We start from the raw sequence: 69,015 nt of genomic DNA, 5'->3' as shown, positions 1-69,015 counted from the left end.
GCATGTTTCTTCCTGCCACAGGTAGTTCATCGGATGCCAGCTGCGAGGCTAAGGAGAAGGATGCAAACAAGACACGTTAAGTAAAATATTCCAGCATCCAACCTGGATGAGCAAGCTGTAAAGGAAAAGGAAATTATTCCTGTGGAGCAGGATAAAGGCTCACCAAACAGACTGCATGTGGGCAGTGCTCAGAATAGGGAATGGCTCTTTGAAGGGCATGAAAATCTGCATCAGAGGTGAAACCTGGAGCTGGCTTCCAGGTGCTGGGGGAGTCATCTGATGGTAGATAAGGTCAGGATTTCATTAGGAACACCGTGAGCAAGAGGAAACAACAGGAATCCTGCAGGATACATCCTGCTGCTCAAGCTCAAGCAGACGGGGCATGATTGCAGAAACAATTAATGCAGAAGAGCAGCAGGACTGCATCAGACCAAAGGTTTGCCTGGGCTCATCTCCGCACCCAACAGCAGATGCTTCAGGAAGAGGGAGCACAGCAAAAATGTGGTGATATCTGCCCCAGATACTAACCCAGCTTCCAGTCAGTGTCCAGCTCAGGTGCTCCTTGTGGAGACATGAGTGTTGGGGAGAAAGAGCTTTTGGTTTCCAGGAGACCCCTCATTTCATGGGAGGGAAACGCACCACATGGCTGGTCAGCACTGGATGCTCATTCTAGGAGTCCTGTGTTGGTTTTACACTTCTCCTGGCTGTGAAATGTCCTGCGAGGGGCCAGTCCAGCCGAAGCCAGGGGGGATTGTCCCACTGGGCACGACTGTGGTGCCATGGCTGCCCTTGGCAGGCTGCAGACAGCCCCCTGGATCGTGCTGCAGTCAGGCTTGGCTTTGCACACAGGCAATTTCGACCCTGTACCTGATGGCAACAAAGTCTCCAAAACCCAGGCAGTAAAGGTGATCAGTGAGGTGTTTGGACAAGAAATAACAAGAGATTTGTATAGTTTCTTGGGTCCAACTGAAGCAGTGATCAAAAGGAATACGAAATTAAGAAAAATGTAGGGAATGCACATAAAAATGTGTCCTGGGGCGAGTCATTTCCCAAGAATCGCGGAATCAGAGTTTCTGTGATCCTTAGGAGCGCAATACCGAGGATGACAAAAAGTGGGCTTAATTGGGAAATGGCCATTGTTTATGTGGTAGGCCATGAAAGAGAAAATAATGCAACTTCTCCATGGCCAATGCAAAAACTGGATAGTCCCCAACACAAATAATTACCTACTGTGCGATTACCTTGGCACAGGGCATCTGCGTGGCGGACCCAGCCCAGCTCCTGTTAGACTTCAGCATTGCTGTGCAGCGAAGAGCCTGGCTGGATGTGTGTGTCCTCACTCTGTCTTAGTGCTGCTTGGAGGAATGCGATGTCTTTGCGGTTTCATGCCCCAACGAATCAAGTTAAAACCAGCCAGGAGGTTAAAAAATTAGAGGGAATGGTACTGAGAGAGGCAGAATGATCTGCAAAACAGAAAGCCCGGACCACTTTAGATTAAAAAGTGGTCCGTACTCTAGAAAGGTGAGGAGGGCTTGGGCACGATGGGGTGGGATGGCCAAGCCTGGCGGGGGCGTCCCTCTGAAAGGGACCAGGGCTGCATTTTGCGGGGCCACATCTCGCTGCTGCCGAGATGCTCCGCTGCCAAGGGCAGAGCCCAGGAGGGTCCCCCCTCCCACTCAGTTCTCGGGCAGCCCCTTGCCCTAGCAGGGCCGTTACAAACCCGCCCTCCCAGCCCGGGATGCCCGGCCCGCCCTCCTCCTGCCCGCGGTACCGGGCTCCGTCCCTTGCCCTGCCGCTCCCCCCGCCGGCCGCGCCGCGCCGCTGCCGCCGCTCCGGGGATGGAGGCGGAGGGGATGGAGATGGGCCGCGGGGTGCAGGAGGAGGCACCTCTCATAATCTGGGGAGGGAGCAGAGGGGTGCCTGCCTCCCTCCTGCTCTCCCTCCAGGCCGGCCGCAGGGAGATGCATCCCCTGCAATGTTTTCTCTTGGCGTTGTCTCTTCACTGAAGGTAGGTTTTGTTTTCACTGAGTCAGCCAGCCCCACCACGAAAGGACACCTGAATATGGGTCAAAGCCCTTGGTTATAGGGCTCAGTCTTCCTTTGCAGAACTGATTTTAGCTAAGGAGGCAGAAGCATGTGTGAAATAGCAGCCCTCACACCGCCTCAGGGTGAGTTTCACCCAGTGGGTTTCCAGGAACACCTTTAGCTAGAGCAGAAGCATCTCTGGGTGCGGGTACACCTTGCAGATGTTGAGCCTTGGAGTCCAGGCTGCCGTAGGTGTGTGACTGGCATGGCCACAGCGATGCTGCCTGGTCACCTTTTTGCATCACCTGCATTTTGAATATTTGAGGCACAAACTTTGACGCAGCATTTATGCAAGTGTTAGCTTCCATCATAAAAGTAAGGGTCAGGAAAACAGACAGAGAGGCACTAATCTTTGTGTGGATTTTTGTCTTTTCTTGGCTGAATGCAGGCAGGACAATGCTCAGTGAGCTGCTCTGTGGTGCTGCCCTGAATAACTGCGGCCAAATTTACCACCTCTGCGCGCGGATGCACAGCAGCACTCAGGTCAGATCGTACTTGTGTCAGGCTGGTTTGGGATCCAGAGCTCTCTCTTATTTCTCTATTTTCTTTTCCTCAAGTTTGTAAACTGTGTCCTCAGTCAGCACTAACCACAGGGAGAATTTCCACTTGGAAAGTACAGGCGCGTCTCTTTACTGTTCTGCAGGCACTGGAAGGCTGGATTTGGGCTGTAACAGGGAGAGGGCTGTTCTCTTCCACGCTTCCTGACAGTCTAGGTCTGAATGCTTAAAAAGGCCAGCTTATTCCTCAAGTCCTGACGTAACCCCATGTATGGCATTTACCCCAAGGCAGTGAAATTCCAGCAGCTTCAGGCTGTGACCTCTGAAGGGTTAAGGGAGGCCCAGCTGCGACCTCCTGAGCTCACTTTGATGCTCAGCTAAATCCAGGACAGCTGCACTTAATGCAGGGAAGGGGTGGGTCCTTTGGGCTCTGCCCAAATATTGTTCCCTGGAATGGGACATGGCCTTGGAGTTGGATCCCTTCATCTTCCAGAGCCCTGATAACCGTCTCTCCTGGTGGAGGCTGCTGCCTTTCCCGAGCCTGCTGCAATTTAGGGCTGATTCCTGCACAAGAGGGGAAGGCAGAGCAGAGGAGGGCTGGGAACCCTTCCCCTGCACAGGAGCGAAGCCGCCCGTGTCTGTCCGGCGGTGCTGGCAGGGAAGGCTGGAGCTGGAAGGAATGCGGCTGCGTCTTGGCGACAGAGCGCAAGCCAGAGTTTCTGGCTGAGAGGGAGCAACTGGAAAGCAGGTTTGCACAGGGTGGCCGATCTCCTCGGGTCCCTGCCTGCCTTCCTGTCCTGCCCCCTGCCCAAATCCTCTCTTGCCAGCAATCCTGGGCTGGCGGTGGTTCGGCAGCTGATGGCTGCTGCAGCCAGCTGGATCTCAGAGGTGGGAGGTCATGGGCAGCAGTGCCGTTTGCTGTGCCAGGCCTGCCAAATCCCAATGCCAGCCTCCGAGGGATGGAGGCATTTGCTGTTTCTCCACTGAGAAACCCCCCTCTGGCTAACGGCTCCGGGAAGCAGCGTGGCCAGGTGGAACAAGTGAGTCCTGAGGTTCAAGGCAGGGGTGAAAAGCCTTCTCCTGGTCCTTCAGGGCACCAGCTCTCCCACTGGGTTCAAACAGCTTGGCAAAGCACCTGCAAAGTGACCATCCCTGATGGGACCTGCCCAGAAAAGCTGCCCCTAGAGCACAGCACACCTGGCAAGGGGGGACCTTGCAGCTTAACCAGAGCCCTTGCAACATGGATATTTTAAGCCCGTGCAAATGGCAGTGTTTATTTTCTGCTGCTGTGCCTTTTTGCTTTTCTCAGGGATTTTATTGCTCATGCAAACAAGCGCCGTGCAAGTGTCTGTGCTGGCCGCCGTGACCCTGTCTGCCTCCGTCGCTCCAGCTCCATCTGCCCATGTGTTACCCAGCCGATGTCCCCCAGCGAGCCCTTTTACAGCGGGGTGACTGGCAGAAGCACCTCAGCTTACCTTGTCCCAGACCCTTCCCTGGGGCTGGGGTGTCTGTGTGACGCCCTGAAACTGTGCATGGGGCTGGCGATGCGTGTGCGATCCCCTCCCATCAGGATGGGATGAAAGAGAGGAACATTGCAAGCTCATTTATTATCAGTGTTTCAAATCAATATTTTTTTTTTTATTACAGAGACTCATCAGGTTGCTCACACTGTGGCAGGAATTTAATAATATAAGGCACAGGGAACATTCAGAGGTAAAAAAAAAAAAGAGTTCTCAGCCTGTGAGACTTAACCATCCCTTCGACCTGTCAGGACCCTCTCTATAAAGCAAAATCCAAATACCTTCTCCCTTCCCTCCCGCCCATCCCTTAAACCCCACATTCCACAACAGGAAAAAAAAAAAAAAAATTACAGCCTTTCCCTCAAGCGTGTGGCAAGCACGCCTCTTTCTGAGCAGAAATTTCCCTTCCAAGCCTGACACAGCTTCCCTGGGAGAGCAGGGCTGGAATTTAAGCACGACCAAGGCAGAGGTGGGAAATGCTCAAGGGCACCGTGATTTGGGGAGAGCCCAGAGCTTCAGCTTGGCTACAGCAGAATCACAATGGCAAGGTCAGCCACACGCACCCCGGGGAACAGGCGGCCGCACCCCATCTCCCTTCGCAGCACAGAAGACACAACAGCGGTATGATCCTTGAGTATGGTAAAGCACGTAGCACTTTCAAACCTTTATTTTTCAAGGGGATTTTACAGGATGGGATGCGTTTCATTTTATTTGTTTTAAATTTTGTGTGTTTGCCTATTTGTTTGTTCGATTAGCCCTTTTTTTTTTTCGTGCCAAATGATTGTTAAATTCAAGCCCTGGGAATGAAAGGAAAAAAAAAAAAAAAGTAAACCAAAATCCTGCCACTCTGTCTTTCTCACCCCTCTCCTTCCCCCCTACCACGAGCTGGGTGACCACAATGTCACCCATAGCTGCTCTGCTGGAAAAGCCCAGTCCTCCTACATCCTCAGGCTCTGCCTGCCCTCGCTGGCAGTCTGTAACTGGGGGCGGTGGATCGGCTGAGAGGTCTTTGCGTCTACGCCGACGTGTCCAAGAACATGCTGTTAGTAAGAAGTTAAGAGAAGCCGATCCGAGAGCGGATCCGGAGACGGAGCGGATATTTAGGACAGGAACAGGGTCGGTCAAAGGTGAAGACGCGTCAGAGGAAGAAAGGGCTGGTAAGAGCACGTGGAAGCAGCCAAGTGAGTATCTAGTGGTAATAGCTGAGGCTATGAACGAGGACTGTTATTTCTCTTAGCACCGTTACTACATACGTTTAGATCTATATTAGCACCTTGTTCCCAGGGAAAAACAAAACAAAACAAAAGCGGCTTAAAAACCGAAGGAAGTGGGAAGGTTAAAACAAGACAAAGTTGGCAGCAGAGAAGGAAGCTGGGGCTTTAGATCACAAGATCCTTGTCTATGTCCTCTGTGGAAGGAAAAGAGAGAGACGAGGTCAGGAGGCGGATGCTCCCAGGGTCTCACTGCCCTGCGATCCCCCCTCCCCACTCTCCCCTGCTTTTCCCTCCTCAGGACCAGCAGGAATGCGTTGCTCCATCCCAAATGGGGGCTTTGGGGGTGCTTTTCAGTGTCCCCCCCAGCCCCATTCTCTCCCTACTTACGCTCTTTAATGCCGAAGCAGCTGGCCCACTCCTCCAGGGCGATGTACTTGTCATTGTCCAGGTCGCAGGCCTCGAAGAAGCGGGTGGTGCAGTGCTCCATGGGGATGAGGGGGGCACGGAGAGGGGCCAGCTCGGTGTGGGACAGGTACCTGCCAAGGTGACCGCATGGTCAATGTGCTGCCCGCCACCGCCAGCCACCCTCCCGTGGGAGCTGAGGTGCTGTGCCGGGTGTGGGAGCCAGCGTGGGGCAAGATGCTGGTCCCAGCTCTCTGTCTGGTTTGACTGCTGTCCCAGTGACCTCCCAGTATCTGCCACTGAGCATCGTGAAGGTCAAGGACTGGTGTGTGCTTTTGCAACTGGCTCTGCTAGTCACAAACCAGCCAGCAGCTGGGGGTCCTGGCCCCCTGTCCCCACCCCATGTGTCTGTGTGTGTGATCGCACTTGCACCCATCTCCAGCTCACGGCCGAGCCAGCAGCTGCTATTTCAGCTGCTGAAGTTATCCCAGGCCCTTTGGACTAAGATATTTTTGGGAACTACCATAAGACAGTAAATCTGAGAAGACTGAAACTCCATGCAAGGGAGATGGGAGCAGCTGGGGCTCGGGGAGGTCGCTCTTTCTGCAGAAGGGCTTTTTGCAGAAGGAAAAACTGCCTCTACCCCAGCCCAGTTTGCCCCAGCCCCTGCCAGATGTGTGCAGGGGTTGTCCCTCCACAGGGCTGTGCCTCTGCCACCAGCCACCTACTTGTGTCACATCTCCAGCCTGCTTCGACACTTTCTGCCACCAAAGCACCCCAGTCCTTGAGTGGGAAAGGGTCCTGGTGGCGGCCTCCATCCCGCTCTGCGGACACTCACCCATCGATGGGGTGCTGGTCCAGCTGCCCGAACTGCCAGTGCACGGGGAAGATGTACATGTTGTAGTTCTTCTCAAAGTCACGGGCCAGCAGCTCCACAGTGTGGTCACCAGCTTCCAGGCGCTTCTCATTCTCGTGAATCTTCTTCACCTGTCATAGGAGAGGCCGGGGAGACCTTGTCAGCAGGGCAACAAGGTGCAAGGGGGGAACCCTGGAAGGGGCTTTAGATGGAGTGTCCACAGGCCATTCTGGATGGACCCCCTGTGTGTGCTGGGCTCCACTGGTGGGGCGAGCTCTCAGGCTCCCTCCCCAATCCCTCACCTTGAGTTTCTGCTTCTCGGTCAGCAGGTTGTTGTCCTCATCTCGCTCGTACAGGGTGATCAGCACGTTCTTCAGCCAGTCCCGCATGCGCAGGGGGAACTCGGTCAGCTCTGTGTCCAGGCAGGCGGGGATGACTGGAAGCCATACATGATGGTCAGCACAATGCCTGGACATGCAGCCCCAGACCTCGGACACGCAGCCCCGGTGCCCTCCCACTGCAGCCCTGCATCTACCTTGACCTTTGGTCTCCCTCAGCCCATGGGCAAGGGGGCTGTGCTCAGGTTAGTGGTCCCCTTGTCTAAGGGAATGGCTTCACTTACATTTGCAAGGCCCAATGTAGTCCAGGTGCAGCTTGTGTCCTTTCTTGGTTCCCTCCAAGGTGCACTTGGTGGCAAAGAAATGGCAGGAGGAGTCGTAGGTCTTGTTGTCGGTGCCGCAGACCTGCGTGTGACGGAGAGATGCTGCATGAGGAACACTGAAGCCCAGCCCTGCTGTGAGGTGAGTAGGAAGAACCTCCAAATTAGATGTTTACTTGTTTCCTGGGGTGGATAAGAGCTCCTTGGTCACTGCTGGCTGAGGCCAGATGAGAACCTGCCACCCTGACTCTGCTGTCTCCTCCACCATCTCAGGCAGTGTCCCATGTGAGGTCCCTCCCCGCTCTGGCCCATCAAGCAGCTTCTGCCCTGACCTTTTCGAAGACGCCGGTGGTGGCTGGGCAGCTGGAGGGGTCCTGGCACACACACATGGGCGAGTTGTTGTCATCCACCTCACACACCTTGCCGTGCTTGCAGTGGTGGTTCTGGCAGGGGTCTGGGAGAGGGCAGGGAGCAAAGTCAGAGTCTGTCCCACCCTCACCTCCCACGAGTTGCCTGGGGAGTCTCAGCACAGAGGGAAGGTGGACATTTCACCAGGGATAGCCCCAAGCCTCTCTCCCTGCACTAGGAAGATGTGAGGGTCTCCAGAAGCTCATGTTAGCCCTTGGGCTAATCCTGGACTCCTTTCTGTAGCCACACAATGCAATGGCTTTTCTGTTGCAAAAAAAGGGGTTATGGAGAATCCAGTGCAAGAAAGAGGTCATGTACCTCTCTTGCTTTTAAGTGTGCATCTAGGTTGGCATCATCCTTGTGCTACAGCCCTTCTCAAAGAAACCCCTGACTGTTTGGGGTGGCTAAAGCTCCCCAGTCCAGGAAAGGGAAGGTGTCTCTGCCTGCTGGAGGGCAGGGAAAAAGCGACTTACTCTCTGCGACAATCTCCTCTACATCCTCCGTGGGTTCCTCAAACTCTCCCACCTCCACCTGGACAGGGTTAGCCCCCACGGGCTCCTGCAAAAGAGGTCAGTGTTTCTGGGAAGGGTGCAAAAAGAGCTGGGCCCCATTTCTGGGGGGATGAGGAGGAGCAGAGTCACCTACCTCTGTGGTGGGGTCTTCGATGACCTCTGTCTCATCAGGCAGAGCTTCCTGCTGCAGGGGAAAAGGACCATGAGCTGGGGCCCGTGGGCAGAATGGTCCCAAGGCGGGGTGACCCACTAGGACAGGTGGACAGGACACTTTTGGGCTTCCTTTCCCCCCACTGCACCCCCTCCATCCCTCAAGGATTTATTTGTTACAAAAGAAAATCCCCATCAGATACATCGGATGGACAACCCCGACGGCAGAGAGGCTCTGTTGTCTCCCGTACTTACCGGAGCTGCCAGGGCTTTCCCTGCCAGGCAGAGAAGGAAAAAAATCCAGGCCCTCATTTTTCAGCAAACCCTGAATAAAGGAGAGGAGAAGGAGGGATGAGGAAGGAGGCCACCGAGTGCCGCTCGGCTCCAGGCTGAGCTCACGGCTGGCGGTCAGACACTGAGAAAAGGGTGTTCTCTTCATTTCCTTCCTCGTCTGTTCAATATTATAGCCCGACATGCTGGCTTTTATAGCCGAAACCTCAAACCAAATCATGTGTCCAAGACAAATTCTTTTGATTTTGCAAAATGGGACGTCGGGAGTTCAGATTTCTGTTGGTTTCCTGGATACCTTTAAAAAAATTGCCGTGAAAATGGCAGCTCCCCTTTCCTTCACAGGAGCTTTTTTAGACTGAAAAAAAAGGCATTTTTCATGTTAAAAGCCCCTGATACAAGCCTCAGGTACAGGCAATGAAACTCTCTACCATTTTACTCGTCAATCAGAGGAACAACGAAAGTGGAGGAAGGAAAAAGAGAACAGAGAGACAGTGAGATGGGGCATTTGAGGAAACCGCTGCCCACATGGACACAGACAACTCTAAGGGTATCAGGGACCAGTCCCCTGCCCCAGCACCTCCACTTGTTGAGGTCTTTGCTATAGTTTTTCCCTTTCCTGCACAGACCTGAGGGTCCCCAAACTGGTTTTGAAGAATCCAGGATGCTCTGGGGTTGTGTCCTGCTGGGAGATGAGCTCCAGGAGGATGAGCCCTTTGCACCCTCCTGATTTGGGCTGTTGCAGGGATTCTGTGGGATGAGTGAGCCAGGCAGCCCAGCTTGGCCACGATGCGAGCCAGGAGAGCACAGCTGGTGAAATAGCCCTGTCCTTGTCCCCCCCGGATCCTGTTTGGCAGGATTGAGCCCCTCTGTGTGAGGGCAGAGAGGAGCTCAGCTGGCCGCTTAGTATGCCGGTGGCATCCCACTCCTGACATCCCACAGTGAGGGCTGCCCGCTCCCTTCCGCCCGCTGGGAGAGCGAAACACCCCCCGTTTTTCTCCTGCCAGCGAGGGGACTTGTCCCCTTGCCAAGGCTTCCGCTGCCTCCCTTCCGCTCACCCTCCTCCGCTCCACCTGCGTAGCCAGGACATCGCAGCCCACCCGCTCCCTGGGGCTGGGATGGCTTTCCTGGGACAAAAAGTGCTGGACAAGGTGTCTTCTTCTCTCCCAGCAAGCGTGGATGGATATCTAATTTGCCAACGCATCGCTTCCCTTCCTCCCCATGCACAGCAGCTCTCTGGGTACAAAACTGTGCCAACGCTGTGCTGCCAGGGCCAAGCTGGGCTGTGCTTCCTAATTTAGCAAGTTTTGGCCACGCAGAGGCTGAAATCCTCCTTCCACTCTCAGTGTTTCACCCAGCCCCGGCAGCATGCCCATGCAAAATAGGTGTGAGAGCATGGAGAGCAGCTTTCCAGGGATGTCGGAGGGCTGGGAGCATGGTGGTGGGGACGGCTGTTGTGGTGGGATGGAGGACCTGTGGGGAGAGGGGCTGCAGGTGGGAGTGGAGGAGACCATTTGCTCTGGCGAGGCTGCAGTTGAGCAGCTCCCTGCTCTCCCATTCGGCACACGCCGTCCCTTCCCTTCGCCTTTATTTGTTCTGGAGGCTGCTGAGAGCTCTCCCGGCATTTGCCAGGAGAGATTACTGGTTCTTTGCTTCTGGAGGGGTGGTTTGAGAAGTGAGGTGGAAAAGTACTGGTGAATCTGGCCATTTCCTCCCTTGCTGCCATCCCCTGGCTTGTAAAAGCTCCTCCTGGGCTTCTCCCAAGGGGCTTGTTTGCTTTGGAAGATGCTCTGAGGTGCAGTGATGCTCACTGGGCAGAAACACAGCAGTGCCCAGCCTGGAGGAGAGGGCAGTGCACGGACACGTGGAAGATGGATTAAGAAGAACCCAACCCCAGACCAAGGCCATCTCAGATCATTTCCCCAAGCCCCAAAAAAGACTGAATTTCAAAGTCTGGGCATGTAGTAAGCTGGGGTCAGGGAATTACATGCTTGCTAGGAGCCAGCAGACAGTCAGAGCTGCCAGTGTTGTGTTTGGAGGAAGAAGGAGCACGAAAGAGCCTGAGCAAACAGGCTCTGCAGAGCTGTCTCATGCTGGAGACGGGAAAACAAGTTTATTTGAAAAACAACATCCTCCTGGAGGCAGAGCCTGTGCACAGAGGACATTGCAGTGTCTGTGATCTCCTGGCTGTTTTGCAAAGGCACGCTTTTTCCTGAAAGCCTGATGGCAAAAAGTCCTAAAATAACGGCTCAGGAGCCCTGCGCACAGAGCTGCTCTGGCAGAAGAGCCTGGCCCACGGTGGACTCTCCCTGCTTGTGGACCTGCCATGGTTCTGCTATCCCAGCAGATGCTCTTTGGAGCTGGCAGCTGGGCCATACCGTGAGTTCAGCATCCATCCCCCAGCCGGAGGGGCTTGGGAGGGATCCCTGCGAGGGGCCCTGCTCTGGGAAAGCCTGGCACCTCTCTGCAAGAGCCCCATGGAGGGTGGCATGGGGGGCAGAGCAATGGGGCACAGTAGAAGGTCATTTTGGACAGAGGGAAGCAGGACTAGGAGATTTTAGCAAGCAGAGACTTTTACCCTTCTGTATCTTAAAGGAATCAACAGAAGCCAGCACTTTGCAAGATGCTGGGAACCAGCACATCGTAGGCACAGAGGGCTGCTGAACATAAAATAGGAGAAGCCTCCACGGTCACCACCCCCTCCTCAGGCCTGCCCTCCTGACTGCTGGTGGTGGGGACAGCCTGGCACCCACGGACTGCCGGACCCATGGCCTCCACTGCCTGTCTGACGCTTGACCCCGCTTGCATCCTCAGTGGAGACTTCAGCTCCCAGTTGCTGTCTCAACCCAGTCTTGCGGCTGCCATAAAACCCTCTCAATGGTTCACCTTCCCAGCACAGCCCAGGCCACCCCTCAGCACCAGCTGCTCCTTGCATCTTGCAGCCATTGCTGTAGAGAGGTCTGAGACTGACCCTCAGCACCTCCATAAATTCAAAGCAAGCTACCCTGGCAAATTCTCTACCTCCCTCCCCTCAATCCTGTAGCACCATCAGAAATTTCTGCTACTGGGGAAAATATCCTGCAGTGATGCACAGAGCAGGGCCACTGGGGTCCATGGGTCCCTCTTGTCTCCTCCTGCCCGGCCTGGGGCCTTTGTGGGCTGGGGGAGGATGAGGAGCGGGCAGGTGCAGCCTCACAGGAGGCTCTGTGGATGGTGGAGCATGGTCCATGTGGCGCTGGCCCTGGCCAGGGTTGCATAAGCCCTTTGGGATGCCACGTTAGCGCAGGGAGGAGTCTCTGCCTGGCCACTTTGACAGCTCCTCCCTGAGGCCACTGGGATAATCCCAGCTGCCTCCACCGCTAACTGGGATGAGGGGTCCTGCTGCCACCTCCCGTCACCAGCAGTGGAGAGCAGAGTGGGTAATTGTTGGGCAAAAACCCTCCCGTGTCTTGGCTCCCAGCCCGCACCCCGGCCCGGCCAAGCAGGAGGCAGCCAGCCTGAGCAGCAGGGTCTCCTGCACCCACCCTCCATCTGCTCCTTGCAGGGTCTGACCTGCCCCAGCACCTCAGACTGAACAGAAAGGCAGGACTGACCCAGAGAAAGCTTCTCCCTCCAAACCCCACCATAGGACATAGATTTCAAGGTGCAGATGGGCGACCAAGTGAGGCCACCGCAGAGACTCAACACGAGGGCCGTGACCCCACCATCTGGCCCTGACCTCCCTGTGCAAGCAAGACCCTCTGAGCTTTACCCAGCAAGCCACTCCTGGGCTAAAATTCGGTTTGAAGTCAGAGTTGTTTGTGTGAGTCCCGTAAAGCTCCCTGCCGAGCAGGCCCCTGCGTGTCCGAGCAGTGCTGCTGGGGTGTGGGCTCGCTGGGACGTGCCGAGGCTGCGCTGGGTCCCAGAGGAGCGGGGCAGGAACAGAAGGCCGGGCAAAAGCCACCCTTCCTCCTGCCACCCGCACGCTTCCCTCGCACGCAGTGCGCGGGCTCAGCAAGCCAAGCTAGGTTCCATGGAAGTGAAATTCCCTTTAGCTCGTGCACACACTGACACTCTCTGAGTAAAACACGGAAAGGAAAAAAAAAAAAGATCTACCAACCCCATCTGTCCATGCAGTCACTACAGACACGTCTACACCACCACGCTGTGTTAACCCATTCCCTCTTCAGGGAGCGGAGCAGCTCTGATTCCGCTTTTAAATGCTCCAGATCTTACAGGGCTGATATTGATACAAGGGCAAGAGCCCATGTGCCACCATAGGTACATGGTAGCTTGAAGCTGTCGTCCTTTGGATTGCAAATCGCACCCATGCTGGGAAACGGTTAAATTAACCAAGAAAAGTGCATGGATGAGACCCGGGCTGCAAGCAGCGGTTCTCAGAGGAGCCCTTGGCAGAGCTCAGTCAGAAGGGCAGGCGATACGGCATTTTGCTGTCCCGCCTGAGCTTTTCCTTCTGTTCGGGCTGGATGCAGGGCAGTGCCAAAAGCAGCCGGGATACTTCTGTGCCAGGTGCAAGCGGTCCCCCTGGCTCCCGGGGGATGCAGAAAGCTGATCTCGCACTGCTCCGCGAAGGAGAGAGAGAGGAAACCGTCTGCTAAACGTGCTGCAAAAATGCAAACCATCTTCAAAGCATTCCCTGGGCTCGCCCTGCCACAGCCGCTCCGCGATAACAGCCCCGACATCCCTCCGACCAGAGGACCCAGAAAGGGTTTCCATGGGAGCCGACATTCCTCTGGGGCTGAGTCATGGAAGAGCAGAGAGTTATGGAAGGAGGGGCTTGAAAAAAAGTTTGAAAAGTTTATTTCTCCTCTTCCCCCTCCCAACACCGCCCGCATCCCCACTCCTGCCTATGTGGCAGACAATAGCCTGGCTTTAACTGTGGCGCGGAATGTGACAGCCTTTTATTTCCACTTAAAACTCGCCCGATCGACCCTAACAAATGGCTGCGATTCGCTTTTGTCCTTTCAGAGGGTTGCTGAGTTTTTGGGCTGTTTCTAGTTGGTAGTAACTGAGGGGTCGGAGTACTAGCGACCTTCCCCGCGCCCCCGAGTTCGCTCCCACTCGGAACTGTTGCTTTTCTGTTCGGGTGGGAGTTCAGCCCCCATCCTGTTAGGTTTCTTTTTCTTGGCTGGATGCAAGAGAGCAGGGACACAAAGAGCAGAGCTGGACTGCCAGCACGTCACCGGGACACGAAGGACAGCAGCTGCCTTTAAAGGAAACAAACCCTCGGCTTTTCTCCGTGGACCTAAAATTGTGCCTGACTGAGCCCAAGTTCTTAAAACTTTATAAAAAAAAAAAAAAAAACAAAAAAGAGCTTTGTTCCTCCTCTCCTGCAACCTCTATCTCTCCAACAGTCTATCAGCTGAAGTTAAGGCAGCAGGACTTGACATGGTTTCAAAGGCTGCTTGGAACAAAAAGCTGAGTGTCGCTTTTTTTTTTTTTTTAGGAGAAATAAGAGCGGGCGTACTGAAAGAAAAAAAAAAAAAAGCTGAGATGGAGTCGACAGCTCTTTTGTTCTTCCTCTAGATACTCTGGTGAGTAAAACATCACCTGCCGACACACCTCAGGCTGGGTGTTACGGGAACTGGTTTGTAACTGGATCTGATTTGCTCTGCAGTGGGTTTGATGTGCCCAGACATCAGTCTCACGCATCTCGCTAAGGAAATACCCCCCCAGCTGAAAACCCAGAGGGGAAAAAGGGAGGAGAGGGAAAAACTAGGGAAGGTTAAAGCTTTACAGTCAGATGCCACCAAAGTGTTAAAGCTGGTGAGCTGGCAGTGAAATACAGTAACAGACTTGGTTTAGGAGCAGAGATGCTGCAGAGAGGAGAAAGAGAAGAAATCAGGGAAGGTCTCTAAGTGCAGACGCCATGGGACCCCAAGTGATACATCACCGAGCGCCAGATGCACCCCATGGACCCGCAGAGCGGCTCCTGGGCCAGGGAGCCTCAGGAGTGGGGCTACCAGGACCCCCATGCCAGGAGAAATAGCACGGCGAAGGCAAACACGAAGGCGTCGGGCCATACCTCGCAGTCCCGGCAGCTGGGCTGAGGACACTTCAGGCGCTTGGACGGGCTGGAGGAATCTGCAGGTTTTAGAAGGAGGCAGGAGGAAGCCAAAGGGTGGGCTGGGTTTTCCGCTGCCTCTCCTCCTCCTCGCTATCTTTCCAAATCGGTCTTTTCCTCTCCCTCTCTCACCAGTGGGCAGTCCCACCCGCTCAAAAGACGGGCTGAGGCACAGTCTGGGTCCAAAGGATAGGCCAGAGAAATCAAGCGGGGCTGGATATCAAGGGGGTCCCGCGCAGGGACAGATCAGCCCCCAGCACAACCTTCCCAGCAGAGTCATTGTCACAGCAGCTGCCTGCACTGCTGCAACGAGTTTGTCAGTTCTCTGGCTCTCTCAGACTAACAACATGGGGGGAGCAGGGAGGAATATCATCTCTCGGCTTGGTTTGAGCACCTCCTAGCACCTTGGCCTACTGAAATTAAAATCTTAAATGCTATCATTTCACAACAGGGCAATTCAGTCCCTGAGCTGGTGTTTCCCATCCTCAGGGGAATGCAGAAGAAGGCAGGAGAGTCCTGGCTCCTCCATCCTCTCTCCTAACACTGCTGCCGTCTGGGACTGCCTTTGCAGGGAGGGAGAGGAAAGAATGATCCAGAGAACGTGGGGAGTTATGAGATGTCTGAAATATGCTCCATGTAGGCAGAGAAATGCTGGGCTGCCAGATGTGGCTCTCAGCAGATTGGTCTCTGCTGTGGTCACCGTCCAGCAGACTGACTGAGCAAAACCCACAGAAATTGCCGTTCGGTTCAATCCGATGGTCTCTTCAGATTTCACCAAGCTTTTTGACCTTACAGATCATAACTCAGCTGGAGCAGCTGCCCAGGCAGAGGCAGCCAGCCAGCAAAGCTCTTTGGAGCTGTTTTTCCCCATCTGTTCCTCTCTGTGCTCAGGGTGAAAACCCAGCTCCTCTCTCCTTGCATCTCACCACGACTGAGAGGATTTAGGGATCATCTGCTCCCCTGGCAGAACCAGACAGCACGGCTTTATGCACCAGAACGGTCATGGCAATGCATTACAAAGTACAACCAGCAGCCAAAAAGAGAGGCTGTCCAATTGCTGGAATTTGGGCATCCCTAAAGAGTGCCTCCATGACATACAGGGCTGTCACAGCTTGTGATCCACCTGCACCACCAACCCTCACCCCGACCAGGGCGATGCAAGGTTGCACTCCAGGGGCTGCTGGAAAGACGGTGGCTCGTGTAGCAGCAGGAACGAGGACAAGCCATCCGGGCACCAGCAGTCTGGCTGCGGATGCTGGGTGAAGGACACCTGAGCTCATAACAAAATGTAACATCGTGTTGTGTCTCAGCTGCCTGGGGTTTGGGTTCATTCCTCATGATTACACGCTATCTTTCAGAGGGGCTGAGGCATCGTTCTGGGTGCTTAACTCTTCCCACTGGTGTTGCTGAGGATTTAGATGTCAACATAGGAACTGGCCTGTCCCAACTTGATGGGCTGTGCTGGCTCCTTGCTCTGTAGGACGCCTGTTACTCCATGATTTATGGTTCTTTATCAGCTCACTCCTCATCCAGCCTCACAGCGCTTCTGCTGCATATACAAAAAACCAGATGTAGGCCTAAACAACCGTATGGCCAACAAGAAACAAAATTTAAACCAAACAGAAAGGGAAAGGGGAGGGGAAAGATAGGGGAAGGGGCTGTGAGAAACCATCATCACTTCCGAGTGAGATGGTCGATCTCGGTGATCAGGCAGCCTGGGAGGCTGCTGGCAAAGAACAAGAGAAGAAAGTCTTCTTCACCCATGTCATTACTTGGCTACACACCACTCAAAAGCCATCCCTGGTCACTGATATGTGGATGTTGGTATCATTCACAGAGACATCCATAAATACCCCACACAACCTTTCTGGCTCCATGTGGAGGCCAGCTTTGCGATGGTGTCTAAGACTCCATGGGTCCTTCTAACACAGACAACCACCTGTGGCCTTGGGAGCATCTTCTCCTCCCACCAGAAGTGTCCATAGCTTCCCATGCAGCTCAGGGCCGTTCGTAGGCCCAGTTTGGCTCCAGAGGCCACACATCCCCTAAGCCAAAGTTTCATTTGCTTGACTCGCACTCCGAGGAGTTGAATGCTCCCGTTGAATGGTCTCTGCGCTGGATTAGTCACGGCTCACATTGAAATCATACAGCTGCTGGTATTTCTCCTAAGGAAAAAAAAAAAAAAAAAAAAAAAAGACATCTGGAAAAAATTTTAGGGAGGAAAAAAAAATAGAGAAAGGAAACCACGTCTTTTCTAGCTGACGTGGCAATTGCTTAGTGCTCTTCACTGTAGCCTGAAGCCAAGCCCTCTTCTAAGGGCTTAGAAAAATGACAGTGCCAGAAAGATAATTATAACAGGGATTTCTTTATATACGTGGCGGCTTAAACCCTGGTTTTGAGCGAAAGCAAAAAGCGGCCTGCCACGGTGATGCAGTCACATCTGGAAGTGGCCCCTGAGCTCATGGCGGTGAGCCCTGGGTGGGTGGGAGTGAGGGGTCCTCACGGGGTCCTGCCTGGGGCGAGGGGCACGCTGCCAGGCCCGGGTGTGCATTGTCGGCAGTGGGATGGAGAGGGATCGCACAGAGAGGGAAACAAGAGCCTGGAGCAACTGGCTGACTCTTTAATCTCAGCAGTTTTAAGAAGCTCCAGAAATGACCGAGACCCTGCAAAGGAAGTCCTGAAAAGACCTCTCCACAGTTATAAGGCTTAGTGGGGCCATCACAGAGGTGTCAGGCTGCCAAGAGGAAACCTGGACCTCACACATGCTAGAAGGTCATCTCATGCCATCTCAGGCACTGGGTGGGCAGGAGATCACCCAAGGGGCTGGCCTCGCAGGTCCAGCTCGGGCTCTCTGACCACAGTTCGGGCGCAACAGGACAAGACCCCTCGAGGCTTGAGCTCAGTTTACAGCAAAGCCAAGAGGTTTGCAGGGCTGAGGTTTGAACTCCAGCTAACCCCATTTAAAAATCCAAATTTCTCCATCCCATTTGAAGCCAGGTTGGGTAGATCTGGGCTGGCGCAGTTGAGACAACCCGGGTGCTCTCCAAGAGGGGAACAATGCTGCTGCAAGAGGAGGAGAGAAACGTGAGTGAGCAGCTTGGTAGAAGCGATGCAGGTGAGGATTAATAATCCTGCTGTCTCCTACTCAGAAATCTGTCAGTCTGAGGAGCCTTGCCATCCCTCTGCTCTGGAAGGGATTCTCTAATGAGTTTTTCTGGAGAGGATGTTTCTGCATTAATCACTGGTGGATGCTGCTGCAAAACAATGAACCCAAAGTGTACATAAATAAACAGGATGCTCTGCAACCACTGCAGGAAATTTATTTACTAAGTCTTCATCGCTGGGTGTGTGGCTGGAGGCTGAGCTTCTCACAGGCACAGGGCAGCGTGGGGAAAGGCAGCAGCACCCAGGCAAGGCAAGGGAAGGGAACCCAGCACCCAGCTCAGGAAAAGGCGAGTGAGACGAGCGAGTGCGGAGCAGGCAGGAATCTGTTTATCCCAGGAATGTCCCAGCTCTCCCACCATCTGCGAGTGTGTCAGCAGGAGGGATTCTGGTTTTTCCCATTTCAGAAGCAGGGTGGAGGCAGAAAGGCTGTGCCCTCTAGATTGGTGCTAAGCAGATGCATGGCCACTGGAAACCAACTGCACAGGGCAGGAGGAACCCAAACTGTCCTGGGAACTTGCCTGAGGGTGGCTGTCTTTGTCCTGTGCAGGGCAGGGACTTCTCCACGGTGGGATGGGACTCTCCCCCCAGACTCAGCTGTAGGACTATGGAGCAAGGTCTCTTCCAGTGCCTGGACTGGGAGAGCCTGAGCCTCAGTGCTCTGCAGATGAACTGGGGGTGAGCTGGCTCAGTGGGGCGATGCAGGCAAACAGGGTGCTGGGTCTGCCAGAAGCAGATGGAGATGGAGCAGTGGATGTCATTGCAGATCTTCAGCTGTAAACCAGAGGCCTGCGGGGCAGGGGTTGGAAATGCAGCTGTGCATGGCTCTGCAGTGAGTCACGACCCGGGAGCGGGCTGCGGAGCCAGGATGTGCTTGTGATGGGATGGCTTGCTCTTTCCACAGTGTGCGTGGGCTCTCCCAGCAGTCCGCTGGGGTCTCTGGTGGAAGGCAGTTCCCATGCCCCATGGGAGGGATCGCTCCCCTGCCTCTTTCATTTTACTGCTGCAACAATCATCTCGCTCACTTGGAAACGTGTGGGGATGCAGGCTTAGGAGAAGTGATCTGTCCTCCTTGAAACCAAACTGAGCCCAAAGAAGCATGGGAAAAAAATTCCATCACCTTCCTCAGCCGTGCTGCAAGCAGGGAGCCCTGCGTGCTGCTGCTACCCCTGCGCTGCCCTGGATGCTTCTCGTGGGCGTCAGGTCTGCACATTGCAGCTGAGCCTGCCCCCAGCTACACCCAGAACGGGTGGACATAACCCCACGGCCATAGCCCCCCCACCACGTCCCTGCCGAAGAGTCCCCACAGCACTGCCCCACACCAGGCACCAGCAGGTCTTTGGCCGCTTTGAAGCTCCCATGTGTGGTCTGGGTACATCCAGCCTGGCTGAGCTTGGTCCCAGCCCAATACCTCCAATATCCAAAGGACCTCGTTGTCTTTCCTAAAAGGACTTCTCCCTTGCTGCCAGAGACTGTTCCATATTCATCCTGAACACGGGGATGTTGTGTGCCTGAATTACAGTCTGGTGCTTCAGCCCAGCTTCTCCTTTGCTCGGGACCTTGCATTGGAGATGTGCCTGTGACTTGCAGAAGATGCAATAAAGCACCTAAGGGAGAAGCGCAGCAAACGCCGCTAGCTCCGGGCAGTCCCACCTTGCTCCTGGTGTTTGCCTAAGATGCAGTTTCCAGTCCTCTTGGGCCTGACAGATGCGGCTTGGCAGCTTTTGAAGGCTATGAATAGAGCTGCTGAAGGAAATAAACAGGAATCCACCTTCAAGCCCCTGGGACATGTGGGGAGAGGGAAGCTCCCGGGCTGCAGTGGCAGCTCTTTTGCGTGGATAAACACAGCCTAAACGTCTCTCCTAAAAGGCAGCCTTGATAGGAATACCCAGGTGAAGCTGTGCCAGCTCGGAACATCCAAATGTTATCTGGAAAGCAATGGCAATAACCATGATCAGGGAAAAGACATGAAAGGCAAATGTTAGGGTTCACAAGGCTCTCTGGGGCCAGCTGCCTCTGCTTTTTCGGGTCATGACTGTGAGGTCCCCTTAGATTGATTCTCAGAGGAGTGGGCTACTCCATAACCACTGATAACCACACCCCTTTTAATTTAGTTTAATCAGCTCCACAACCTTACATCTTGGGAGTGAAAGCAGTGTTTTTCCTGGGCCATCTTTGCTGGGAGCCCCTTGGTGATTTGCTGGGAGCCCATTTGGGCAGCTGCCCTACGAGGGACGCGATGCAGTGAGCAGACTGGTGAGTGTCCAGTGGGGCTAAGCGGGGAAGGGGCAGAGCTGCCATGGATGGGGATCACGGCTGAGACAAAGCAGACAGCAGAGTTTGTTATTGTCCTCAGCACAATTTGCTGGCTGCAGGAGCATGGTAGCTGAGAACATGGGCTTGAAATGATGGCTGCCTTCCCTCCAGGCTTGTGCGCTGCTGGAGGTGAAGAGGAGCAGGGAGAGATGATCTTGGGGATGGCAAAGCATGTTGGTGACAGGGAGGCTGGGCTGCTTGTTAAATTAAAGCCTGGAAAGTTTAGCAGTTCCCTGTGGAGGCTGAAGAACAGGATTTTATTGTCCTCCTATTAACCATCATTGCTGGCAAAACCCTATCAAAATATCCCCCTCGCAGCCAGCCCTGCCCCACAGTAAATCGGTCTGTGTACGGCTCGGTGCTCCCAGCACCGTCCCCATCCCGGCCAGTTGTACAGCCCCGGCCCTCCTGCTGTTGCTGTTGCGTAAGCCAGCAGCTTTGCGCCATGCAGAGGGACCCCAAGGGCCATGTCCACTCTAGCATCGCTCACGGATGAGCTATTGCAGCATCCCTGGATGGGGATCGGACCACGCTGGAGCCGTGGCTGCATCCCAGCGCAGCGGGCAGGGCACAGCGCGGGGGTGCCCGGGGTGCCTGATGTTCTGGGGCCACCCCTGGCTGAGCCTGCGTGTATCCACCCTGAGAATCCACATTTTTCAGCCTAATGCTCTGAGACTTTCTTCTTGAGCTGAGCTCATGCCAGAACAAGCCCTGGCTTGAGATTTACCAGACGAACAAGCTGGGCTGCCGGATGCAGGAGGCTCCATAAACAGGGTGTCCCTTAAAGGAGACCAAACGGGATTGATTTTGGCAACATGCATTTGGGAAGATCCTGTAGAGAGGAAAAAGCCAGTCAGAGGAAGGCTTAGAAGCAGGCAAAGAAGATAGAAGGTAGACAGTAGAAAATGCTTTTGGACAGCAAGGCTTTGGAGAGGGATGTCTGGGGAGACTGAGCCATCCCTGCCGTGAAGCAGCTGTGTGAAGGGCTGTTGGGACAGGGCAGGCTGGGCTGGAAGGGGCAGAGGTGACAACCACTCGAGGATTTTAGCATCTGGTGGCTCTGTGATTTACAAACACAGCTGCTCCAGGCCAAAACCACCAGCGAAAGCGCTGACCTCCCTGCCATGTCTGCTTGCTGGCTCACTCCAGCTCATCTCCCAGCGCACTCCCCTGCCCAGCCTGGATTCTACCCTGGGGAGTCCAGGTCCCTTAAAATCTTCCTACCTTGAACAATTCAGATCTTTATGGCTGTGCATAAATGTTCTGCTCCTTGCAGGGGCCAGTTAGTGGACGCATCATTTGCTTTGTCTGTCAGGAGTTTGATGGGATTTCACTGATCAGAGGGTGAAAGAAACCCAAGAGGACACAGCCCCCTTAGCTGGATGAAAACACAGCTGCCATATGAGGGCATATGCAGAAAATGCCTCATCCGTCAGTGCTTCAGTAGGAAGAGTTCTGGGGATCTCAGTTTAGCCCTAAAACTTGTTTACTTCCCTTAAAAAACCACCATCCAGTTTGGCCAGGGTTTGGCAGGAGGAACACCGCGGGCAGGAATAGCTGGGCTGTGGGAAGGCTCTGGGCTGATGCTGCACCGTGCCTGTGGGCTTGGGGCAAGGTGGGACGTGGTCAGCCCCAAAATAGCGAGGTTGTGCGGGGCCCTGAGCGAACGCTGTGACTTTCCATCCCGTGTCTGGCCTGGAGCTGGGTCCCTCCCTCGGGACCTTCTACTAAAATTAGCAGCGTTTCCCCGTGCTGTATGCCCTGCGTCTGTTATCAGCAGCTGTTTAAGGAGATGGAGGGGCCAGAACCACTGTTTAAAAAAACATCAGATTTGGAGAACTCCCTTTTAAGCTTCTCTTTTATGGGAAAAACTGATGGAAACATTTCTGCCCTGAAATAGGAGCCCTGGGGAGAGGCCCCTGGACTCTTTCCTGTGTGATGCTGAGGCTGCTAATGAACATTAATCGTATCAGGTATCCGCAAAGAGTAACCAGAAAATTCCTGAGGTGAAACACGAGCATTGGCAATGTCACTCCCCCCCAGCCCCTACATTCAGATTTGCCCAAAGGTGCTCGCTGCATCGTCTCTCCTGCGGTAACCTGCCTGCCCACGCCACCCCAGGGAGCAAGCTTGCCCAGGATTTGTACCAGCATTGTTAATGGCATGGATCCACAAAAAAAATCTGTCATTCACTTGATGGGAACAGGGAAATTAAGGAAACGCCACCTTTCTTGATGAGTGGGATGGTGCAGGGAATGGTCTGGGCCTCTCTGGAGATACTCAGCTGCAAAACAGGAGGGAGACCGCGTGGTGCTTTGGGATTATGGGTGGTCACTCGGCTGGATCCAGGCTGCTCGCACCATACCTGCGCGGGGACGTTCAGCTATTTCTTTCTCTAACGCACACTGTGGACAGCAAAGGGCATCCCTGCAGCGGGCGAGGGAGCTTGGCTCCTGCTGTGCCCAAGGGCTTCTTTTCTGCTCCTCTCCCCCCTGGCTAACTTCGAAGAATCATAGAATCATAGAATAATTTGGGTTGGAAGGGACTTTTGAAGGTCATCTTGTCCAACACCCAAGAGCAAAGGTCCTCGCTGCCTGAGGTGTGACTGCACTGACACTGAGCCCATCTCGCTGCTTTTCCTCCTAGGAATTAGAAATAGCGAGTGGCACTGAGGGAATCTGTGCTGCTTCTGGGGGGAAAGTGTGGGTGAAAAGGTTGGATGAGATGGGACATCTCTTCTCTTTCCCGTCCCCAAATCCCTCCATGTTCAATCTTTTCCAGTGGAATCAGAAAGTGCATCCCTCCCCCTGACTTCGCTGCAGCTCTGTGTGGAAGAAAGGAAGGGAGGGACTAACAGGGAGAGAGATTTCCCCTCCCAGCCCCTTTTTTTATACCTACAGAAGGATGTATCTGGAGCGCGGTCCTAGGCTGACGTGTCGGGGAGCGGGATCCAGCCTGGGAACAAGCTCTGCTCGACAAACCTGGGAGGGCCCATTTCAGTGTGGGATGGGGGCACTTTCCCTCCCCGCTCCCCTATGCACTGTGGGGCTGAGCCACTGCCCAGCCAGGGGCCAGAGAGACAATTCCAGGCGTGGGAAGCAACGCCTGGCTTTCATTTTTGTGCGCACACACACACACACACACACAAACAAGTTTTCTTCTCTGGCAGCAATTGGCAGCTCCTCTGTTCGGTTTGTAAATCTGGAAATAATAGCTGGAGGTTTTCTGACTTATCTTGCTCTAGGGATGAATTTTGAAACCCTCCTGCACTGGGTTGGGTCTATTGTTTTCCATGACAAGACAGCAAGAGCTGGTTCATGCCCAGCTCCTCTTGCCCCAAAGCGGCTCTTCCAGCATCCATCCCAGTGCAGCCCCTGCTGTTTGTTGGAGCCCTGGGCAGCTCACGGAGAAGGTCTGCTGGCTTCTTGCTAACACAGCCTCTCTACTGAGCTGCCTGGCATGCAGCTGAGTGCCCACCGCTCCACTGGCACGGCGAGACCTTGTTGAGAGGAGGTGTGGATGGGCTGGCTCTACCAGGGAGCAAGTAAACAGCAGGAGGGGCTTGGAGACACTCAGCTGAGATGGTTGGTGGGGCACAGGACCACCACCTTTCTGGTTTTTCCCCTGGACACACCAGGAATTGCAGTTCCAGCTTCCCCAAAAAGGCTCACAGCGGAGGTGACCCTGGGTGCCCAGTGCTAGTGGCAAAGGATGATGATCCTTACCCGGGGATACAGGTCCCTGTCTCCAGCAGACAGACCCTTGGTGAGGAGCCAAGGGTTCAGCGCAGAGCCTTTAGAGAGTCAGCGCTGGCCTCCTGGCTTCCTATGCTCTTGCTTTGACCCTACTTTGAGAAATTTTGACCTTAGGGCAGGGCAAGCTTGGAGGGCCGCTGCTGAAACTGGAAAGCTAAAAATCCCCCAGCAGTTGTAAAGCCAGCGGGGAGGACTCTGGATGTGCCACATCTCTGCTTTTTTGGCTTCTTCCCTGGCAAAGGACAGGCTGAATTAAGAAAGCAAATGGAGAGGAAACCATGAAGAACTAAGAGCGGCACTGTGAGCTGAGGACGCTCTGGATTCAGTCCCATCCCGGTTGCCCTGGAAATTGGATCATTCCCACCGAGCCGCCTGCTTTGCTGGCTGCTCCTGGGAGGGCACAAGCATTTAGCACTGGTCAGAGCCAGGGGAAGGAAAAAATAAAGGGAAATATAGATGCAAATTCTGGTATTAGAGGTTTTTTTTTCCATCAAAGGGAGACCCTAAGCTCTTCACCCCATGCCTTTGCGGGGATGATGTGAAGAACTAACTCCCAGCAGCTCCGCTGAGACACAAGGCAAGGCCAAAGGACCGCAGGCTCTCTTTGTAGGTCAGCAGCACAGCACAAGCCTCTGCTCTGCCTCGTCTGCCAAGCCCGGGTGAGCCAGCCCCAGGGACCCCAGAGCTGCTCCCTACAACACCGTCCTGAGCAGGCAGCACCCCCGGCAGCCCCCCCAGCCCCCGAGACAGCCCCGTAGCAGACTTCTGATGCAATCAGTGGGATCACCCTGACAATAGCGGTGTGGGTTGTTTTCTTTTAAAGCTGTGCACAGCGGATTAAGCCAGCGGCCCCTGTTGTGACTACTGGGCATTGTGCACCCTGCTGATGCCGGGTTCTGCGGGCCAAGCGCTGCCCACGGCCAAGCAGGAGCTTCGGGGAGGGGGGAATTTGGTTCATCTGAAATGGGGCAGGAGGGTACTCGGATTCCTGCTCCATTCAAGCGTCTGCTTTCATTCACAAGGGAATGAGCTGTGCTCGTTTTAACATTTCTCATCCATCGGCTGAAAATGGGTGAACAGGTTTCAGATGCACCAAGAAAGAGATGGTTCTGCCCTGGTAATTTCATACCAACTGGGAACTGTGGAGAATTCCAAAATGCTACAGCATCTGTCTTTTCACTGTGCCCTGCCCCAGTAAGAGCACAGCAACCCACTGGCCTGGACTGGTGAAGAGGAACCCAAACCCAGCTATGCAGCACCCAGCAGTCCTTCGGGAGGTGCTCAGGAACAGGCATGATGAGCAGAGGGACAATAGCAGGAAGGGCCAGGCTGAAAGCTCCTGCCTGTGCAGACCAGTTTCCCTTGTCTCTTCCAGGTGGCCTGGGACGGGTCTGTGTAGCAGAATGGTCACAGAGCAGATCTGCTCTCCCCAGAGCAGCCAGGGACCTTGCATCCTATCCCCTGTATCCACAGCCCCTCCGAGGGAGCTGCTCACTCACGAGAGCTGGCTCCCTACCTGCTCCCTGTCACTGCCCCAAAATGCCACCGCCTGCAGCAGCTGTGGGGCTGTGAACCTCCGCTCTCCACAGCCAAATAAATTAAACCTTAGTCCTAAAGGGGCTTGGGCTGTCTTTTGCAAACAGAGGCAGCACAAAAGCTGCCTTTCTCCCCCTCCTCTCACTTTGTTTTCTCTCCCTCCCCATCTGCTTTTAGCCAAATGGTTGAATAGCTTCAGTATATACTGCGGGAGGGGAAAGGGAAGGACGCAGAACAGCAGTGCCCTGTGGCCGCTGCCTTCCGGAGGGGCCGGGAGCTGTTTGCTACCCTCGCTCTGTAATCCAGCCTCGATCACCTTGCTGAACCCTTGGAGAAAGCAGTTCTGACAGAAAATATTTGTGCTCTGGCTAGCACACATGTGCACATTTCCTGAAGTCCTTAATTAAGCTTGTTTTTTGTTTGGTTTGTTATTTTCTTTTTCTATTTACTTGGAGGGGCAGTCTGTCAGGTCCCCATGTGTTTTGCTGCTTTGGAAGCTGCGATGTGGAAAGCTGCCTGTGATGGTCACACAGGGACCCTGTGTGTGTCGACGGCGGAGCGAGAACCAGTGAGGGCCTTTGGCGTTGCTCTGTACATCCGTGCAGCAAGCATCGCGACAGCTCAGCGCGTCACCCATTGCAGAGCAGAGCAATCTTCGCGGCAAGGAAGATTGGGTCTTTGTAGACCTTTTTGAAAAGATGCAAGCCCAGCATGTTTAGCTCAGAGAGACCACCAAGCTTTTTCCAGCCAGTCTGGGAGCTTGAATCCCTCCAAGGGACCGTTTCAACCCACTTGGCCTCCGTCGGCGATGTACGACCACTTAGGGTGATGCTCGTGACTACAGACACCCAGCCCAGTGCAACGGGAACCTCTGGGTCCAGCTGCACAGCTCTAGCTCAAAGAGCAGCTGGTCAGGGCAATGTTGCAGTCGTTGACCCCAAAAGCATGGGGGTATGATCCTGCCTGCAAGTCAAATTTCAGTCGTGGTGCTTATCCGGCTCCCAGCTCTGCTACTGCCGTGCCCGGGCTGGGAGCAGGCAGGCGAGGGGAGGTGGAAGCCCAAGGCGGGCTGTTTCTTAAAGCAAACGTTTAACACCAGAATAAGACTAGAAAATCCCCATCTTTTGGTCATGAATCCCCCCATGTAACAGTCTTAACACCCAGACACAACACGCCTGTGGAATTCCTGAGATTGTTGCAAATCGATCCCTTCTTTTCCCACCCTGAAATTTCACAGCAATTTGCCTCTCCGAGCCATCAGGGATCACCGTTTGCAGGCACCCAGGGGGATCTCCCATCCCCTGCCTGCTTTCTGCAGCCTGCGGTGCTATTTTGGAAATTCTCTCATTTACTGGGTGGTTCAACTGAGTGCAACCGTTCCTTTGGCTAAAATCATCCCCTGCCTGTCATCCGGTAATTAGAAAGTGCCGAAAAGCCAGTGGTGCTTAAGGCGGCTCTGGGATAACCAAGGCAGCTTTTTCTTTTGTGGATAAAGGATTGGGCTTTGGAGGCTGTAGACTTTTCCACTGAAATCAGATTTTAGTTTTAAAAGCGGGGAAAGGTAACACTGGGTGAAAAATGATAGCCAGAAGCACAGCAGCACTACAAGACGGGCAACGCTACAAACACGAGGTGAGTGAGAAAAGCAAATACCTTCTGTTGGAAACACCCTGGGAGGGGAAGCAAAGATAATTTTGAGGCAGGAGAAACAAAAGAGCTTTTAAAGGCCATCCCTCCGGGTTTGCCCAGTTCTTACTGGTGCCGCAGTTAGAGCCAGGTCATGGACTCTCCTGGGCTGGGAACCTCGTGAAGAAATCAGAAGTGAACTCCTGCTGCTGGGAGGACATCATCATGGATGGCAATGCCTGGAATTGCACCTCACCAGCTGCTCGTCCTGCAGCTGGCAGGGCTGACACGTCCCTCATCCAGCAGGTCACTGGGATGTCCTGCAGAGCCAGGGTGTCTGTGGTACAGGAAAGCTCCTTTTCCAAGTGCCACCCTTTCCTGTTTGCATTGCAAACTGAGCATTTCCTTGTCTGAAAACGGCCTCACAGCCTCAGTGTCTGGCATATTGTTTCCTGTGGAAACTATTGTGATCACATTATCTATGCAGGCTTGTCTGGGTCTCTCTCTCCATGATGTGCAACCTGGAGGCCAACTTCAGGCCAACCTGATGAATGAAGGCTTTGAGGATCTTGAAGATGGGCAGTGGTGGAGCAAAGAGACTGCTGAGGTACTGTCTTATCCTTTTAGACTCCATGAAAGAGTTGGTTTTTCTCCCAAAGCATCTCAGAGAGCCACCCTGCAGGTGTGCTGCTCTGTTCAGACTTGACCACCCTTCCTTAACTTCCCTGGCCCAGCTGTAATCAGCCCAAACACCAAAGCAAGGACTGTCACAGGGTGTCATTACATGGCTCTGGCTGGGTGTTGGTGGGAGAGGTGGCCTTTTGGGAGGCCCCATGTGCAGAGCCACTGCTTCAGGAGCACTGGTGCAGAGCCTCCTGCGCTTGCTGTCCCGTAGTCAGGACCAGCAGGTCGTCTTCTCCAAACAGCTTATCTTATCTGTAGGAAAGGAAAGCAGCCAGAAAGAGAGCATTCTGCTGATTGTCTGGTCTAGTTGAAACACCCTGTTCCCCTGATAAGCCTGCAAGGTTGATGGGGGAGAACACTCAATGCTGGGCTTTTGGTGGAGAAAACAAGCAGCAGCTTGGGCATCATCCTCCAGCCCTGCTCTAATAGGAGTTGTCCCGATTCTTTGGTATTTTCCCTAAATGTGCCTGGAGTGCTAGGGTTAGCGACCATCACAGTGCCTCGCTCCTCTGGGCTGGAGAAGAAACCCCAGCAGCTCCCCTCCCCTCTCCACAGGGCTAGGGAAAGGGAGAGGGACACCATGGGACGGTCTGAGCCCTGGGCCCTGTCCCCTCTGCTCTGGAACAGCAAGTGAGGAGCAGGACATCAAATGCCACGAGCCATCAGGTATGAAAGCCCACAAAGCCTGCACACGCACGGTCTCTGTTAGAAAGCAAGTGGCAGAGACACCTCAGAGAAGCAGCTGTGGGCAGCCCGTGCCATGCTGCGCACACAGGGAAATGATAGGGGCTGTAAATGGCACAGGGTCGTCACTGAGAACTAATGGCAGCACAGAGCACAGCACGCTAGCTGAAGGATTGCTTGCTGCGAGGGACAGTTAGAGGCATTTCTTAAAGCCCAGGGCAGGGACTGGAGAGGAAGAGTCCCCAGCCTGGACATCACTGGTCTGATGGATGGAGACCAAGTTTGGGCAGGCGTTGTAAAGGGTCACTCCTCTCCCCTCTGGGCAGCACATGTTCCCACCACACTCTGCAGCCAGTTTGGGGTGACCACAGCTCATCATTGCAGCCAATTTCCACCCAAAGTTGCAGCATCCTTTTTGCAGCAGGCAAGAGCTTAAAGCGGTGTCCAGCCCCTCCACCCGCGCTGAACGGCAGAGGCAACTGCAGCCCTGCAATGGGTGCTGAAACTTCAGGTATCTGCATGGACCTCCTGGCTGGTTGTGGGTAGAAACCTTTCCTTGTCTGGCTCAGATAAGCAGGCTTTAACCAAAACAGGCGGTTCAGCAGAGCAGGGAGCGGGGAGCAGAGGAGCCACGGGAGCATGGATAGCATAAGCTGCAGCCCAGACACCAAGGACAAGCAGCCTGGTTTACAGCAAGACAGACTGGGAGTTATCCTCTGTGGGCACAACACTGCCAGTCCCGCCTGCCAGGCTGGCAGAGAGTGAGTGCCACAAGGACTGCTGGCTCCGAGGATGGTGGTGCCACCGCGTGCCAGCCAGCTCCACGCCAAACCCACAGAACACATCCTCTCTGAGCCCACTGCCACCAGAGCTCAGCCACTGGGCAACTAGCTGCTGGTGGATGCACTGGCCATCTGTCCTGGTTCTGGCTAGGACACGGTTAATTTTCACCTGAGCCTGGAGAGGAACTGGAGCTGGTGGCACCTATGGCTGGGGGACACAACTGGGACAGTTTACTAATTAGCCAACAGCTGGGATAGTTTACCCAAATTAGCCAAAGGACCATTCCACACCTTGTGATGTCATGCTCAGTATATCAGTGAGGAGGGTGCTGGGAGGGGGTCCCTGTTCCTTGGAGGAAGCTGGGTGTTGGGATCCACAGTGAGCTATGGTACTGTAAGTTGTGTGCTTTGGTATTTTCTGTTATTGGGTTTTTGTTTATTTTCCATCTCTGTTTCCTTTTCTTCTGTTGTTCTCTTACTTTATTTTTATTTCAATCCATGAGTTTTGCTTTCTTCTCCCCATCCCACTGGAGGGTGGGGGGAAGTGAGTGAGATACTGCTTAGTCCAGAGTAGGGCTAAACCATGACACCATGCCTGGAGGAAGCTGAAGGCAATAAATAATAGCCAACACTGGCAATCACCAGCTCAGACCAGCAAGGAGAGTAAGGCTAGGGAAAGGAATTCACTCATTTGGGACCACGGGGGTGTCATGCCATGCACCCGGGTGCACAAGCACAGAGCAGAAATAGGTTGCGGTTCTGGGCCTTGGCTTTGGAAACTTCCTGCCACTGGGAGATTTTAAGGCAAGAAAATAATGCAGTGTTGTTACACTTTTATCTTTTAGCTTCCCTTCAATTAAAATGTAATAAAAAGTGCCTGCAATGCATCCCTTGAAGTGTCTCCACCCCTACAAGTATACTTGCACAATTAATTGTGCTTTAGATCAATGGTAAAGAAGGATTTCAAAGTAACAAACCACCCTAGAAATTGCAACTATGTCAAAAGTAATCTCAATGTGCAAGTTGAGATTAAAGTGTAAAATATCTTGAATACAGAATAACCTTTTCCTTCAAACTTTAGTTGTTTTTCCTTTATGTAGAACAAGTCACATGTGACTGGTAGGCATGGGAGACATCCTCCCAGGTGAAACAAGAGACAGCAGACTGGGATGGACACATGCAATGCTTTCGCTGGGCTGAAAACCTGAATTAAATCAATGGGAGCTGGGCAAAGCAACAGTACAGACTGTAACACTGGTCACTGCACTGGGAAATAAGAGACCTTGGAGAGAGAGATTCCCACACCTCCTACCTCCATCCCTTCTGCATTTCTCATCAGCACAGGTGTTTTCCTACTGTGTCTATGGGTGCATGCAGCACCTGGGGATCCTGCTCAGCATCAAAGCCCCATGGTGCTATTACCTATTTGGTCAAAATTTTGTAGGTGGGCAGGGAAAGGGGCAAGAGGAACACTTGCTAGGGGAAGGGACTGATCCAGGTTTCTTGAGCCGGACCCAGGATCTGGAACGATGCCTCACATTTATACGGTCATGCAGTACCCTAAAAAGCACTGTACTAAACCTAGGCTGAGTCAGTGTCCCCTGCTCCTATTTGTAATTTGGCTGGCCTGTGAGCTCAGTCATGTTCCTGAGGTCCAGTGACTTCTGCCTTGTGGCCCCCTCTAGCTCTAAAGGACACTTGGTTATCCTTGACTTACAGGGGCTGCAAGAGTCCCTTCTTCTCAGCACTTGCATCCCAAATGGAAAATTTGTCTGTTCTGTGATTGAAAGATATCCGCCAAGACACAGATTCCTTGAATCTAAGCGACATTCAAGCTCAGTTCTCCTGAGACATGTCCCTCAGGCAGAGGTTGCAGTAATCTTATAAAGATAGGTGCAATTTCCTGGGAGACCTGTCTTGCATGTAACGGGCAGCTTCCCATCCCTAAGAACCACCTCTCTTACAGAAAACCATTTAAAGCAGTACAAAGACACACAAGACACATAGACATGCACTGAAAGATAGAAGCAGCGCCTCGATTTACTGGGGGACTAGAAACAGCATATAACCTCCTCCTCTAGATTTTTCCACTTTTAAAGCCCAAGACGCAGGTGTCTCTTCCTGCCAGCCCTCTGCTTTCTGACATCCGGCAGGGTAGTAAAGGTCAAATGGCAGAGCAAGTTGGGAGATATGTAAACAGTTAAGCCATCTTTTTGCTGAAGTCATGTTTGAGTTCCTGCAAAATAAATAAATAAATTAATTAAAAGAAAGGAAAAAATATCGAGGCACAGAAGAGATACCGTTGTACAAAGATGCCCTCTGCCGGTCACAAGCCAAATTAAAGCCAACCACCTCAGCTCCATGCCAGTGATTTGCAACTTCCCTCCCTCCTTTTGTAGATGAACCCCTAAAAATACTCCCTATGGAGGGTAATGTGCTGTAAAACTTAAATTTAGTATTTTTTCACATGACAGCTGAAGTGATCTAGGAGCAAATTACTAGGAAGGGCAGTCCAGCTACCCCTCTCCTTTGTTTTGGATCTTACGATCTTTAGGCAAGTGAAATAGCTTCACTTAAAATCCAACAGGAAAGCAAAAGCAGCAAGAAAAATGTTCTGCCAGGTTGGCCAGCTCAACTGACTCCCTACCTGCCTTGATGTAATGTAAGGAATGTGGTGAGAACACAAGGCCAGGGAAAAAAGGACACATCCACATTATTTGAGGCTGGCTTTGCTGTAATGGTTAACTTCTGCAGGCATTGGAGACACAATCCACAAGTCCCTGCAAGTTGGAAACAGCTCTTGCAGTCAATACTACGAGCTGAAAACTATTTGAGGCACTAATCAATTCTGAGCGTGTTTCTCTCTCTGTTTTAAGTAGCAATGGTATTTGATTAAAGCTTTGGTTTTAAACAATTTTTAAGAAATACTGAGAGCTTGATCAAATGATACAAATTGCAGATTTTAAATCCGTTAAGTCAGTCTATTAAAACAGTGCAGAGCTACTGCACACACACAATCAGCATCAACTCAATTCTTTCTTGTATCAGTTTAATTCCTGCTGGTGTAAATCCCTGATTTAATTTACTGACTGGGAATTAAATCAGCATGAACTGGATTCGGTGCATCTGTGCTGGATATTTGTGATGATCAAACTAGAGCGTTTTAAAACAATGTCATTGGATTAGAAAGCTCCACTGACTGAAACAAGCTCTTAAGAGATGCAACATAACAATCTTGAGCACTAAAGAACAGTATACGCAGTGAGTGGGCAGCCCTCTTCTCCCACTTCATTCTTTTCCACTGAAATGAACCCTGTCTGCAAAAACATGTCACAGGAAAGGTTTCGTACTTGTCCTCATAGTGCTGGGACTCTAGGAAAATCGACAGGCTGCAACAATCACGTTGTCTTTGGGAGAGATGTCCAGCTGGCCAGAGGCTGGGTGCATTAGGAGCTATTCTGAAACTCAACATTTCACGTCCATGAGGGTAGCAGGGTCCTGCTCTTTTTCCATCCTTGAGTTTAGTGGAGGATTAACAGTACAGTCAACAGAATCAGATGTTGGAGGTCCTTGCGCTAACAACCAGCCCCCTGGGCTCACGTACCCACAGGGCTCTTTGTGTCCCATCACCCTCCCTGGTATTGGGGGCCACTGCTCTCTCTGGTCAGCTGGTGAATGTCTTTGGGATTTGTTTTCGTGCATGATGCGCTCTGGCGAACTCCAGGTTCACCTGGGAACAGCACAGAGGCTGTGTTCTACAGCTCCACTACAGCCATGGTTGGCATCACATGGGCTTTGCAGAACAGCTAAGGGGTCCCACACAGAAATGGTGCTGGCTGTATGTGGTCCAGCTGCTTCTCCAATACGAGAGGTTTCCTCAAGCTGGACCTTCAGGTCCTTCCTACTTTGTGCTTCCCAGGAAGCAGCCTGTTTTACTGGGCGAGCTGGAAAAAGCTCACGTCTCTCTCTCCAGCAATTTATACACCTAGTATATACCTAGCCTTCTCACAGCAGGCAAGGCTACTGCGCGGACTTCTCCCCAAGGTAGGAAGCATTCTTTCCAGTCTTCTTTAGGGTTTCCAATAGGGTGTCAACATTGTGCTCCGAGTCGATGTACACCTTCTTGTTGGGCAGGTCAATATCAAACTGGACACCTACGAGGAAAGGACAACAATTTTGCACAGCTAGAAGCAGCCAAACGGTGTGAGCAGGGGGAAAGCTCACCTTCACACGTATGTGCTCCCAAGGCCATCAGTCAAATGGACACGTGCCTCCTGCCAGCAAACCCTGATACCACACCAGCCAGCAAAACCAAACTGGTGTCCTGCCAGCAATGGTACGAAGGAAGCCAGATCTCCCATAGACATAGATCTGCATCGGGCACCAGAGTTCCTCAAGTGCTTTAATCTGCTCACCCTGCCTTGGATCAACACAATCACTCATCCAATAACAAGAATGAGCTGAGTTTAAACCAACCACTCTAATCTCCAACCAGCTCAGCCTGTGCTGTGGTTTAGCGTGGAGGTTAGGACAGGGTCAGGACAGGTTTCCTCAGTGGTGGTACCAGCTAACAGCCGTAAGTAGCAGAAGGGAAAAGACATTTTCCTGTGTGGATTTCCCAATGGCTGATAAGGGTGAGCCACTCTTAGCCCAGTGAAAGGAACTGGACATGAAGTCTCTATCCAGCCATACATTTTCACAAAACTTGTAGGTATCACATCACATGAGGCTGATGCTGGTCAGCACGTTGAAGAGTGATGAAGGTGCTGACAACCACACACAGAGGAAGTGGGATTGCCACAGCCTGGTAACGGGGTCTGGAAGAAGTTGCAAGGCCTTCATCTTGGTGACTGAAAGCTGTTCTCACTCCGTGAGGATAGGGGAACGGGATCACAGGTCCTCACAACTGGTGAATGCAGGATAGATCCTTCTCTCTTAGTAATGCCAGCATAAAGGAGGTGTGGGTTATAATTTTCCAGCTGTATTAAAAACTTGCTATGCTTGCAACCTCCGAACGCTCTGCTCAGCAGCTCTCCACTGTGACTGCTGATGATACATCATGAGAAGCACCACAGATATGCCAGGCCTCCCTGGGAACAACGCCTGGCAGGACATCCACCTCCCTTCTAGCAGCCTGAGCAGGGGTCTACCGGTGTTGTTCCCAGAGGGTTCAGGATGAGACCCTGGTGATTCAGAGACAGCTGCAGCCATGGCACCTCCTCCCTCCCTTGACATTTCTCCAAGGGTCACAAGAGCCCTGCTAACAACCAGCAGCTTGTTACTGACTAAGCAGCAGGCTCAGTGCAGAGCAAGGAGCAGAAGTTTCCAACCAACCACTTTCAGATTTAACCCACAGCGTTACCCTTGCAAGACAGAGGACCGCAGGGCAGTGACGTCCTGCCCCAGAGCTGGTGTTGCTCCAGCGAGCTGGCTGTCACACACCCAGCACTGACTCACCTCCCAGCCTGTGCAGGACGCGGGTGACCGCATTGGAACAGCCTTCACAGGTCATGTCCACAAAGAACTCGTGTTTCTGAAAAGAGGCAGACGAGGGGTCAGGCAGCGCGCAAACAGCAACACACCTCCAGCACTCATCCTCCACACTTGCATTTTTCCTTAGGAAGGTGGGTTCAAACCCTCTCCAACCGAAAGGTCCACACATGCCACTAAGGGATCCTCAGCAAAACCTAGAGCTCTCAGTGCTCTTCCCTATGGTGTCCTTGTGCTGTCCCTCACAGCACAACCCTAGGGACTGTTGGAGACTGCCTGGCCCCTGCTCAGAGCAGGGCCACCTTCAGGGTCACCGCAGGTTGTGGGCTTCTGCCAGACTCGCTCCACTTGCCCGGGAAGCCCAGGAGAAGCAAATCTCCTGCCTCCACCCACCCACTGTCCTGACTGAGTCTGCAAGGCTTTCAGTACTTGCCCATCCTATTCTTGTGTCTCCAAGGCGTCTGGTCCCCAGCACAATAAATTCATAAAAATACCAACAAAACCGAAATTTAAAGAACACCAGTGCTGTTTCTTCATCCCATCACTCCACCCGGGGCCTCAGTGTTATCTTTGCTACTTGTGAGAAATACTGGGTCAACATAAACGTGCTTGCCTGTAACACTAATCATCGCGTTTGGCATCAGACGGATCCTAATTTCCTTCTCCTGCACATGTTTTTTTTTACTTTCCTTAAAAAAGAAGGGTAAAGCTGTTTTTCACTTGTTACCTGCAGCCTACATTTCTTTTTATTCAAAACCGCCCCTTGCCCCCCACACCTGAGGCGAGAACCCCGGCTGCCACAATCCACCCTGGAAGGGAGTTCGGGAACAGCGGTTCCCATTAGGATTTTTTCCAGGGCAATTAGCATTTTCTTGATTTTTTAATTTTTTTTTTTTTATTTCACAAATGCCCTGCGTGCTCTGGGGGCCGGTGTGCGGGAAGGAGGGACCGGGACGGGGCGGGTGGGGGGTCCCAGCGCTGGGCCCACCTCCCGGGACCGGCCTGTGCGCCCAAGCCCCGGTGAATGGTGGGGGGGTGGGCCCGCCGGCCCCTCCCGGTACCGGGCAGCGCCCTTCCCGCCCCGCCGCCTCCGCTGGGGCTGGGCCCAGCCCCGCCACGTCCCCGCCACGTCCCCCGGCCCCATACAGGCCCCTCCTGGCCCCCATGCCCGACCCGGGCCCAGGCGCTGGCACCCACCGGCATGGCGGAGCGCGGCGGCGGTGGTGGCGGCGGCAGCTCCCGGCTCTCGGCGCGGAGGAAGGGGCGGGCTGAGGGCCGAGGCCGGGGCCTGAGAGGCGGCCCCGCGCAGCGCCCCCGGGGCCGTGGGGAACCCGGAGGCCCAGCGCTGCCTTGTACCGGCCCGAGCTGCCCCACACCGGCCCGGGGCAGCCCTACACCGGCCCCAGCCCCAACACCAGCCCCGGCCCCACACCGGCCCCGGGCAGCCGTGCACCGGCCCCAGCCCCCCGGGAGCCGGGTTTGCAGCGGCGAGGCAGACCCCAGCCCCTCTTGGTAACTTCACACGGGGAGAACCGGCCACCTTCATCACCTCTCTAACCCCGCAGCTCCAGCGAAGACGGGGTTTCAGAAGGTTATTTTTTTTTGCAAAGCCACCCGTGGGCCACCCCAGGGACCGGGGTCAGCCGCAGAAGAGCCCAGCCAGGTCGGTGACAGCGGCACAGAGCAGGTTTCAGCGCAGCGGGAGTCTGGGAGCTGCTGGCTTTTTGTTTGCACTGACATGAACTGGCTTAGGCCGCGGGATGCGGGCGTTCAGACGCTCTTCGGCTTCTTCTTCACACTGACCGGGTTGCTTTTGGTAGCCTTTTTGGGGACGGTGATTTAATTCTTGGGAGCATTTGTTGCTGAAATACAGCCCCACTTCTCACGGTTATGCTTCGCTTCTCATTTTTCTAATACTAAAATGCTGCCACTCCTCATGAGGAGATGCACCAGGGCTCTGGCTGAACCGATGTCCTGTGTAGGATGGAGCCTGAGGTGGGAGTAAGGCTGAGGCCATCAGAAGGCATGAGATGCCAGAAGGGGTTAAAGAGAAGGCAAAAAGCGGTGGAGAAAGAAAGTTTGTACTCGGTGTGGATCCCTAACAGCTGCACAGAGACAAAGCTGCTATGGGAGGGAAGTGGCAAGAGTCACAAAGATGGAGGAGGCATGAGGGTTGGCTGGGCTGCTTCAGAAAGCCTGTTCCTCTCTGTCTTTTGAGATTTACTGGCTTAGGAGAGCTCTAGTAGACTGGATTATTGAATGAGGGAGGTTGAGGGGGGGTCCCTATTTCAGAATAGGTTAAGAGAAAGGGTGCTGGTCCCTGAGGATGGTGTCTCTGCTTTGGGGTGGTTCGTTGTTTGGTTTGGGTTTTTATTTTTGGTGGGGTTTTTTTTTGTTGTTGTTGTTTTTTGTTTGGTTCTGGTTTTGGTTGTTTTTTTTTTTTTCCCCCTGGCTGTTTGGCCCTTTGGAGGAGAATGGGCTCCTTTCTTAAAAGCTCTAGGCAAGGTGGAGGAGGCTGTGGGGGGAGCCGGGAGCAGCTCGGAGGCTTTGGCAGGCTGTGGGTAACCAGGACTGGAGACCGTGCTCTGTGCGTCAGGCTGAGAAGAGCTGGCAGAGCTGTGTGGAGGGTGACATTTCCTGACCGCATCAGGAAATGTCACCTGGGCTTCAGTATCTTCCTGTTAAGAAGCCTAAGCTGTAGCAGGAAAAATAACCGGGGTGTTTCTGGTTCTTTGCTAGCACACCAAGAGGAGCTGTGTCCTGGGATGCTGGCTGGCCTTGGCTAACCCTTCCCCTCGCACTGAGTTGATACCGAACAGGCTGAGGTCCTGCCAGGAAGAGTGAGCTGAAGATGATGTGAATGCCTTTCCTAGCGAGCTTCCGCTGCACCGGGGGGGGGGGGTGGGGTGGGGTGGAGTGAGGACGTTAATTTTAACGTGCATGGGATCCTGTTGTTACACTGACCTTTTTACAAGAGAGGAATTGCCTGTCCCCTCCTCACTGTGGGGAGGGACGCCTGGGGTCCCCCTGGCAGAGTTTATTTTGGACGGCTGTTGTGCTGGGTCACTGGTCTCACGTTAAACTTTGCAAAAGTCTGCGCTACTGATTTATGAACTGGCAGATTGCAGCGTGGCTTAGGCTATAAATAGCCAGGGGTGTGGGGGGAAGGATATTAATGCTGAGCGTGGCCCCTTGCCAGCCCACTGGCTGTATCTCCAGCAGCAGGGCACAGCAGGGAGGGTTTTAGGCAGCATTTGGGGACACAGCAGTGGGGAGGACGTCACTTTTATAGGGTGAGGTATCTCTCCGAGTGCTTCCTGTCATAGATACATTTGGGATGGGATGTGACACAAACAAATGGAAAGCTGTGGCCTTCTGGGAGCTGGCTCAGGCTGACTGTCTGCTTCCTTTCCTTCCTGCTCTCCCCGGGCTCCCTGGACCAGCACCTGCTGGTGAAGAATGGTCTTTGAACTTCCAGGCCTTTCTCCTCCTTTGCAGGACTACTTGGGCCTTGCAAGGTTGGTGAGAAAACGGCCTGGCTTGGCTTGGCTTGGCTTGCCTGTGGGGCAGATCACGGGGGGAGCCTGTGGCCTGTTCGCTGTTACGGGTCTGTGGTGCTCTGCCATGGGGGACCGGGGATTGGGTGCCCCCATGCCAGGACAGACAGCCGCAGAGCCTGGCCCCACAGCCGGCCAACCCTCGCCGCCGCCATCTTGGGCGCCGTCCCCTTCCTTCCAGCAGGGGGTGGTGCTGGGCGCGGAACGCCGCCCCTCGTGGCGGGCTGCCTGGCCCTTTAAGACCGCTGGAGGTGGCCTGTCCGTCAGGGCTCGCTGCGCTCTCCCATTGGCCGCCGCGCTCTGTGCCGCACGGAGGGGGCCGCCCCGATCTATAACGGGGTTTACCAGCACTTTCTCAAGGGCGCTGCTGTGCGGCTCAACCATACTACGGCATCAGGCCTGCCCCGCCGTTCGCGCCTGGTGGCGCGGGTAGCGTCGTCCTATTGGCTAAAGGGGAAATCCATCTGATCTTTTCCCGCCCCGACGGAAGGAGCATACCGCCCATTGGTTCTACTAGATGTCGGTCACTCTAACGGCTCCGGGGAGCCAGGCCGCATGGTTGGTAGACTGAGCTGCTTCTCGGCTATCTTCCCGCCTCTTTGCCCACTGTGGGCCAACTAGCATCCGAGTGAAGGCGGCCGTCGTTCTCTGATTGGCTGAGCCCCCTCCCGTCGGGCTAGGCTGCGCGCCGGATATATCTAGCCGGCGGCAGAGCACGCCGTTGCGTGAGGTGCTTCTTGTCCGCCGGGCCGGCCTGTGGTGAAGCGACGCCTCCCGCTCCCGTCCCGCTCCGCCCGCAGGTGAGGGGGGAGGCCCCGCGGCCGCATGGGGAGCGGGCGGGAACCACCGGCGGGGTCACGTCCTCCCGGGGGCGGTTGCGGGCCGCACGCACCGGGCCTGGCCCGAGGCGCCCCCCCCCCCACCCCCGGTAGGCCGCGGTCTGTTGAGGGAGGGCGGTTGCCGGTGCCCCCCCCAAACCCCACCCTGCGTTCTCTCGCCCCAGTCCCTCCAACGCTTTGTGGCGAGCGCCCTCCCGTCCGGGCCCCTGGCCGGGGCTTTCGCAGCCCCCTGGAGCGGGAGGAACCTCCTGGCCCCGTGGCGCCCTCCGAGGCTTCCGCGGCGGGAGCGCGGTGCGGTGGTCGGTGGCGGTTCCTCGGGATGGAGCCTTATTTGCGGCGGGGAGGGGGGGAAATCGGCTGTTCACGGGCTTTCATTGTTCTAGTCGAGGTGTGGGGCTGCGAGCTTTGTTCTCGGCTTTAGAGACTCTGTCGTTTTTGCGTCCGCTGGTAGGTTTTTTTTTTTTTTTTAGTGGTTTTTTTGTTTGGTTTTTTTTTTTTTTTTTTTTTTTGAGGGGGTGTGGGTTAGGTGTGAGACGGCCCGAAGCCTGGCACCCAGCTGAGATCGCCCCTTTAGTAGTTCGTTGTAGCTGTAGACGGAGGGAGCAATACCGAGTGCTTACCTGGTGAGGTTTCCCGTCCCGGCGTGTCGGGTCGGGGGGATCTCCCTCGCTTGAACTCTACCGGTGAGGGGAGTCACAGCTGGAGCAGAAGGAGAGCGCGTATCGTAGCCTGATTTACCGCATGACCTTGCCTGGATCCGAGGTTAAGCCAAGATGTAAATGCGAAGTAGTGCTTTTGTAAGGCCCTAGATATACTTACTGGAGAAAAACCAGAGAAAAGACTTCCATACATCTTTCAGACTTTTTAGTCTTGATCAGGATGATCTCATGCGTTGTTAACTCTTAACGGGCTTACCTGGTGACTTTATGTTAAGGGTTGCATGCCTGTAGTAAATATTCTTTACAAAGAAAATGAGATTTTTTTTTTTTTTTTTTTTGTTTTCACAATTGGTTGAAAGCAGCCTTTGCAGCAAGCCGCCATGTTTCCAGTGTGTGCTATTTTTGTCTAGCCTGTGCTCTCACAGCCAGGAGTGATAGCTTTAGGAAATGTGGACGCTGCTATCAAGCTCTGAAAGCTAATGCTTCCAGGTGCCATAAATCAAACGCGGTGTGTGTGTGTTGGATTGTTTTTTCGCTAACAAGACTTTTTAGATTGGTGTTGTAGAGAGGAGTGCAGAAGTTGACAAACAAAAACTGCTTTTCAAACCTTTTCTGAAATCTTCCCTTTGACTAAGTTTTCACTTTTCTTATTCAGTCTCTGTAAAGAATAAGCCTAATGATTTTGCTAAAAAGATAGTTCTGTCGTATTTCCATGATGCTGGAGCTAGGATGTTCACATCCTGTGAACTGAACTCACCTTCTCCTGGGGTGTTTCAGTCAGTATGCTTAATGTTGTAAAGTTGTGAGTCTAGCTTTAAAAACCAACAAGCATAGTGGACAGAACCTATAGCTAAATTGAAAGCTGGCTGTAAGTATTTACATGCTTAAGGTCTTATATCCTAGTAGTCACAGAGCATCTTTTGATGCTCTCCCAACTTCTTTGATAGCATCACGTGTTCCAGGGACTAGTTCTCCTGAAAGGCAGTGTTAAAACATGCTGGAAAGTGTAACTGTACAAAATCTGTTAGAAAAAGAATTAAATCAACATTGGAACCTTTGCAAATGTATATCTTGTTTTAAAATATTTACACTTTAAAATTTTATTTTGAAAATAATCTTGCATACATCAGATGCTAAGTAGTAGTCTCCAGTTCTTGATTTATGTGAGTTAGGCAACAGCACTTTTTTTTTTTTCTATGCTATATTCTTTTAAGTGTGAACTCCTTAAGTTGAAGGCCAGAAAACATAAGTAAAGTTAAGGTAGAAGGCCTGATGGATAATATTTCCTTTGTGTATGTGGTTCACGTGTAAACATCAGGATCTTCTGTAGGGATTCTTTGCGTTTGCAGCCTAAGAAACAAAAACTTAGAAGAAGGCTTGTTTGTACTGTGATGATAAGACCACTGCTCTACTGTTCACTTTGCTGCTGGCACAACAGCATCAATAGTTCAGCACAACTTGATGATACTTTTAAGTTTGAACATCTCGCTGAAATCTTCATGCACCTGATGAAATGGCAAGCTCCCTGTTGGTTCAGAAAGTTAGTGTTTTCCTTTTTGCTTTGCAAATTGTAAGGCAAACATATACAGAGGAACCATTTTTAATGAAAGCAAAATAAAGATGATGTTACTGTAAGTACATGTTAATATTTCTGTTCATAACAGTAGTACCTCTTGAGAGCATTCATAAGATTAGCTAAATGAGTTAGGAAACGCTTGAATTGATTATTCTAGTTTTTAATATTAGAACCTGGCCTTTTAATCTGACTGAGTAATACGAAGAATCAAAAAGGAAATCAAAGTAGAGCAGGGCTCTAGCAGGGTTTTGCTAGTTATGCTAGGTGTAGACTTGAAACAAACCAAAGGTGAAAGTGATAGTTTTGTCTAGAAGACTGGATACTTTTTTACAGGTGCCTATATAAAATCTACAGAGTTGAAGTAATTATTAAATTCTTGCTGAAACTGCTAGTAGACTTGATAATCTTACCTCATTGAGTAATTAAAAAAAAAAATGAACTCTGATCTTCAAGTACTCTAAAAGAATCCCTAAAACTTTGCAGACAGTGAGTATTACTGGTCTGAGGTCCTAGTTTTGCTATATTAAGTCTGGACCTTTTCCAGAAAGACGTAGCTGGTGGAGTACTGCTTTCAGAGCTAGAAGATTGTGAGCTGTCAGTTATGCACAAATAATCTGTTAGGACTCTGATTCCCTTCCGAGGCCTGCATTCTAAAATGCTGGTGGCCATCCATTTTCTTCTGGATTGCTGTGTACTGTGCTGTCGTTTTGCTTATGGCTGCTGTTAGGCTAACTTTCTGTTTGTTTTTAAGTGTCTAACAATGTAACGGTGCTTTGATAGATCAGTCTTAAGTGCTAGGATCCAGCCTATATAGGAAGGTTAAAAGTGTTCTGTAGGCCAAAATGGGTAGAGGTGAAACAATTTACTCTCTTTACAGATACCTGTTCCTTGGCACGCAGAAAATATTTGTTAAATCTTAATCCTGGTGATTTTAATGCAAGTGGGGCTTGAATTTCCCTGTTCTGATCTGCCTCTTCTGACTGCTTATGAGTAACTTTTGCTTTTTACTTTAAGAAGCTGCAGTGGAGCTAAATGGAAAATTGCAGACCTAAGAGAAGACTGGACCTGCTGCCAACTTCATTGAATTGTTGGAGCAGCTCTTGGATGTCAAAACAAAACCTGTTCTAATGGCAAAATCATAGTCTAAGTAGCTACTTTATCATGAAGCAGTCTGGAGAGCAGTATAGGCATAAAGCTGACTGTTATCTTTCATATTTAAAAAATGACTAAACAAACCATTCAGACTAGTGCTATCCTACCAGCTTTTAGGATGAAATTTGCATAGTTAAAATGTAATTTTATAGAAAAACATTACTTCTAATTGTAGAGTAAATGAGGTCAGGATAGGTCTGGTTAGAAATGAAAGTCCTTCACCCAGGTATAGGGGAAAATCTTAAATCAAACTCTCCTAAACAGGCTGTTTTTTTTTTTTTTTTTTTTAATGTAGAAATATTTGTGACTTCTCAAGGCTTTGAGTTATGAGAGAACTCAGGAGTTTGGACTTCTGTCAAATCACAAGGGCTGCTTTTTTTTTTTTTTTTCCTTGTTACGCTAAATGCAGCATAGCTGTCTTTTGTGAAGATATAAAGTGTTACTGGTTAGGCTCAGGCTCTGAGCTTAGCGTAATGCTACAGCATGTCCCTCTACAGCAGCCTTGCTTAACTTTTAACTTTTTTTTTCAGTGATGAGTATTTTCAGCTTTTTTCTATCAAACTGAAGCAGGATATGAGCAGCTCCAAGAACTGTTCTAGTGTGAAAAGCAGAGGGGATGAAGCATATTCCATTAATTTTGGAGCTGTTTACCTAACATACCTGGTTACAGCTTCTCGGCATTTGAGAACTGTACTTCTGGAAGCGCACAAAGGAATTTAAAGATTAATATGACTGTTTTTGGGGTAGCTGTTGTCAGAGGATGATCAAATTGTCTATATGTGCTTTAAAAATAAAAATATTGACTGACCTGTATGGCAAGACCTATTGCAGATGAAGATGTGTCATAAAAGAAATCCTCAAATAGTGAGTAAGCTTCAGGTTGTACTTCTGAGACTGTGTGCAAGTCTATTTTTAATGGCAGAGTCGCAGGAGGAGTTTAGCAAAGTAGCTATAAATCCAGGGCTCTCTTCCCTTTTGGGCATCTGGAAGTACAGAGATTAAGATGTCTAATTTGGTGCTTTGGAAGTTGGTTGGTTTTTGGTTTTTTGGTTTTTGTTTTTTTTTTTTTTTTTTTTTAGTTTTAGCTAATACAGCTTAAGTAATAGGAACTTAAATTTGTGTGTTTAATTCTAGAGCTTCCACCTTGCCTACTCCATATCTCATTTGAGTAATGAGTAGGAAACTTCTGGTAACTTGTTGAGAGATGCAAAGCTATATTGATACGTCTGGAAACAGAAGGCAAACATTTCACTTCCCCTATCATGAATCTATAGTGCGGATTATTGAAACAAAAGTAGGTAATAAACTGCACATGAAACTCGGTGTGCTGATCTGGTTGTAACATAAGAAATAACTTGGATATCTGTCTTCTAAGTTTGAATGTTTTTTTTCCTGTGACACAGTAGAGCAGAACATTCCAAGAAGTAATGCGAAATACCTTAGCTGCAGTCTAAAGGGGAACTCTGTATATTTGGCTACTGAGAAGTGACCCTGGAATAATAAATAATAAATAAAATAATAAATAATAAATACCTTAGCTGCAGCCTGAAGGGGAACTGTGTATATTTGGCTACTGAAAGGTGACCCTGGCTGGGTCATGGGCACAGGGCAGCTGTTACAAACATTAACTTACAATAAAACCTGTTTCTTGTTGCTAGTTCTGAGCAAGGGACTCCAATGCTTATGCCGCTTCTGCAGAAATGCTATCCTCCCTCTCTTTGTATCACTAGTTTTTGTGTTGCTGAATAGAAGTGATGATTGTGTGATACGAAGTAGAAAATTGGAAGCCAGCTGAGCCAGTTTTAAAAGGAACAGGGGGGACACACACCAAAAAACCCAACCCGCTACCAAAATAGGCCTGGCACTCAGAGAAGACAAAGTATTTTGAGGTGAGAATCCAAGAAATACAACCTGGTAAGAAACTCTTGTGATATCACTTACCTTTAATACAAAATTTTTAAAGATTAGATTTTTTTTTTTTCTCCCATTTTAAACAGGAGCCAATTTGCTGTTCATCTTTGGACCTTTATGCTCCTAACTGCACGAATAGTATCTAGTGTCTTTTTCCTTCCCCAGATGAACATTCCTTACTGTACAGGTAAAGATGCTGGTCTTGACTATCCTGTTGTAAGTTTTGGCTAATCTTCTTTGTATTCTGTTTCTCTGCTTTTGAGCTGCATGCTTTAGAAATTATTTCTCTGAAATCGTCACTGGTTTAGATTCCGAGTAATAGCAGTAGAAATCTTCAGTTTGTCTCTCTTGCTTGGCAGAGCTGAACAATACAAGAAGCACTGAATTTTGTCTACAGACTGGCAGACTCCATCATATCCATCAGCTTGTGGATCACACTTAGGTCTGTTAGCAGAAACACAGGCTGACTCCTCGAATGACAGCTCTTCTGCAGCAATTCATGGTTTGTTTATTTGTATTCTTGTAGCGTTGCTACTGAGGAAGGCTTTCCATCTGCCACTGGCAAGCAAAGGGGTTTTTCACTACTAGCATGGGCAGTGTTGAATGTAATAGTGAATTATTTTTTCATCTTGTAATGAAAATGTTTTTCTTGTGCTTGGATTTCGATTCATTGCTTGGATACTTTGATTGGATAATAGTTAAGCTTCTAACTTGATTTTTCTTATCCATATGTTGGTGTAATGTCTGGCTCTTCTGTAGTGTCCCTCATCAGCATGTCTCAAAGAGCTTCAGAAAGGGGTTCAGGTGCCTTTCTGCAGCATTGAAATAATTAAGCACAGAGAAAGCTACTTGCCCAGGGTTGCAGCGTTCCAGTTGCTGCTTGATTCTTTTTTTAGAATCCAGCTCCTTGTAACACCTCGAGTACCCTATGAACTTAGGCTCTGCCTGTCCTTGTATGACATGGCAGTCGTACAGCAGAGCTGTGGTGAATGGAGAAGCAATTTTGTTAAGTTTGAGGATCCAGATCCATGTTTTATTAGGACTTGGGTTTTAAGATTATTAAGAAAGGCTCCTCTGTCTGCATGATACATCTAGCACTTCACACTGCTCTGATTTGGTTGGGGAGTGCCTGTTTTTGGAAAGTCCTAGTGAATACGTATATCTTGTGGAATATCTTAATGTTTCCAGGAGATACTAGTAAGAGTTGAGTGCTGGTAACATCACAACTCATGAAGTATTTGAAGATCAAATAGGAATTACTCACTGAGTAAGTTATCCTATCACTTAGCTTTCAGGCTCTGGCTTCCAAGTGTCTTGCCTCCTGTGAAACAGTGCTACCTTTTAAGATAACTTATGTCAGACAGAATACTTTCCCTCTGAATCTGTCAAAATACAAAAAAAGTTGAACTGGTTGCAGGCAGCAACTGTCTGTAATGGCTTCTGTGTAACATACAGGCTGTATTGCTGTGACATTGCTCCCTGTGACGTTGTCTGCTTCTGTGGTTTTTGTTTTGTGTTGGTTTTTTTTTTGTTGTTGTTCCACTCCGATACTTAAGGCTGTATTAAAATAAGAAGGGTATCTCACATCTCAGTGTATCTAGTGTCTTGTAGTGTTTAAAATATGCATTTCCTTGGGAAGGTTTACATTACTCTTCCTACTTGAGAGCAAGCTGGTATAACAGTATAAATCCCCGGTTGAGATGGGCACTGGAATTTGCCTAGTGATGCAAGTTTAGCTTGTTTGTGTTTCATTGTTCGCTCTGTAATGTTTTGCATCATAGTTCACACAGGTACCAGCTTCTCATTTTAGCAGCGCTAGCAGATGGCTAGTCATGTAAAATGTATAGAGAGTTGGAATTAACTGGAATTGTTTTGCTTTTGTTGTTTAACTTTTAATCTATATCATGCCAATTGGAGGTATATTGGGATTTTTCTTCATTATTTTATTTGTACTGGCTATGTTTTTTCTTGTCCAAAGCAGCAGTAGTAACTGTCGCTAGTGCTGGTTACTCCATGTAGATAAATGGTTGGTGGTTTTGAACATGCTCACCTGTTGCTAAGCAACTTGGAGAAATCCCAAATGACACTTAACTACGCAATCCTATTAACTATTGACCAGACTTCTCATGCCCAGCAAAATTGCTGTTTGCCAGCTATTGTGATGTGCTTAGATATGGACACCTCTTTTCCATGTGAGCTTCTCTAGGTGTTTCTTAAGTTTTCAAAAAGCCTTTTTGTGTTAATGGGTTAATTGATACAAAAAATGAAGGAGTAGAGTTGCGTGAAAAGTTTGACTTTCTGATTTAGAGGGGAAAAATACCTTAATTGGGATAACACATCAATCTTATTGGCAGAGTTGCTTTTGTATAGGTAAGAGGTAAAGTTGTTGAAACAAAAGATTATGTTTTCTAGAAGCTGCTTAGGTTGTTGGAAACAGTGTAACAACTGTATGGGAATATTTTGGTTAAACCTGTAATTAAAAGGGTGAAGGGGCAACACAACTGTTTTGGTACTCTGTAAACTCTACCAGTTTGTAGAGATGGGCAGGAGTGTGGTATCAAATGAGTCGCCTTACACCACGTGGATAGCCAAAAGACAGGGTGAACTGCTATAGGGTTGTTCCCTGTATCTGCTGTGTGATACTGCAAACAAACAGAACTGTAATGGGTTGTAGTAATTTTGGACATTTTTTTTGAGACTGTTTATTGTATTGAAATGCAAGTAAAAAATATGGAAATTAAGATGGCATCAGTTATATTGGGCTAAGTAGGTTCTGCTGTCAGTGGTTGACCTGAGAGCCTGAACATTGTATGCTGTACATGAGAGGTTTTTGTTATGTGTAGGAAGTCTGGTAGAAACAAGATTCAGACTAAAGTCCTTGTCTGATTTTTAGGAAGAAAAAAATGGAGACAGCGATGGTTGGTTCACTTCCATTGTGTAGCAATTTGATGAAAAAATACTAATGCAATGCTAGCAGCTAGGTGTTCTTTGAGTATATTCTTTTTCTGAATACTAAAATGCTAATAGATTTTGTGGACCTAAATCTAAATTTGCTAATAGAGAATTTACATAAATGGCTCTAATTTACATAACCGTACTTTAGAAATTCAGTGCCTAGCCCTGATTTTCTGCCAAGTGAGAGCATTGTAACAGATGGTGGAATTTTCCGCTAGCCAGGTGATAACCACTGTAAAGGAGGTATTTGTCTTCCTGTAAGTATCTTGGCTTAAGGAAGGGGCTCAGTTATGTCACAGAATTGTTCTAGTATATTTGTTACAATTTGAATTATTCAATTTGTTTTACATATATGGAGTAATATGAATGAATGTTTGTGAATGAATAATAAATCATCTGATTTCCAACTTTTCCTGTCAGTTTTCACCCTTTCATCGTTATCTCAATTGACACACAAATCTGTGCGTAGGCCTTGATCAGGAGTAACGTAGTGGCAGTTCAAATATTTGGTACTATTATGCTCTGTGCAGAAGAAATGCCGTATAAAATATTTGCAGTTATTCTTAGGTCAAGGAATAGTGGAGGAATTGCTGATGAGTGGTAGGGAACAAATAGTCTCTCTAGAGATGCTGGGCTTCTATCATCCAGGTTGTGCTGGCTGGAGAACAAGAACAGATGGCAACTGACAGCGTAGCAGCAGGTGCAGCAGGAGTGAAAACAGATTGTTGTCCTCTGATTAGGTCACGTAAAGGTTTTTCCCATTTCTTTTCAGATCAGCTTAACGAGAGCTGGACACTGCTATTCCTCTTTCCATGTTAAGAGTTAGTTCTGATTATTTTGTTTTTAATTTTTATTTCACCCTTAGCAGTAGGGAAGTTCTTTGATTTTTTTTTTTTTTTAATGCATGTCACTTTTACATGCTAATCAGCACAAGCCACTTTACTTTCAGTATGTTTTCAGAACAGCATTGAAGATGACCTGCTAGTGGGTTATCCAGGTGAGAACTCTTTCAGTGAAGAAGAGAAATCTGAAAGAGCTTAGGAAACTAGTCTTTGTAATGCACCCCCTACACCTTCTCCCTGTCTTCCTACCAAAAAAAAAAAGGGAAAGAAGAGTGAACAAGCAACATCTGTATACTGTTTTATATAGAGCTCTTGTCATAATCAAATTGTGATTTTGGGGGATATGGTAGGGCTGGTTTTCGAATTGTGAACTCATAGCACAGAGGCAAGGGTTTTTTTAACTGTTGTAGAGCAATTAAGTCTTGCATTGTCAGTTAAGACAACTGGATCTAAAAGTGAAGGTCTTATCTGTCTGACATTTCTACTCCCACTGTTTTAGGGTCATCCTGCCCCTTGTAATCATAGAGCTTCACAAGTACTTGACAGGAAACTAAGTTAAATGAGGAAATTGGCAGCAGTCCTCACAATTTAACCTTACTTTCTGTGATGTTCTTTCTTATCTGGTAATACTTTGTGGGAATTTAATTTGATATGCACTAGAAGGCAAACAAGGTCGTATCTTTGAGGTTTTTGTCACTTCAGACTGTACTCGCTCTTGGACATCTGTATCTGTAATACATTATGCTTACGATTCAAAACCACAGATACTGGGAACTTCCTAAAACGAGAGTGATCTGCAGAATCTGAGCACTTCCTGCGGGCCAGGCGCAACCGTGGAGTATCACTTTCTGCACAGTTAGCTCTTGAAAATATCCTTAAACAACTGAAAGCTTCTGAATGTATGAAAAGCCTTTTTCAGTTCTAGGTCGTGTTTGGTCTTATCCTTTCTGCATGTTATCACGTAAGTAACATTTCTTGTGTGGTGGTGGTAATGCATACTTCCTGCTGGAAGAGCAGGCACTCATGTGCGCGTCCTCTGGAGCCTTGTCAGATCTTTCTCCCCTGTACTTAAAATTATGAAAAGTGTATTTAAAAAATAGGATGGATAGACTTTGCATTTATTTTACTTTTAAATATGCAAAGTGAAAAAAAAGTGAGTTGGGTTGTGTTAAAAGCTGAGCAAAACACATCCATGTATGCAAAAGTATAGCAATTTTTGTTTTATTAGTAGCATTCTAGTTACATCTTCTGTTTTTGAACCTAAAAACTTTTGAACCCCCTGCTTCTTGGGGTCAGGATTTGTTTGCTGTATGCAGGATGCAGTGCATGCTGACCATTGCTCAGTTTGATCACATTCTCAAACACTATCTGTATGTCCTGCCAGTATGGTTAAACATTGCCTCGTGCCTTTTGATTACAGTTTGTTGGATGTTAGGCCACAGTTAGAGATATAAGGAATTTGCCAGATTGATTTGGACTTAGCTTTATCTGAAATACCAGCTTCCATGTCATTTTTTGTATCTTCTTCTTTTTGGGGCTTTTCTATTTTTCATTCCTGGTACATCCAGCGGTGTGGCTGTAACTTCCTTTGCAGGCCTGTATATGATGTGCATTTGAAAATGTCGCTGTAATAACACTAACCTAGTAGATCACCTCTGTCTTTTGGAGTTAGAATCTGTTGTCAGTTCTTAGCATTTAAAGAACTACTCTGAAATTCAACAAATGTAAGTGTCAACAAGATCCTCTGGTGAACAGGAACAAGGCTTAGTACAAGTATATGGGAGAGGAAGTCTGTTCTTCTTTCCCCCCTGCTTTGTTCAGATTATAGTTGTGGGCAACTCTGTTTACCCAGGATACAGGATGCTGTTATGTATGGTGACAAGAGAAAGCTTGTCCTAACGTAACTGCCTAGGCATGAACTTTGCAGACTCCCATCTGGATTAGTCTGTGCTAGAGGACTACTTTGACTTTTTTTTTTTTCAATTGATGCCACCACTTTTTGCAGCTATTTATAGTTGTACAGTCTTAAATAAAAGTGGATAAGTAAATGATGAATCCTGAATTGATTTTTAGAGAGCTCAGGTTAGTAGTGTATTGGTTTGATTTTGCACAACACAACTTGGAGTATGTCGATGTTGAATTTGCATACCATGTGTTTGGGCAAGCATTGTGTGGGGGAAGGGACTGGGGAGGGGGACAGTAATGGCGAGGAAGTTTTTCAGCTGCTATGTGTGGTCTTTTAATGCCCCTTTTGGATAACATGTGCTTGACTTACTGCAGGTAGCACTTTGGCTTCTTATTGTCAGTACTACAGAGCCTGAATAGTTGCAGGAAAATCACTATTGCGTATAGTCTGTGATACATTAACAGCAAAGCTGCCCACTAAGCACCCATTCTCTACCAGTTGGCATAATTGAGTACGAAACAGAAAATTTACTTTTGTTTCTGTGTTAGGTAGCAAGAAAATGCTCTGGTATCAGTGTTTTCCCCTACCAGTTTGAACCTATTTTGTTTGAGTTTTAAGAGTGTGTAAGAGTATTTGAAAGCAAGGAAACCCAGGAATGTACTTTGGCTTTGACCTGCACTGAAGATATACATATTGTGTAATCTCCCTGCAGAGATTTGCTTTTTGTAATTTACGGACCCATGGAAATTAGGTGAAGGTACCTGGATTGATTTGTCCCTGGACCTGGGTACGGGCCGCACTGTTCATTTGACGCGAGAGGTGACTTGCTGAGTTTGGTGGAAGAAAGGGAAAAGCAGCATGCGTTTGTTTGTAGCATAGCAATTTGAATATAATCCGATATTGCTCTACAGCGCTTGTCACTCACAAGCAAGGAGTGCTGTGCAGCTGATAAAAATAGATTGGACTTGTTCTGACCTTTTAAAAACACCCCTAATACAGTAGCGCAGGCTTTGCCTTAGAACATCTGACTTTTAATTCTGATTGTGAAGTCAAGTGAGGTAAGTGGAACTTGGATCAACTGTAAATGACTTAGCCACTTAGCAAATCCTCTTGAAGAACCGTACTTGCTTGCCACTTGCTTTTTACTGAGAGTATGCAGAATGATTAAATGGTGGCATGTTAGGAGGTAATCTCCCTCGCCCATGCAGCCTCTCCCACCTGTGATTTGGTACCCAGCCGTCCTCTCCTCAGCTCCCAAGACTGTTGACTCCAAATACGTATTGGTTAAGCTGCTTACTGTGGTAAAACAGCTGATGGGTTCTAGTGCGTGCTTTCTGCTGTGATTATGTGGCTTATGCTGTAGGTATGTGAACAGAAATGTGAAATGCTCATATTTTATAAAGCTTTTGATTTTTTCCATAGTTTTCAGTTGACCAAAGAAATGGTGATGGAGAAGCCAAGTCCCCTGCTGGTCGGGCGGGAGTTCGTGAGGCAGTACTATACTCTGCTGAACCAAGCACCTGACTATTTGCACAGGTAAAGCTCCACTTCGTGATCTGTTTTTCATGTTAATTTCTTAATTTGTATGTTAAAATTGATGAATAAGCTTATTACCACATCTTGGCTTGCTGAATTAGGACATTCAAAAATCTAATTTTCTGAAGACAGACTCCGGGTGTATTTTGCTTTCAGTTTTGATCAGCTGGATTAAAACATGGAAAATAAAGATTACAGGAATTCTTTAAATACCTGTGTTCTGGTTGTTAATGAAATGCTGCTATGTATGTATTCTAAGCAAAAAAAGAAGAAAAAAATGTAAATCAAAAGTGCGTTGCTTGCTACTTCTAGTTGTAATCAATCTAAATGGAAGTTGGATAAATGTTATTTAGTTAAGCATTGTCTTGATACAATGTCTCCTGAATAGTGGAAAAACATTGGAAATTATGTATGCTTGTATATTGGTATGTCTTAGTCATACCAGTGGCTCTTTCTTAAAGGAAAATCAGAGAAATTATGAGTGTGCAGCAAACTACCATCTGTTAATTAAATAAATTGATCCTAGTTGATTTGACAGGTATCCTACATTGTTAGAACTAACCCCGTTTCTGAAGATACGCTTTGTTTTGCTGTACTTTGAGTAGCTAGACAATCAGTTTCTGAAACATTCCTTCTTCCAGTCTCAGGAACACTTACTCAGAATATTTCTGCACTTAAGTGGACAGCTTACCTCGTCCATTTGGGTCAGAGGAAAGTTTACCATGTGCCATGAAGTTAAGTTCTAGTATTTTATCTGTTGGCAGAATGCAATCCCATTATATTAGTGACATTTCAGCTTGTAATCTCTCAGTTATAAAATGGAAGATTTAGCTGCAGTGCTCTCTTTACTGTAGATGAACAAAAAAAAAAAAGGAGGACCATTGTTCCTTGCTCAAGCTTTAAACCAGAACTTGAGGGGAAGCCTTCAGCATCCTGGATGTTCAGGTTACTATGTCGCTTTAGGGACCCTGTACAGAAAAGGGAGAATGGGATTAGATTATCTAGCTCTATGAGACTTTGGTTTTGGCTATTAATGCTTGTGTATTTGACATATCTGAATGCTGCAGCTTACACAGGAGAACTTTGCGTTTTCCCCTTTGCTTTTTCCCCTTTGGTCAAAAAACCCCCCCATCCGGTAGTAGGATTATGGAATTGTATGGCTGTATTCCAGTAATTCAGACAGAAAACTTGCTTTGGGGGTATATTATTTGTAGTGCACTGTAATGTAGAGGCTCAATTTTCTTTCATAACATGGCTCAGTGTTAAAATATTTATTTCCAACAGGTTTTATGGAAAGAACTCTTCCTATGTCCATGGTGGCTTGGATTCCAATGGAAAACCAGCTGATGCAGTCTATGGGCAGTCTGTAAGTACTTAAAAAACCGTGCTGTTCTTTCTTTTTTGTCACCTTTGTGGTTGAGAAGAGACACATAGCCAGCTGTGATTCATCCCTCTTTGTCCAAGTGCTTTCTGTAAAAAATGAGGAGAGAACTGTAAACAGTAGTTAGGCAAGATACGCTTCCTTTATTGAAGTTCATAATGTAAAATTGACTACAAAGCAAACTTGAAGAGCATGCTGCAAAGCTTTTTCTCTAGACTTAGGGAATATATTCTGAAAGTGTTTTATGGTTTTTTTTCTTTCTTTGCAAGCTAACTTAGCAGAAATGGCTTCTGCAGTGTAATTTGTATATCATTCTTTCATAGGATATCCACAAGAAAGTGCTGTCATTAAACTTCAAGGATTGCCACACAAAGATTCGTCATGTGGATGCTCATGCTACTCTCAATGACGGTGTTGTAGTCCAGGTGATGGGAGAGCTCTCCAATAACATGCAGCCCGTGCGGCGATTCATGCAAACGTTTGTGCTTGCACCTGAGGTATGCTGTACTGAGTGCCAGTGGTGTTATAGTGCTTCTAATATGTCAGGATTATGGAGGCCTTCCTGGTTCGGTGTTGGAATCTGAAGGGTCGGACTGGGAAGGTAGTATGTTCTGCAAATTCCTTAAGAAATTACACTGCTTCTGTATGGTCATATGTTAACCTTGAACGTCATAATTACAATTGGAAATATCCTAACTTTTGGGTACGCATGTGCAATGCGTATTTTTTCTTATACATTTTAAAGTTATTTTATCTTTAGTCCTCTTGCTGAAAAGAACTAGTGGAAAGAGGAAAATGCTTCCTGCTGTTTGAAGACATGGGTTCCAGACTTCCTTGTTGTATAAAGCACTGACTTAGCATTTGAGGTTGCTTTTTAAATAGAAACCTTTTTTGAACAAAGCAATTTCCATCATTGAAAATTATAGTTTAAAAAAAAAAAAATGCAAGATCACTTTATTTTTCAGCTTGACTTGGAGCTAAGAATTGATACTTTAGACCTCAGAAAGTTCTTGCTCCTGCCTTTTCAGTGTTGTGAATTAAAAGCACTAATAAAACTTTTTCCCATTTTTCCATGCATAGTTGACTTGCTAGTATGATGCTTCTTGCTTTTTTTTTTTTAATTATCTTTTAATCTGCTGAATAACATAACATACGTTTTGTTGAAGGAGGCAAGTTTGGATTAATCTTAGGTGGGAAGGGTGACTTGTTCAAGCTGTTCTTGTTTTCTCATTATTTCAGTTTTTACATGACTGCAATTGATGTAATTGAATCGGTTCCTCCTTTTGCTTTGCTTCTAGGGTTCTGTTGCAAACAAGTTTTATGTCCACAATGACATCTTCCGCTACCAAGATGAGGTTTTTGGTGACTCTGACACTGAGCCTCCAGAGGGTAAGTAGCAGGAATTTTTGGATGGTTCTAATGGTATTTTTTTCTGGGTCTGTATCAACACTTCATTCCCAGACCAGAAGAGATCTTTGTGCTGGAGAAGGCAGATCAGCATTAAGGTTCATGTTCTTCTAGATTTTTTTTTTTTTCCTTGCCTGTAGTTTCTTTGCATTCCAGCAAGGAGTTGTGACGTGCAGATGGCTTATTTTTCTGGCATATTCTGTTTCTATTAAAAGAACGATAAGACTTATTTTAGCAGTTGCAGTCGGATTTGTAGGCTATAAATCTGCTTCTCTGAAGTATTTGGAACATGTCGTTTGACCTTGGTCAAAACTGAGTAACCAAAGTGATAGCAGAAGTGTAAGTCCATATAAGTATAAAGTCTGTTCCATGTCACATCTTGATAGTTCTTCCCCGGTGCTCTTTATGAGAGACGTCACCTGCATATTGTGGAAGATGCCTTGTGTTGGAACAGAGTACTAAAGATGTGTGTGGTGTGTTTTTCCTTTTCTAACTTCACGTAGAATCAGAGGAGGAAGGGGAAGAACCTGAGGAAAGACAGCAGACACCTGAGGCTGTTCCTGATGATACTGGTGCTTATTATGAACAGACTGTCAGGTAATAATATTTCACTAGATGAAATCAGGTGTTGTGTAATACAGACTGCTTGTAGAACAGGTCAAATGAATTTATTGCTACTCATGATTTTCCTCTTTGATGGTCAAAAGATTTCAGCCAAGGTGCTGTTAGGCCGAACACAGAGACTGAATTTTCAGTAGATGTAACGCTTTTGCTGCTCTATAGTGTAACAATGTGACATTTGCATCACTGTGCAATGTGGTGTTATTTAGATGGATTAGCCTTCTTTTTTTTTCCTCTTGAATGCGTTGTGCCTGGCTTCTGTATTAGATAAGTAGCATTCCTTACCACCCAGTAACAGAATCGGATACAATACCACGCCTTTTTCTTGCTTTTTTTGTGGTGCTGTCTAATAGCAATGACATTGAGGAACACCTGGAAGAGACGACTGCAGAGGCAGAGCCTGAGCCAGAACCAGAACCTGAACAGGAGCCTGAACCAGAGGTGCAGGAAGAAAAATCTGAGCCAGTGTTAGAAGAGTCGGCTCCAGAAGAGACGGTGGAAAAGAGTCCTTCTCCAGCTCCTGCTGATCCAGCTCCTGCAGTGCAAGAGGACTCCAGGGTAATGACAGTGGATGGCTCTTTTCTGTGCTGTAGTGGTTTCATCAGTATGTTTGAGTCTTGTCATTTTGCAGATCCTCTCTCTGTCAAGAGGAAAAATATCTGAATTTACAAATGCTCAAATGACTTTTATAATTTTTTTTTTTCCCCACCTTGTCCAAATTACTCTTCTCATGACCAGTTGCCTCCTTCCCATTAGTTCCTGTACAATAACGGGTGGTTGAAATAGTAGCTAGTAACTAGTTGGTTAAAATACCAGGAGGTAAGGTAAGGCTTTATATTCGGTAGGTATGGAAATTGTGGCAGCAGGGAGAGGCTCAGATTCTTTGTTTGTAAACAGAGCTTCTGAAATTTTGAACAGACTGCAAACAGCATGCTGAATCAGGAAAATGGGTGACATGTGACTTCATTTCTGTCTGGGGATTTTTGTCTCTGTTCAGTGTTAAGGGAGGCAAAAGAGGACAAATGGATACTCGGGAAACCAATACTTTGGTTAACCTTGATATGATACATGGATCTTGGGGCACTGTTGTGTCTAATTTCAACTTGACGTAGGATTTAGAAATAGAATAGAAGTGTGACTCCATTATCATTACACTAAGTCTTTTGAATTTAAATTATTTGAAGAAAGTTGTGGGGAAGCTCCTAGTGACTGGATCCGGAATTTCAAGGACAGATTAAAACTTGTGATGTTATCCTGTGTCTGCTGTAGTATCAGGAGTATATTTCAGAAGGTTGAAAGCATCTGGAGTTGAGTTACAATTTTTTTTTTTTTTTTTCCCCAGACCTTTTCATGGGCATCAGTAACCAGTAAGAACCTCCCTCCCAGTGGAGCTGTTCCCGTATCAGGAATACCACCTCATGTTGTGAAAGTACCGGTCTCACAGGTAGGAATCCAACACCTAGAGAAGTTTAGGTGCTAAACTGGCTGATAGTAAACTGAGGTGGGGAAGCATGATAGTGAAATCTACTTGCTTGTGTTCTGAATTCTCAGAGACTCCAAATCTTTCAAATTCAATGTTTATGATAGACTTCATAAAGGTGTTATTCCTTGACTTTTGGGTTGAGAAAGAATTGTTCCTCATGGACGAAAAACATCCAGCACTTGCTTGAACATTCCCTGTATCTGCCATCTAAAATGGTTGCACTCTCGTAATGAAAGAGGCAACTTTTCTAAATTTATTTTTTCCCCCCACGACTGCCTATTCATTCCAAAACCTCATTCATGAATGAGTTAATGTAATACAATCTACCTGTGTAACTGCCACAGCACTTCGGGCAGACGCACTTTATTGTATGTGACTGTGAATAGGGTGACTTTGAAGTTCTAGCTTAGTTGTGTGACGTGTTTGCTTTTAGCATGTAACCCAACGTGAACTAATGTGCATTTTAGTTGCTGGTGGAAAGAACCACGATGTTTTCCCTGTATTTTCAAGTTGCTTTATCAACAACTTGATAGCGAGCTCTTAAAAGATAAAATCTACTGTTACATCTGATTCTTTCCTGTTAACTCCTTTTTGACTTTATACAGCCCCGCCCTGAGGCAAAGCCTGAATCTCAGACCCCACCTCAGAGACCGCAGAGGGATCAGCGAGTGAGGGAGCAACGAACAACCATCCCACCACAGAGGGGTCCTAGACCAAGTAAGAGAAGCTACAAGGAATAATTCATTTTCTGCTGTTTGGTGGTTTTGGGGAAGCAATATGATTATTAAAGCTTCTAAAATCTGATTTTGTCAGTAAGCAAATTATTTCTAGTTTTGGGAGTATGGTTATTTTAGATGATCTTGGTGTGAATGTCTGGCAAGCTTTAGAGCTGAATTTCACTAGCATTCTGTTGTATCGTCTAGGTTTCTACTCAAGATTTTGGCTTCAGTCAGGTGATACAAAGCAAACTTGCTTGTGTAGAATGCTTACTTTTTTTTTATGTATATGAATGGATAAATAGAGTGTGAATTCTGTTTCTTTTACAAGATGCTAATTCTGACCATGACTTGTGTTGGTTTTTTATTTGTTGTTTGTTGTGAGGACTAGCTTTTCTTAAACAAGTTTTACTTTTATGTTCAAGTTCGTGAGGGTGAACAAGGCGATGTGGAAACTAGACGGATTGTGAGATACCCAGACAGTCATCAGCTGTTTGTTGGGAACCTTCCTCACGATGTGGATAAAACTGAACTTAAAGAGTTCTTCCAAAGTAAGTTAGTTGCTTTGCTGTGCTCTCAGGGTTTGGGGGTTGCAGCCATCAGCGGGGTCAACAGAGCATTCTAATGTATGACCCAAGAACTCGGCTTTTCTCTTGCAGGCTATGGCAATGTTGTTGAACTCCGCATCAACAGTGGTGGAAAGCTCCCCAATTTTGGCTTTGTGGTGTTTGATGATCCTGAACCAGTTCAGAAGATCCTTAGCAACAGGGTAAATAAACATGTAGTCAGGGTTTTGATCTGTTAATAACAGGCAGTCTTTTTCCGTTTACCCTAACAACAAAAGATTCTACTATGTCCCTTTGCCCTTTCTTGAGCGTCTTTAGGTGGGATGTCTTTTGATCCTGTTAACAACTTGGGCCGCATTTGTACAGGTTGAGTCTTTTGTCATTGAAGTAACTTGTAACAACTTAGGTGAACATTAATTTATTCATTATAGAGCCTTTTTCCAATGGAAAGTTGCTGAACTCTACACAGGAAGCAGAGAAACACCTTTCAGGGAGGCAAGGTAGAGTCTGACCCTGTGGACAAGTAGAATCTTTTTTGTTGATGAGGTTAAAAAAATGTTGAAGGGAGAAGCTATACTAGTGTGCAGGTTGAAAATAATTTCTGCTAGCAAAGGCAGGAGGTACATGCTCATCTTGTTAGCAGTGATTGCTAATGCAAAATGTGCACCCCTGACTGTATGGTGTGGTGCTAGGCAATGAATCTGGATGCACTGTAACAGCTGTGCAGTGTGCTTGCTTACGACCTAGCTTTTCACCAGACAGAGACATCCTTTCTTCACTTCCTTACTGGCAATGCTGCTGTACAGTATATTTCTGTTCTAAAATTGAAAGGTAGCTTGGGTGCAGATTTCTAAGCCTTGAGATTTGGTCGGAGTTTGGGATATTTCATGTGGCTGCACACCTTTAGTTGTGGGGTGCCAGCAGCATTTGTGGCAATGCCTGAAGAGTTAGGGCATATGAAGCCCAGCAGCCCGAGAAACTTGCAGGGAGCTGGTGATTCAAGATGGGAATGGTGATAGAATTGCTTCCTTAAGTGCTTTCCTGCCATCATGGGCTCAGCAGTTCCAGTTTTCTGGGATAAAGTCTAAAACAGGTGATTTGAAACCAGTGCTAAAAGTAGGTTGAGTAAATCTGTTTGACTTTGGGCCTGAATTGGTGTCGAACAAGTAGTACACTGACGGTGGGTCCTTAAGCCATTTCTTAGCTGCAAGCAATATGTGAACACCTTCAGCAGTGACTTAAACCTGCATGTTTGTGTTTTTGCTGAAACAAACTAGAAACGTGCACTCATGAGTTCTCTTGCAGTGGGAGAGGTAGCTAAGAGCTGAGTGCCAGACTTCGTGTCCAGGGAATGTGAAAGGCACGCTCAGCTGAGGGATTTGTGGCCTTTGTTTCCTTGTTAAACTGTGCCACTCTGTGTAACAAGCCAGAGAAGAGAGTGGATGCTGGCTTCCAAGTTAGACTTTGAATGTATAATAAGTTTTTTGAAGTTGGGACTTCCAAAGTATCTTTTCTGCAAGCCTAGGTAAATGCTTAAGTTATAATGGATGGGCATGGTTTTCTGAAATCAGTCTACATTTAAAAAAAAAAAAAGGGAAAAAAAAAGTCTTAAGTCCTATAAAAGCAGTTTAACACACCTCCTACCCAGCTCTGAACAGCACTAAACTCTGTCTGTAGTATCCAATGTCTGAATTGTTTTGTAAATAGGCCCAGTGCTTTGAGCAAACATGTCTTGAAACAGTAGGACTTCTTTTTCAAGATAAGCTTTGCTATAAATGACTTTAAAAGGCTTTGGTAGACTGTTAGCTGGTGAGGCTGAACCTGATGTCTGCTGCCTGATGTGAAATGTGGGAGTTTACAGTGGAGTCAGTAATGAGACTGTAACACGATGCTTTGATCTTTTTGTCCAGCACAGCTGATGGCTAGAGCAGGGCGGAGTGCTTCATCCTTAGATCTTGTTCTGCTTCCGTGTCAGTTCAGTAGAGGTGAATGGCTAGTCTTTCAGTTTGATAAGAAAGTATTGTATCTGCGCCCGTGATGGATCCCGTTTTTTATTTTCTCATTTGTTGTGTAACTGCAGTAATAACTTGAAAGAAGCAAGTCCTTACTCCTGCAGTTTTTGGATTCTGGCAGACTTCAACTTTTTGTCTGCATTGAGGTTTGTGGGATGTTGCACTCCTACTCCTCTTTGTTCTTGCTTCAATGAGGCTTCCCAATCAAGTGACCGCTTGCCACTGCAATTCTAAAAAAATTGAGCATGACTGAAGCGAAAGAATTCAGTAGCCTGTATAGCAAAGTGGTAGAGAGTATCTGACGTTCTTCATGCCACAAGAAGAAGCAACCGGGACTTTGCATGGTGGCAGACAGTTAATTGCCACATACTAATTAAAGTAGGTTACTGTTAATAGTTCAATTCCTGTTCTAAACAGTGTCAGAATGGTCAGTGTTAAGCCTGAGATTGCTTTTCAAGTGTCACTCTTTCACACCTTTTCTTGTCTTCTCCAGTAAAGCACAAGGCTGGATGCATAGTTTGACTGCAGCCATTTTCTAGTAATCAGTCATAAAATACTTTAATTTACTTTGTTGGAGAGGAGGATATGAAACAAGGTTGCAGAAATCTGCTTGATATTGAAGAGTTACTGGTGGGTCATTAATGAAAGTTCCTCTTCTGCTTTTCTTGCAGCCCGTCATGTTCAGGGGAGAGGTGCGCCTGAATGTGGAGGAGAAGAAAACACGAGCTGCCAGGGAGGGTGACCGCAGAGATAACAGACCACGTGGACCTGGAGGCACTCGTGGGGGGCTGGGAGGTGGGATTCGAGGGCCTCCACGTGGAGGAATGTCCCAGAAGCCAGGATTTGGAGCTGGAAGGGGGATCGGGCAACGCCAGTGAATGCATCGCGGATGTTGACATGGTGGCGCAAACCCTTTTTCCTGCAGATTTGTGAATTTCAGCCTTGGGTATCTTGGAATGTGGCCCTAGCCTGTTATAGACTGCTACGTTTGATACTATTTTGGCCCTTTTTTGTTTGTGTTATGGTTTTGTGATTTTTTTTTTTTTTTTTTTTTTTTTTTCTCTCCTCCTAGTCCTTGTCCCAGATTCCAGCTTTGTGGAACAACGTTTTAGGAAAAGTGAATTTTAAAAAGAAAAGAACTGAATTTTCTTGTTCACCTCAAACTTACGGACTGGATTTTTTTTTTTTTGGTACCAGTGGTCTTTCCTAAAGGAATGTCTCTTTGATTTTTTTTTTTTCTTTTTTTTCTCCCCCGTTTCTACTGAATTTGGGTGCATTTCAGTCAGTGGAATAATATTTCAAGTGCATGCTCAAGAGCCTGTAGGAAAACATAGTACTTGGCAAGTATTTCAGGGGCAGAAAAACAAAACTAATGCTTTATCCTCTGAGGGTCATACGAACATCCTCTGGTCTGGAGATATTGCCACTTGAAAAATTGACATTCACCTTTCTTTGTGGCACTGTAAAAATGGAATAATGGGTATATGTAGAACCTTTTTTTCTTTTGATACGTGATCACGGAAAGGAATTTGAACTACTGTTTTACCACTTCAAAATTTTGGATTGTGGGATAGGTTTTAAATGTCTAGAACTTGACTCTTAAAACACTTTTCCTGAACTTGTGAAATTTTTTATTGAAATAGGGAGTTTTTTTCATGTTTAGTTTGTATTTGTATAAAAAAAAAAGCAAAATTGTTGTGCCTTCTATTTATCTCTCATTCCAGTCTTGGCAAATTGTTTAAAAAAAAAATAAAAAATAAAAAAGGTCTAGATTTGCTTTATCAAGTCAAGAGTATGTTGGAGTTTTTCCAAGGGGAAGAGGTTCTTCCTTCAGTCACTAGGTTTACGAGCTAGAGGTGGTTATAGCTGAAGTTTTTAATACTTTCCGTCCATCAGTTTGGCTGCATTTAAATAATTGAAAACAAGTACTTTTTGGATGCGGAATTTAATAACTTTGATTTGAGGCCGGGCAGGTCCCATTATGAATGTTACAAAAATAGAACTGAAGCAGAAGTACTTCTGTCACACCCTTTACAATCCAAACTACTGTATGTGATTGAGTTATTTTTGCAATTTAGGCATTAATTTCATCCCTTGCTTCTCCCAGACCTGAAGTGGATGGATGGTGTTTTTGTTGGATGTGCAGAAGGTGCCTGTCTGTCCTGGTATTAAAAAAGATGTTGACTGCTCTTGACTGCCTCTGAAAGAAGATGAAACTGAAAATAAAATACAAAACTGGGTAATTTCAAAGAGCTCTTGTAAGATTGTACTGCACAAAGCAGTATTACTTCTGTAATACGTGATGTTAAACATCTGGATGAAAATGGAAGTTCTGAGTCTACAGCAGACCTTCAGAGCTCTTTGTGAGATGAAAGAGTTTGCTTAGTAAGTTTACTTATGTGCCAGGGTTCACTGTTTCTGTTTTCTTGATTTATTAACGTAATGGCTGTGCATATGCAGTATATATCTCTTGACCTTTGCTTACTTTAAAGCTAGAGCAAAGTTGCTCTTGCCCAAAGGGCAGATAGGTATTACCTGTTCCAGAACGGCAATTTTTTGCCTCTTACTTGCCAAACCTAATGGTTGAGCCTGGTTGTACTAAATGTTAGTAGAGTTTGGGTTTCTGTTTTATTTTAGCTTTGTCTTCAGAGTTGTGTTATGCTATTTGTCCCTTCCTGCCTTATGAATGTTTCTCAGATTGTCTTGCTTTCAAATCTATTCCTGAAGACTTAAGTATCTTAGTGAATCAGAAGAGAGCTAAGTGTGACAGCAATAGCTGTGGTATGTGCTCTCACAGCCAGCATACTGGAAATACATACTGCTTCCTCTTGTGGTGGTAACTGGTATTTTTCTGAGAACTAAAAAAAGCTTTCTGCATTTTTTGTATGGAGGATGACCATGAGGTGAAGCTGTGCAGTGGAAGTCTTTCAATGAACTCTGTCCCTGTTGTTTGTGACTTTTTTTTTTTCTAATTTGTTGGGTTTCTACTGTTCTTGATGTTAAATCCAAAACTGCAGTAACAGGTTGCACTTCAGACTTATCAAAGTGCTATTAATAAAAGCTTTTATAGCTCTCAACCAAATCTGGAAAAGCACCTCTAAGCCTGAAACACCATTTCTGTAGTGGGAGTTGGACAGTTCTGGCTTGAGAAAGCTGAGGAATGTCAGTGAATTTCAAAGCCTGTAAGGGGAAGTGTATACTTGTTTTCATATGAATCATACTCTCAATATGTTAAATAATAAAAGACCCAGAAAGTGATGTTCTTGTCCAAGATGACAGGCAAAATAAAATATTTACATAAAACTTTCTTGGCATGTCTTGGAAAGAAATACTTTTCAAAAGCAAGTTATGTTGACAGCATCTTGAACCAAATGTAGAGGGACTCTTAGTATTTGCATTTTGGTGGTTCTGTGACTAGCTAATAACAAAGTATACTGAAAAGATCTGCTGTAAAAATGTCACATTGGCTTTTTTTGTTTAAAATTTCTGGTAGTCTCAAGCCCTTCTGGTTTTCTGTACTGACTGTACTGTTAAAACCTCGGTATCTCTTGTTTAAGGTCTTCAGGGCTTTGCATGCATTAATGATGAAGATGACTACGAACAAGTCACAATTTGATTTGCCTCAGCTGGCTGCAGTGAGCTAGAATAGCTACAGGAAGACTAACCGCTAATAACCAAGGTAGTCTGATTCTTTGGAAAGAAAATACCATGGAGAAGTCTTGGATGAATAGGACTCAGTGTGTCTCCTTGTGTTGGCACCTCTGCTTTAATTGAGATAGTGATGTGTTGTTTGCTGAAGTGCTTTTGATGCCCCAGTGCTCTGCAGGGAGTAGAAAGTGAAAAAACCTGTCACAGGCTGTCTTTGCACCCACACAAGCCACATGGGCAGTGTCAGAAACAACCTTAATGATCCTTATACCCTTGTGGTCTTCCCTCTGAGAGCACACAGGTTTCATGCATGGGTAGGTGTGACCTGTCCTCTTCTGACTGATCTTAATAAGGTAAGATAAGTAGAAATAAGACTGTTCTGTTTACAGTAGTATTTCATACCTCCCTAACCAGGACTGAAAGCCATGCTGCCTCCGCTGCATTTTCTTTGGTTAAGTGCCTTGCACAATTAACCAGAATTTGTTATCCACTTTTCTTTGTACAGGGGAAACTCCTTCTGGAATACTTTTAAGTACCAACTGACTTGCATGGGATTGTTGTGTAAAGTTGAAATGAAATTTTTGGGTGTTAAGGACTGCACATGTTCTGCAATCGAGGATTCAAGCAGGGATCACTTGCTCTGCAGGGCCCTCTTCACAGGTTTTATGTGGGTTGTTTTGTTTGTGGTAGTGTGTCTTTGTGTGGTTTTTTCTTTTTTTTTTTTTTTTTTTTTGTTCTTGAGGAGTAATTTGCTCAGAGCTGAAGCTGTAGTGTTGTGGGAGTACACTTGCCACATACAGGCACGTGTGGAGGTTGGTGGGTGTGCTATTGGAAGTAGGGTTTTGCAGAAGAGGATTTACTGCTAGAGTAGGAAACTGTGTGCTATCTTAACAGGGAACTCTGGCTTGAATACGAATCAAACATTCTTCAGCGGTGTGACATGGGAGAACTGTCCTTTAGACCCAAGGGTCTGCCTTCCGTGGGGAAAAGGGTAGCTCTGGGTGTAGGTATTGAAGATTTGGAGTTGATCTCTGCAGCTGCTGATTCTGCATCTCTGGGAGACACATCATCTTTTTGAACAAAATGTGGTTTTAATTGTTTATCTCTCTTTACGCACTACTACCTGGGGCTAAGAGCACATGGCACGCTACCAGTTTCTGTAAGTTGTTGCATGCTTTAGCAGGAAGTACTTATCTCTGTGACTATTTCATTTTTCCAGCAGTACCGTTCTTACCCTGACTGGTAACTTGAAAAACTGCTCTCTGAAGATCCTAGTAATTTTGTTTGCGTGTTGTTTGGAAGGTGGGGCAAGGGGGTTTGTTAATAGCTTATCTGGTTATGACACATGAAATAATTGAGGAAAAGGCTTTCAAACTCCGCCATTCCTTAAAGACAGCCGATTTCAGAGTGAGGGTGTGTTCTCAGAATAGATTTGAAGGACAGGATGTTGCCCTTCTATTTTCTTTCACAAAACGCCATTTGCCAAGCCAAGTGGGATCTGCTGTTCCCCCGATGATATTTCAAACTTGACAAAGCACCTGACTGGAAGCAAAAACACTTTGTGGTGTCTGTCTTTGAGAATCAGCGTGAGCAGTAGTCCTTTAACATTCTGAACTGTCATTTTGGGTGTCTGCACCAAGGTCAGTTTGTCTACTGAAGAATTTTAAGGCTATGTGTAAATAATGCCATATCCTAGCTTGCAAAATCATATGTGTAATATCTTTTTTATTTTTAATATGGACCCTAGGCCCAAACAGCTAAGCTCCTTGCCAGAACCTGTTTCAGTTTGCATGAGAATTTAAGGCAGAGTTTGGCTCTGTAGCGTGTGCTGCTGTTCACTTGTGTTTTACTTTTAAAATCCATGATATTGTAAAGACAACACAAACAGAACTTTGGGTACCTGTCACTGCTGTGTGAAGACTAGAGCAACTTAGAGGCATTTCGTACAGACTAGAGATGTGATGTGTCCCTCTTGATCACACTTGTGGAAAACTTGCTTCTGCTGCCCTGACATTATCTTGAATCCTCTGAAAGGAAGGCTAACTGTGTTAGCTAGCTGTGCTCACCTTGTGAGAGCCCGAATCGGTCACGAGCCGTCCAGGAGCCTGAATGCTGTGGCTCTCTCCATGCTACAAGGCTGATACTGCTGCTGTTGTAGGAATTCCTTTGTAGGGTGGAGCTCAGGAGATCACAGATGGGAGAGATTATTCCTCACCATAAAAGGCTTAACAGTAAAACTGGTCTTTTTGCCTTATTTTCATGAAATGTTACATGAGCAAAAACGCACAAGCAGTGTGCACTGCAACATGGAACCTCTGGCACTAGAAATCCATGGAGAGAATTTCAGAAAAATCTTTTATTGGAATCAGCATGAATGTATGATTCAATAAATATATTTTATATACATATAAGAGCAGAAATTTTACATTCCATCTTCAAACTGCTGAAATAAAACTTCTGTTTTAAAATTTTTTACAAGCCAGAAAAATAATCTGCCACTGTTTCTGTGTGGTCATGCAAACTATAAGTTAGTTTTATTTCATCATGATGTAAAAATGCTGCTTTTAAGAAAGCAGTTGCTTTGCACTCTGACAAATGTAGCAAAATATCCTTAAATGGAGTGTAAGGCCATACCAATTTTGTGTCTGTATATATTTTTTCATATAGGTGTATATAATAAATTCATACAGAAAAGACAAAGGAGGTCCTTTAAGGTGAGTAGGGAGAAGACATGTAAGCACTTCATGACTAAACTAGTTTATTCTTTTTGAGGAATTTTATGTCCTAAGTTTTAAGCATGGGTACCACACTTAATATGCTATATTTCTCTAGTCCCTTCTCTTTTCTTAAGGTGAAAGTAGCATGAAAATTACTAAGCATTGACTTTTCCCATAATTTTATTTCAGACTTGTGTTGTTAATGAACTAGTAGAGGGACTCGGAGAGCACTTCACTGTTCCTTCTTGCCTTAACTCCAGTGATAAATTCCTACTCTGTGAATACTTTTCTGACTAGCTCCTGTAAGATGCTGGTATGTAGCACTAACCTTGCAAGGAAGAAAACTGAAACAGCTGAATATGAGCTGTTTCACTGCTTGTTTAAATAAGCATATTTGAAGTTGGAAGGAGACTAGTTTTGTTCTCTTGGGAGCAGCTGCCTCTCTTTGCTATGCTTAAGAGGTGACATAATCTGGGGCAGTTTTAATGCCACTGCTTCTGTCTGAGGCCTCTATAAGATTGAAGAATGAGAAGAAAATGCTCTGGCCTTGTTGCCAGTCCTCTCTTCAGAAAATCTTTGTCTCCTGATTTTTTTTTATTTTTTTTTTTTTTTTAACGAGCACACAAAAAAATTTGCAGAATTAGTTCAAATCTGGGTTTGGTATTTACAAAAGAGCATTGATAAATGGACTCTCATGGATGGGTATGTCAAGAGGATGTAATCTTCAACAGTCTCTCCTGCCCCATTGTGAGAGGGTCTTGATCTGTGTTGGCAAACTCCGTGTTTTTACCCTGAGCTGCACTGGAGGGTGGAGAGTGACTAGTATTGCCCCTTCTGTGCGGGACAGTGAGCTCTGGCAGAGGCATGGGCAGCCAGTAACATCTTACACTGCAGCTGCTAAACCCAGCCCAGCTCGTTTGTCAGAGCCCTTGGCTGTCCCTGGTATAAACACTATCAAGGCGCTGCTCTGTTTTGGAACAAATGAGCTTTAGTAAGTTAAGCTTTGGAAACAAAGGTTTTCTTCATACAGATGGCTTGCAGATGGGAGAGACAGAAAATAGGACAAAACAATGCTGCTACTTAACAGGCTTTTTTTTTTTTTTTTTTCCCAAAAGTTTTTGGGAGATATTCTTCCTAGATACCAGACTTTCTAGAGTTTGATCAGTGAGTTGAATACTTTTGGGAAACTGAGACAATGTTTATCAACGAACGGGAAACACTTTCTCTAGCTGCTTGAACCATTCCCACTTGTATTTATTTTACATGTTTTCAATCAGACAGTGTGTTCTCTGTGTGTGTGTTTCTATCTCCCCTCCAAAGTAAAACCAAATGTGCAATGGTTGTCCTAAAGAGAAATATCTTAAGTATTTTTATTTTTCTTCTAAAGATAAATTCATTTACAAAACAATGTAAATGAGTGTGCGTTTTTAGTTGGAAGGGAGAAATTCCTGGGTTCTCCCCTCCTTTTTTCATATCACTTAAGTATAAGTTTTTCGTTACTCCTCATCTCAGTTTAATTATAATAAGCATGATATGCTGTACGTTGTGGTGGAATGCATGTAGACAACACAGTCCATAAAATGTCACTGTTCACAGTGGTGTTATGCCTGCTTATGGCTGTTGTTTGATCTTGGGTGGGTGGTTACAAGCAGCTGCTTGGGACAGGCTTGTGCATCTTCAGGATTCGAAGGCTGCTTCCAGGATGGTGTTCACCAGTGCTGCAGGGATGGTAAACTGCAATGAAATGCGCTGTGACCTTTGCATGTCAGGCCGTTTTTGAGTGAAGTCCTTAGTGTGTTGCTTCATCTTTACATCTCTCTATAGATCTCTTTAATTCACTGAAGTTTTACGGTGTCTCAAACGCACGTAGAAATGGCTTTTAGCGCAGTTGCCTTCTATTTCCGTTCTTTTGAAATGGTAATCCCTTTCCTGCAGCTCAGTAAGTCCATGAAAGAAGAGGTGAGCTCTGGCCATGATCCGTGCTGTCAGTATGTCACAGCCGGGCTCAGGAACCACACAAAACTTAATTTTTTTGTGTATGAATTCCATTTCACAATAGGCTTGAGATGCTTCAGGCGGTGCATTTTTCAGCATAACTAATTCCACGTGTGTATGGTGAGTTAAGTCACTTGGCCTTTCTGTCTTAATGTCCGCGTCTGTCACCTTGTGTATCTCTGGAGTTGGCCTGTCTCCTGACCTGCTGTACCAGTCGCAGGGAGCGCAGTGCTGATTGTATGGTGAGATGCTCTGGTGTTGCGGTGAGCAGCAGGATGGAGCTCAAAGGCAGAGTTCAAGCACAGCAGATCGCTCTTCCCAGCAAGGGGAAGGTAGATTACGTACCTGCCTCTCAAATTCTCACATAACATCACCGTTTGGATCTTACTTCCCAAAAATTCTAATTTGGGTGCTCCCAAAGCTGACAGATCCCCAAATTAATCTACTGTCTTGACCTGATTTAAGGGAGGATGTATCAATCATGGTTTTGAAATGCATGTGTCTTTCAACTGCCCTGTCAAGTTCAGTAACCCCTGCTCAGTGCTGGAGCACTGTGAAGGGGGCATCAGCCTGGGGTGGAGGTACTGGTTTTACAGTTCTCCACTTGGAGTAGGCTAACATGGGCATTTGTCAGCTTGGTCCGTGCTGCTTCTGAGCTTATTGTCCTTGCTTGCTTCTGGTCTAAACCTAGAATTGGAAGAACGCAAGTGCTTTGGACAGAAACATAAGCAGGTTTGGGAAGAGGGGGACAGAAAGGAAAGTACAAGTCCAGTGTAGGCAAAGGCAGAGCAGAGTGTTTCAAAGCCCTTGTTCACTTATTTCCCAAGCCTAGGCAAGCGTAAGGTAA

The 69,015-nt window shown here is 47.8% G+C and overlaps 3 protein-coding genes and 1 long non-coding RNA gene across 5 annotated transcripts; 2 read left to right on the top strand and 2 right to left on the bottom strand.

Moving 5' to 3' along the window:
* Positions 1-4,737: 4,737 nt before the first annotated feature.
* On the bottom strand, positions 4,738-14,721 carry SPARC (secreted protein acidic and cysteine rich). Its single transcript, XM_010118100.2, has 10 exons — positions 14,616-14,721; positions 8,558-8,627; positions 8,286-8,336; positions 8,114-8,198; positions 7,565-7,686; positions 7,197-7,317; positions 6,877-7,010; positions 6,557-6,705; positions 5,704-5,852; positions 4,738-5,510 (listed from the first exon to the last, which is right to left on the bottom strand). Exons 2-10 carry the CDS (start codon positions 8,612-8,614, stop codon positions 5,482-5,484), a joined length of 897 nt encoding a protein of 298 aa, XP_010116402.1. The 5' UTR covers positions 8,615-8,627; positions 14,616-14,721; the 3' UTR covers positions 4,738-5,481.
* Positions 14,722-31,209: 16,488 nt separating this feature from the next.
* On the bottom strand, positions 31,210-36,150 carry ATOX1 (antioxidant 1 copper chaperone). The gene is made up of 4 exons (XM_086759170.1): positions 35,887-36,150; positions 34,657-34,732; positions 33,196-33,353; positions 31,210-31,435 (listed from the first exon to the last, which is right to left on the bottom strand). Exons 1-3 carry the CDS (start codon positions 35,890-35,892, stop codon positions 33,220-33,222), a joined length of 216 nt encoding a protein of 71 aa, XP_086615296.1. The 5' UTR covers positions 35,893-36,150; the 3' UTR covers positions 31,210-31,435; positions 33,196-33,219.
* Positions 36,151-36,176: 26 nt separating this feature from the next.
* Positions 36,177-37,784, top strand: LOC147598993 (uncharacterized). Its single transcript, XR_015260143.1, has 2 exons — positions 36,177-36,352; positions 37,429-37,784. It is a non-coding gene; the product is annotated as an uncharacterized LOC147598993 (long non-coding RNA).
* Positions 37,785-38,732: 948 nt separating this feature from the next.
* G3BP1 (G3BP stress granule assembly factor 1) lies at positions 38,733-61,593 on the top strand. 2 transcript variants are annotated; one of them, XM_086759040.1, is made up of 12 exons: positions 38,733-39,046; positions 51,509-51,622; positions 52,907-52,988; positions 53,327-53,500; positions 54,302-54,392; positions 54,914-55,007; positions 55,385-55,589; positions 56,374-56,475; positions 57,120-57,231; positions 57,656-57,781; positions 57,890-57,999; positions 60,480-61,593. In XM_086759040.1, the coding sequence occupies exons 2-12, from the start codon at positions 51,528-51,530 to the stop codon at positions 60,684-60,686; spliced, it is 1,398 nt and encodes a 465-aa protein (XP_086615166.1). In that variant the 5' UTR covers positions 38,733-39,046; positions 51,509-51,527; the 3' UTR covers positions 60,687-61,593. The 2 variants fall into 2 exon arrangements, with proteins under 2 accessions (XP_086615166.1, XP_086615165.1); XM_086759039.1 differs by having other exon boundaries at positions 38,735-39,046; positions 57,869-57,999.
* The last annotated feature ends 7,422 nt before the right edge of the window (positions 61,594-69,015 follow it).

This window comes from Chlamydotis macqueenii, chromosome 14 (genome assembly GCF_036417535.1).
Source record: "Chlamydotis macqueenii isolate bChlMac1 chromosome 14, bChlMac1.mat, whole genome shotgun sequence".
Lineage (NCBI taxonomy): Eukaryota > Metazoa > Chordata > Aves > Otidiformes > Otididae > Chlamydotis > Chlamydotis macqueenii.
This window is presented reverse-complemented; position numbering and strand designations above follow the sequence as displayed.

Coding starts and splice junctions, on each gene's coding strand:
- SPARC (XM_010118100.2), bottom strand. CDS start 8,614: ATGAGGGCCTGGATTTTTTTCCTTCTCTGCCTGGCAGGGAAAGCCCTG. Junction 7,011..7,196: donor CTACATTGGGCCTTGCAAAT/GTAAGTGAAGCC, acceptor TATGGCTTCCAG/TCATCCCCGCCTGCCTGGAC. Junction 5,853..6,556: donor GACCAGCACCCCATCGATGG/GTGAGTGTCCGC, acceptor TCACCTTGGCAG/GTACCTGTCCCACACCGAGC.
- ATOX1 (XM_086759170.1), bottom strand. Junction 33,354..34,656: donor CGTCCTGCACAGGCTGGGAG/GTGAGTCAGTGC, acceptor CTTTCCTCGTAG/GTGTCCAGTTTGATATTGAC.
- G3BP1 (XM_086759039.1), top strand. CDS start 51,528: ATGGTGATGGAGAAGCCAAGTCCCCTGCTGGTCGGGCGGGAGTTCGTG. Junction 53,501..54,301: donor CGTTTGTGCTTGCACCTGAG/GTATGCTGTACT, acceptor CTTTGCTTCTAG/GGTTCTGTTGCAAACAAGTT. Junction 55,590..56,373: donor CAGTGCAAGAGGACTCCAGG/GTAATGACAGTG, acceptor TTTTTTCCCCAG/ACCTTTTCATGGGCATCAGT.